Below are 72,089 nucleotides of genomic sequence, written 5' to 3'. Positions count from 1 at the left end.
AGTCACTTCAGACCAAATTTCAAAAGTGGCTTTTAATTCAGGTGGCTCAGGTTTTTAGGTATCATCATCCACACTTGGTAGAGGTTCTGATGTGCTGAGGTGCCTACGACTCCAAATGCAGTCAGAGGTTCAGCACCTTTGAAAATCAAACCTGAGATGTCTCCAGTGAGGATGCTATGTTCTGTAGCTTCTTTGTCTATAAAATCGTGATAAAAATACTTAGCTTTTTCACAGACATGTTATGAGGTTGAGTTCATTAATGTTTTCCAAACACCCTAAGATCCTTGGGTTGAAGGTGCTATAGAAATGCAAAATATTATCATTTGGGTGGCTGCAAGCCATGGTAAATGGAAACAGTTATTTGCATTACAATTACTACAGTCAGAAGTGAAAACTCTCAGCAGTGTGCAAAGCTATTTTATAATGCTGATGAAAAATTGGTGTGAGTCAATCCTATAATTTAAATGGGCATGTCAAGGACTTTTGACATTTAATATTTTCCTCTGACACTCCACAAATTCTGTAATAATAACTTAGAAGCTTGAACACATTTTCTTTCCCTACCATTTAGTCTTGTTACATATGGCATTTTGCCATGTTTCCAGTGTGCATAATTCATCTAACTATCTAGGTATTTCTATGGCCCTTATCACCACAGTATTTGACCACCTCACAATCACTGGTAGATTTTATCCTTGCAAAACCATGTCAGGTAAAGAAATGTTCTCCCCATTTTACACATAAGGAACAGTGTCCCTTAAGTGACTAGCCCAAGCCCCCAGAGAGAGTGTATGTTAGAGCCAAGAACTGAATCCAGGTCTCTCAAGTTCCAGGTTGGGTGACCTAACCACTACATCATGCTTCCTCCCAATAAGCCAATCAACATCTGTTTCACTTACACTTTCAATACTGTAAGTTCTTTGAGACAGATATGCTGTCCTTCTTTGTGTTTGTAAAGTATTGAACACTCTGAGTGTTATTGCACTCTAAATAAGCAGCCCTGGGTCTCGTTGATTTCAATGGGGATTAGTGCCAGGATATGCTTGTGCAGATCCAGTCGTAGGTTTGGGACCATGGGCCAGATTGGCACTTACACTAGGGCAACTTTACACTGCTAAGGAGTTGTAATGGGGCCTTAACATACATTAATACCCACTTTAATGTGCTTTTACATTGCCAGAGATATGTAAAGGGGCTTTAGCGTAAAAGAGAATAAGACCAGCCTTAAGACTGCAAGCTCTTTGGGGCAGGGACTGTCATTTCGGTTATGTCTGTACAGTACCTAGCACAATGGGGCCCTGACCGAGTTATGGCTTCTAAGTGCTACTGTCATTCAAAAATAAATAATTTAAAATTCTGTGAACAAGAGAGTAGATTTTTCCTTGTTCATGGCAAAGTATATTCCACTTGTCATCATTAAACACTAAGCAACCTAACATGAAAATACAACAGCTTTTGAGATAGCAACTGACCATCAGTAAGCCATCTATATTTAGCATTTGCCCAGACTGTAAATAGCTTTAACATAACTATTTGGCTTTTACCTAAAATGTTAAAATGACTTGAGAAAGGGCAGATAGCGTTATAACTAAGAGATGCACATCCTGTGTATCGTCTAACAAAACTTCATTATTTCCAAGTTCTGTTTCAAGCTGTGTTCTTTCTAATATTAGAAATGTACTGAAAAGATGGACACAAATTGGCCAGACTTTTCTCCAGGATTATGCATGTTGGTTGTTCTTTGATCCACAGGGGCAGTAAGCAACAATAGCCTTCGGAAGAAGCCTGGAAGTGCTTTTTAAAATTTTTTTCCCATGAGGGCTAGGTTAATAGGAAGGACTTCTCCAGGAGGCTTGCCAGTCAGCCTGGAGAGTGTTTTGCTCAGAATAGTTAGCCTGCTGTGCCCACTCTAAAAAGAATTTGAGCATATGGTACAACATGCACTTACGTTTACAAAGACGCAGCATAGATTCACATCCTAGTTTGAGTTGAAAACGCTCTGTACGTGATACTCCAACAATGTGATAAGAACATACTTGCACTAGAGATTGGCCTGAGATGTGATATTCTGTTTCAGATGCAAACTTCTTCAAATTACCAAATCTGAAGATGATCACAGTTACCATCCCTGTGAAAATGGTAGAGTTGCAGGATGTACGGTTTCAGCAGGTGCAAGGAGACCTACATATGAAGGAAAGAGCTTGGAACAATGTAAGAGGTTAGGGAAGGTGAGAGGAGACCTAGAAAAGAGCCTGGATCAGAGGCAGAAGCAGAGCAGTCTTTCAGGTTAGTGGGTGAGAAAGAAATCCTGGTAAATGAGCTTCAATCAGAGAGCTTAATAAAAGAGGAGAGATACTGACATCCCGCTCATCCTCCCCTGTCCCCATAATACTATAAATAAAAAGTCCTTAAGTTTCAGTGAATCCTAAAATCTTCTTGTTTTTATGGCCTTAAATCAAATCAACCCTAAGGTAACCATTCAAATATAACTAAACCTACGGAGTGTAATTCTTATGTTGTTGTGAAATTGTGTGATGCAAAAAGGTCATTCCTGGAACTCTGTGCCAGGTAAAAGAACAAGAATTTCTAGACTGGCATTATCAAAGATGTATGAGCCCTAAGTGTGCAAATCCTTGCTTGCATGCATGCAAGCAGCTCTGATTTGCATTTGCTCAGGTGAGAGTTATGTGCCTAAACCGGGTACACACATTTAGGCATGGATGGCTTTCAAAATTTGCAACCAACTGTCCATATATTTATATAAGATGAAGTAGCTGAAACCTTTGTGGGCCAGGCAAGAATGAAAATTGAGGATAAATGAAGGGGTCCATACTGCAGTAGGGATGAGGGAATCAAGCACTGGCCTGAGACTCAGGATATTGAGGTTCTATTCCCAGGTCTACCACTGGCTTCTTGGGTGACCTTTGGCAAACCGCATCATTGCTCTGTGCCTCAGTTTCCCTATCTGTAAAATGGGGGATAGTGATACTTCAGATTTACTGGTGGAAAATGATATATAAGAGCTAGGTATTATTTATTATTGTTGAAGAGCCTTTTTCTTACCAGACACTTGCACTAATATTGCCCATTTCAAGTAAAAGTTAGTAATACAGTTTGCAATCTGTTTAAAATACTTTTTTCTCAAATGCTTCTCTCCTCTCCACAGTGTATCAGCGTGCTGTGTGCATCAAAGATCATATTGACATATCCAGATGGATATTTTTAGCATGATGGAAAATAAAATCTTGAGAAAGGTCAGTCCTTTCACTGTGCTAATTAAATTGCTGTGGAAAGAGATTATATCACGATGGTGACCAAGAAAATAACCGAAATAGCATATACAAATCTTCAGTAGGTAGCTGTTATTAAAATGCAGGCATAAGAATGGCTGGCAAGAAAGACAAAGAAATATGCAAATGTTTTGCCCGTGAGTCATTCAAACCACCATCATTATTATTTTCGTTGATTTTCTTTCAATTCCTCAGCATCTCAGCCCCTTGAATGAGACCCTCAGCAACTTGCAAGATCAAAGCTATAATAAATATATACATAAATCTACATACGAACTCTTAATTTAAATTACTTTAAAGATACCCTAACAATTAAAAAGATGGAATACTTTTAGGTGACATCTTTAACCAGAATTCCAAAATTGAATGTGATGAATCCAGGGTCAGATGACTCAGCAGCACTGTTCCCTCTAAGCTGTGCGCAATGGGCGCACACACAGACCCGAAACCCCACGCACACGGCGAAACACCGCACGCACTCCGGCTTCGGCTTTTTTTGTTTGGTTGGTTTTTTGTTTCGGCTGTGGCACGGAAGAAATTTTGTGTGCACACGGCCTGTTAAAAATTCGAGGGAACATTGTTCAGTAGAAAAAGGTAACTGGGCCAAAATTTTCACATTTGGGGAACTGACAGTTAGGGACCTAGAGTAACATTGGGATTTAGGGTGGGAAAATCTCTGTGATTTAGGCTTCTAAGTCATGTAAGCACTTTTGAAAATTTTACCCCTAATTTCATATTTTGTCACCTAATTAAGTTGTCTAATTTTCAGAGATGCAGAAGAAGTGGTGAAGCACTGGAATGGGTTACCTAGGGAGGTGGTGGAATCTCCTTCCTTAGAGGTTTTTAAGGTCAGGCTTGACAAAGCCCTGGCTGGGATGATTTAGTTGGGGATTGGTCCTGCTTTGAGCGGGGGTTTGGACTAGATGACCTCCTGAGTTACCTTCCAACCCTGAGATTCTGTGTCACTGACTGTCAAGGCCTGGTCATGGGCAGTCAGACCAAGTGATTGGAGCTGGAGTCCAGTCACAAGTCAGCTGGGTCAGGATACCAGCGGGTCAGAGGTAGGAGACAAACTGGAGATTAGAACCACAAATCAGAGGTCAAGAGCCAAGCCAGGTCAGGATACCAGGAAGTCAAGCTTGGGGAGCAGGAGGCATACACTCCAGAGCAGGATGGATCCCAGATGTTCAGACAGCTTCCTGTTCCTACTGCTGGCTTAAGTAGTGCCAGTGGGCCAATCGGCTTCTCTGGGACTCCACCAATGGGACATCAGGGGTGGAGCCTCAAACTGGGGCTAGGTCCTGGGTCAGCAGTTGTCCACAGGCTGCAAAGTGGAGGGTGAAGCGTGGCTGCTCCTATGGAGCTGGATTTGAGGCCTGTGAGTCATGACACTGACATGCAAATGTAAGGTCTTCGTCCTAAATCACTCTACCTGAATTTTCCCCTCTGCAAAATAGGGATAATCATTCTTACTGCCTTAAAGTTTGTAAAGCGTTCTAAAAATTGTGACTCAGAGTTTCAAACTAGAGGGGTACACAATTTGTGTAAGCCATTTCTGTGATTGCGCACAGTAGCAGTAATTAAATGTGCAGCTTGTTGCTGTGTATTTCAACCACTTAACTGGTAAGGATTAATTTAACTGCATTTTAGTCTGTGCCCTCTCTGCAGGGTGGAAAATTCTAAGAGACACCTTTACCAAAATCACATCCCCATAAAAAGTCCAATCTGAGTTCAAAACCGACTGCAGACAGGAATTTAACCATGCTTCTAACTAAATCAATTTCAAACCTGATCTGGCTGGCTGTTGTGGGTTGGATAAAATTGTTTGCCAAAACTAGTTTAAAATCGTGCTCCAGTCTATCTACATTTAGCTGGAACTGTGTTTAAATTGCAGTTGATTATTTGTAATATCATTGAATCTAGAAGCCCCAAATGAGTCTGGGGCTCCATTGTGTTTGGCACTCTACAGACCACATGGTAAGAGACAGCCTCTGTGCTGAAGGGCTTATAATCGAAATAGACAAGACAGACAAAGGGTAGGAGAAAGGAATTATTACTATCTCCATTTGATAGATGGGGGACTGAGGCACAGAAAGATGAAGTGCGTTGCTAAAGGTCACATAGGAAGTATGTGGCAGAACCAGGAATCAAACAAAGTTCCTGAATCCAGTCTGGTGTCTGAACCGCAAGATCATCCTTCCTCTCTGAGAACAAACTCTGTTTTCAAACAGCTTCTAAAGCCCGCTACAGATAGGACATTTGTATTCTAGAAATATCCTGAAGATGTCTTGGTAGTTTCCATGGTTGTTTGTCTGAGTGACTCTCATAGTCAGGCAATGCGCAAATCCTTTGGCACATACAATTTATTCAGTGTATTCCGACGCTATATTCTGAATACTAACAGGTTTCAGAGTAACAGCCGTGTTAGTCTGTATTCGCAAAAAAAGAAAAGGAGTACTTGTGGCACCTTAGAGACTAACCAATTTATTTGAGCATAAGCTTTTGTGAGCTACAGCTCACTTCATCGGAGCTGTAGCTCACGAAAGCTTATGCTCAAATAAATTGGTTAGTCTCTAAGGTGCCACAAGTACTCCTTTTTTTTTCTGAATACTAAGTGTCAGTCTCTCTTCAGTGAAAGTGATTTATTTTGAATATGTTGCTTAACAATTAGGGTTATTTGTAAATCTTGCACTTTCATGTACATTTCAAGTAAACTGTTCTGTTTTTTAATAATCCTGTACGAGACAATGAGCCATGAGCTTGACTAGTGTACCCAAAGACAGACAATGAGGGAGAAAAATGCACCTCTGTTCTGAAGTGGATATTTAATTTCTTGCCCAAATGCATGGGGATGTGACGCATACTCCGTGCCCCTCCAGCTGCCTCTCAAATCTTCAATATTCATTTGAGTAAGAGCAGTTAAGATATTTTCTCCAAGTGAAAGTCAACTGCAAATCTCCACATACTAGATCAAAATCTTTCAGCCATCACCAATAGAACTACCATTAAAACAAACATTGCCTGATTCTCCTCTCACTTACACTGGCTTAAATCAAAAGTGAAGCCATTAAAATCAGCAGAGTTTCGGAAAAATACCTGGTGTAAAAACCATAGGAATCAGGCCAATAATTTTTAGTAAGTGCCTTGGCCTCAATTGCCTTGATCTTTATTTTATTTTACTCTACTCTTAATGAATCCTAGGATCATTCACTTCAGCTTGATCTAATATCATTATAGATCCTCCACATCCATTCAGACGTTCTCCAAGGCTCTGATCCTGCCATCCTTACTCAGACAAGGCGCCTACTGATTTCATTGGGAGTTCTACTTGAGTGAAGACAGTGGGTGAAATCTTGGCCCCACTGAAGACCAAACTCCCATTGACTTCAGTAGGGCTAGGATTCCACCGTCGATCTGGCCACAACTCCTCTCCCCCATTCTTGATGAAGATCCAGAAATATGTTACCATTGGTGCTAACAAATAGTAAGTATTTAATATGCAAGCTCTCTTCTTTTTTTTTTAATCAGAAAACCAGAGGTAACTGCAGCAGTCAGAATCTGTTATGCTAGGAACGGTCGGCTATCATGTTAGCATAAAGGATTCTGTCTTTATGGACAGAGCTGTCTTTAGTTCACTGATAGGAATCTTGCAAAATGACCATCCTCTGTGCACAGAATAATCAGACTATCCAAGTCAGCCTGCTGGATTAAGAGAAGGGATACAAATACCAAACCTTGATTGCAAGGTTCCCATCTCTTGCAGGGAGGGAGCAGGCCAGGGAATCAACCCCAGGGCTGATTTTTAATAGAGAAGACAATGAGCCAGCTGCAATTAGTAGGAGAGAGGTTTAAAAGATTAAAAGAAATACTTAATCAAAATGAGTTGGTGCCTCTCTCCCAGGAACCATGTAGGAAAAAACATGTTAAGTGGAATAGCAGAGAGATATAAATTAGATAGAAAATTAAATATTTAGGGTGAAATCCTAGTCCCATTGAAGTCAGTGGCTGTTTTTCCATTGATTTCAAGTGGGGCCAGGATTTCACCCAGAGGGTAAAATATTTTTTTAATATATGCCTTTTAATAGTAAAGATAAAATAGCTACTAGTCTCTTAAAATGGGGTTCATCTTGGGTGGGAACTTTATTAGAACAAAATATGAGATTATTTTTGTATATAGGAGATACAAGTAGGGAACTGAGAGCTACTGCAGAGTATGAAAGGGGAAAAATAACATTAAAATCAGAATACTCAACACATCCTTTTCTATGGCTAATCCATGACATGAAATGCCATGGAGACACTGAGACACAAAATGTAAATCTGGAGTGATTAAAATTCTTCTAGTTTACCTATTCTCAAGTAGATTGACCGACTCTGACTATAGCTACTGTTTGGAGGGACCTGGCTGTGATCTGATACAAAACAGCATAGTGAAAACGAACAAAGTACAGGAGCTCATGTCAGGAAACAGTGTTCTTGTTCTGCATGTCAGTGAGTCAGTACAGAGTTTTTAAAGAGTCATGGGTTTGACCCAACGATATTGATCTCTCACTGACATACATCTAGCTGTGTTCCTGGCAGCCAGAGAGAAGACAGGAGTAAGCAGTGAGCTGAAGACTCGCCCCTGAAATGTGGTGATGAAGGGCAAGAACTCCTTTACTAAGGAGTTTGCTAATGAGGATGGGGGAGCCTCCCCAATAACTCTCCCATGATTGGCACAGGATGAGGGCCTCCACACCTATTGCCCCATGACCAGCGATAAGGGATGCCCCACTCTGACATGCATATCTTCTTTAAGGTAGAAAAAGAAAAGAGTTCGTAGACCTACAGGCTTGGAAGAATCCATCTTCTTTCACCCTTGGGGCTTCACAGGAGAGTTACTCTAGCAGGTGTGTTATACCAAAGAAGGTGGGGTGAGTGAGTAAGTGGTGGTGGCGGTGGGGGAGTTTGGCCCAGATACTGTGGTGAAAGGTGTGTGTGTGAGAGAGAGAGATTGGCTTAGCTATACTGTGGTGACAGGTGCAGTATAAAAAGCTAGCTTGATAGAAGCTGGAGTTATGGCCCATCAGAACTCGCTCTTCCTCCATTATGGATTTCAGTGGCAATTGTACTTTCTTATGTCTAGGACAGTCTGCGATGGAGCTGACATCTGTGGTTTAGTCCATAAGGCCACAGGGATATGACCAATTCCTCCTGTGACAAATAATGTTATCCCATGCAGTATCTTTGGGATCCATTGTTTTAAAGGAACGGTTTATGTATGATTTTGTTCTATCGGATGGGGGAGGGCTACCACAGCTCCTCCAAAAACTAAAAATAGTGGATGGTGGCTAAAGCAAATCAGCCAGTTCTAACCCAACCAGAGAGGTACCACCTCCTGGAGAGGTTTGCATGTATGAGTTCAGACTAGATCCTCCAGAGACCACCAGAGAAAGAAAGGACTTTTGGATAAAGGATGTTAAACTGACTCAGGGCCTTCTTTCTTATCCAGCAGACTGACAGGACCTTCTGCCTAAGTGGGAGCCCCAATCCTTACAGAAGTGTTGGAAGGACACTTAGACCCCCTTAAGACTGATGTATGACTTCTGGTAAGCTCCTAGCATGTGTATAGGAACTAGTATTGTTTTTAATATGTTTTCTGTGTAATACTTTTACCTTAAGGCTAAATGTTTGCTTATAAAGAGCTGTGTGGTGACTTGTAACTGTTTGTTTGCAGCCTTCAAAGAGAAAGCAAAGCACAGATGCTGAGCTTTATGCACTCTGGCTTGCTGAGGATATCACAATGTACGCAGGGAACCGTCCAGCTTGGAAAAACTTTGGTCGGGAGTGAGTAAGTTGCGGGTCTGCGACCAAGAGAGTTGACAGCTGGGAGCCAGAAACCTTTAAGTGGGTGCCTTTGGTGGACTAAAGAGGGGATATACAGATGCTGTTACCATGAAAATGTGACACCTCCCAACACATGGGTGATCTGAGGTGAAATGTTAAGTATTTGACAAATACTGGATAAGATACGCTGAACACACAGCAGCTGACATTTCTCTAAAAGTTATTATCACACAGCACTAACTGCCATATTTTTTTTTAAACTTTACACATGTCATTGCTATTTACAAAAGCCAGTAGACAGTGGAGCGGAAGACTTCGTTGAAAATGCCAAGGAGAGCTCAGAGCTCTGTATGTTCTCTCTTAAGGTCATAGGAGAAAGGAGAATGTAAGTTGAATTTTTCATGACAATCTGGTGTCACAGTAAAAATGAGGGGGAAAAAAATGAAAACAGAGTTTTTCTTCTCTACAAGGAAACTCCAATAGCAAAGTGTCATCAGAAAGTCCTGACTAGCATACTGCAGCAGCAAATACAACATTGCCCTTTGCTTTCCCAAAAAGTGCAGGCTAAACAAAAGTAATGTTTTCAGTAGAACTTAGACACTACACCTAACAACTTGTTTAAATGAAAGGTATGAAAATAAACAGCCACATAAATGTTTTGACATAAGGAACTGGTCTATAGGGGTTTTTTGTTTATTAATTTCATGTTTCTCCATGGGCTGTTCTTATCCTCTTTCTCCCCGACAAATTAACTGAAGTGCAAACCCACCCAGCTACATCAGTGTTGTGTTCTTTCATAAAGTGTAAGAATTTAATATTGATTATCATTTTGATCAAAGGAAACAAAGAAGGAACAAATAAGTCTTGGGCTGTGCACAAGCATCAGAATTTGGCCCTGAGAATAACACAGTAAAGAAAACTGTCATTAAAGAGGCTTGCCTTATCTAGAAATGTACAAGCTTTGGTATTCACACACAGCTCTTATCTAATTAAATTAGCATGCTACATATTTAAACATAATGGGCCAATTCCCTTGTCAATTGCACAGGTGCAATTCCTAGAATTTGTCCCTCTTTTTCCGGATCACATTATATTTATTAAACAGGTAGATACGTTTTAAGTGATAGATTTAATCCATTTTCATTTTCTCACTGGAATGATGTGCATGTGCTGTGCTCAAAGCGAATGATGGGCCTGAATACCCCTCCTCTCTCACATGCATTAGACAACAGCTCTTGGATTTTTTGCAACCCTAAAGTAGTTTTCAGGGAATCACAGCAATTAGTGATGGAAAAGTCTATAACCTAAATCAAAAGAAACATGGAACTTGCATTCAATAAAATTAATATTAATATTTGCAAAGTGCTCTGGAGCAAAAGGGAGCTAAAAGAATGCTAAATATTGATAATTACTATTAAATCATCTCATCCATGTCAACCTTCCCAATTTGCATTGCCTTATAATGCATTTAAAAAAAAGAAAGACGAACATTTTAAATAAGTTATTTTGGTGCTTAGGAATTGATTTAAAACTAAGTCTCAGGGGTACAAAGCACTCTTCAAAAACAACTTACAGCAACATCTGAAGAGAGCATGGGACTGGGACTCAGGAGTCCTGGCTTGTATTCCCAGCTCTGCCACTGGGTAACCTGGGGGCACCCATCCATGTGCCTCAGTTTCCCCATGTTGTAAAATGGGGATAATGATAATGACCCCCTTTGTAAAGTGCTATAAAAGAGCAAGGTATTATAATTATTATTTATTACTATCTCAGAAGAACATATTTAAGCATTAGAATGTGCTTCAAAATATTACATTTTTCGTTTCATTATTTTATTTACTCCAGTAAATCAAAATAATTTTCCTTACTCTCTTTATCCAAAACTTAGGCCCTGTTTTCACAAAACACTTAAGAACATTCACTTAAGTGCTTTACTGAATTGAGGTCTAAGTGCCACCATTTTCTCACTGTGGAATATTCACGTGTGGATATTATTTCTAAGGAAAATGAAGACATAGAGCCAGCTTCTGCATTCTTCAGATACCCAAAACTCTCATTCAAAAGAGAAGGAATGCAGAGAAGGACCTGCAATCGGAAATAGTTATAGATCGTTACTCTTATAAAAAAGAAGTTTTAGATCAATTTTGCCTCCTTTAATTCTTGTTGCTCTCTGAGAGTATACTAAGTGAGAGGCCCCATCCTACATTCCTTACTCAGGCAAAACTCCCAGTGACTTTTGTGGGAATTGCGCTTTAGTAAAGGCTGCAAGACTAGGCCTAGGTATTAGATTTTACAGAAATATAGAATATAGTTTTTAGATGCATTGCTCTAGAGATCTGAAGATGTAAGTTGCTCAGAGAAGAAGGGAAATTTTCCATTGAATAAGAGCAGAGTCTGTCTCTAAGTGCGATAAGATTAACAAAATTCCCGTTGAAAAAATGAATTAGGACTATTTGTACCCATCTATGTTCTTCACAGCTTTCAAGTGTTCTGCCATATTCTTCTACTGCTGGCAGGTTGGGGGGGTTTCCATGTTTTTGGTAATACCGTAGGTATTGTTTGTTTGCACAAGTCAAAAGATAGAGGGAAGCCCAGTGCCAGGGCTGGACATTGACAAACTGCTGTATGCAAAGCCAGTCTAACACTAATCTCTAAGTCAGCTTGGAAAATAATCATTTTAATGATAAAGCTTTTCTCTTCACATCTTCACCAAAGCGCTCTGGAAGCCACAGAGCATCACAACAAAATTAAAATTCAGTGAAAACACGATTAAAGTCCCCCCTCCCGCCAGCCTCATTAAAATTTCAAATGAATGAAACCAATTGAAGAGATTCACTATAAAAAGAAGGGGGTGATAAAAATATGGAAGAAAGGAGGGTAATAAATACATGGCTGATAGTGAAAAATACCTTGAAAAAAAAAGTCTGAAGGTGTTCTGTGTAACTGGAGAGGGATTGACTGAGATGAATATCAAAGGGGAATGTAGTTCACTCTTTAAGCCTTATCACAGCAATGGAGTAATCGCCTGTTGACCTGAGATGTAACAGTCAGATTCCTAAAATGGGGTGGGCTCTGAGCCTAGATACTTAGCAGGGCAAAGTGTATGGTGGAGGTCTCAAATAGACCATAAGCCTACATTAAAAAACAACAGTGCTAACCCTCTTTCAGGCACTTGGAAGCCAATGCAAAGAATACAGAGAATGACATATGATCATTCCAACCAGTGAACAAATATTTTACTGCATTGAAAACATGCTGTTAGGAGCATATCACAGATAAAGAAGAGCCCTGCTGCACAACAAAAAACCCTACATATTAAGCATGGCTTTCTCTTGGAAGGCAACAGTCTGATGTGATAACAAGATCCTTAACCTGACTCACTGCCTCTTAATAAATCTCTTCATTTAATGGGGAGATGAAGGAAAAGGCTACCTTCATGACAAGACAACAGCCTCTACTCCAGAGGAAGTTGCACATCTACAAAATGTGTAGTGTAAGGATTTTTGGCTGATTAGATATCACGGTGACCAGCTATACTGCATACAATGGCTACATAGACTTTATGATAGCCTCCTTCTGTTCCAAACTCTTGAGCTAAAGGAGTAGCTGTAGTAATAAGCTGTAGTAATAAGCTTTATATCTAGAGCTTCATCACCCTTGTAGGTTCCAGTTCATGAGATTACAAGTATTAAACTCTGTAGGATCTGTTAATTGGTGTTATGGAACCTAAACATGCAAGAAAGGCTCCATTTTTCACCTGTGCAACAATGTGGATTTTGAGGAGCAGTGTCTAGACTAGTGGTTCTCAAACTTTTTTTTCGTGGACCCCTTTAAAATTTCTGAGTGTCTCAGCGGACCACTTAATGATCTTTCCAAATGTTGTTTATACTGTTAGATAATTATTGTAAATAGCTATATTGTAAATAGCTATATAAAAAAACCTTAATAATAATTAACGTTTTTGTTCTGCAAATAAAAGCATACAACTCATATTTTAATATCAATAGTCTTACCTTTCTAATGCGATAGATGTGCCCTCTCTCCCGTGACACAGCAGCCCCCAAGCTGGGGCTGGGAAGGAGGGGGGTCTCTCCCTCTCTCCTCCACTGCGGCAGCCCTGTGCTGGAGCTGGGAAGGAGGGGAGTCTTTCCCCCATCACAGCAGCCACAGAGCTGAGGCTGGGAAGGAGGGGGTCTCTCCCCAGCAGTCACCTCTTTCTCTGGACGTTGCAATCCTGCACATCCCGAATTCCCCCCATTCCCTCTTCTCACCCCACTGGCCCCTCCCACCTACCCCCTATTCCCCCCAAGGCCACCACCTCACCTACATGTGCATCTTCTCGTAGGTCCAGGCACCTAATTAGTGGAGCCGCGCAGGCGTGGCTCCACTAATTAGGTGGGTGGCCCTTCATTCTCTCGTGTGCTGCCACCCAGGCATGCACCTTAAAGGGAACTATCCACGGACCACCTGAATGGAGCTTGCGGACCGCTGGTGGTCCACGGACCAGAGTTTGAGAACCTCTAGTCCAGACCTCTAGGTCTGCAGAGAAATGAAGCTGAGAAGGTGCCACCCATTGCCCCCAGAAATCTCCAAGGGGGTGGAACTGGGCCTGCTAGAAAGCAGAGGAGGGAAGGCCACTGCCTGAATGGACGACAACAGTAAGGCTGGGGGGTTACAACAATCATATGGTGAGACTATCACCAAGATACTCAATCAGCTGCACAGAGAATCCCACACAGCGCTCACTCGCTCTGTGTGTGCACGCATGTGCATGTGTATATATACATATATATGTAAAGGGGGGTAGGGCAAGCAATAGAGACTAGGGAGCTGAATCCTTGCATGTTCATGTGAATATCTCTGGCACTTTGCCCTGTTCCTGGTGCATTTAAGGGCCTCCTCCTCCCTTCTGTTTCAAGAGAAAAAGCTCATACAAATTTGCTATTTCTTTACTCACAGAGCTGTTTTCACAGACTTCCTATTTCTCTGTTCTTAGATCTCTCCTTTGATGTGAAACGTTCCCTAAGAACTGTTTATTCCGATAACAAAAATAATGACTTGGTTGTTCTGGGCTCAGCTGCTTATTTTTACCCACCTGCTCCAGTCTCCAAAGCCTTGGTTAAGTACGTATCATATGCACTGTGACAGTGCAAACAAATATGTGCTCCTGTGGGTGTGCACTTACTCACTCTGCTATGCACTGGTATCTGTTTGGGAATTTCCAGTCACTCGGTGCTCAGGCTGCCGCTAAAATAACTTTTAGGCATAAAGCTTATGAATTAATCATTGTTTTAATCCAATGAAAGCTGAGCTGTGCTAGATCCGCTCTGTCACCTGCTACCTATTTCTGTCTTGGGTATTAAGACCGCTGTATATAACAAGGTTATATTTTTTTCCACAAGTACTGGGAAGGAATTTTCAGTTTTAAGAAATAAACCTGCCTTCTGCAAGGAGTGGCTGGTATGGTAGTAGCAAATGTATCGATTAGATGTGGGTTCTTTTTTTTTGTTTTCTGTGTGTGTGTGATGTTCTTACAGCGGTGTACACGAAAACCAAATAGCCCATTACAAAGAGGGCGAATATTATGCAATTCAGATTCTGTAGCTACATGTCAGATATTCAAAAGCATTCCTAATGTCCCTTTTCTTCTTCATCTGACCAGGAGGAAGAATGATCTAGAGATTAGGATGGTAGCCAGAGACTGGGTTCAACACTCACCTGTACCACAGATTTCCCTGTATGATCTGAGCCCTGTGAGTGGATCTTTAAAGGTGTGTATGTAGTGTGGAGGATGGAGGTGCCTGGGGAATTGGAAGGGACCCAAGGAAATATTGGAGGGTCCGTGGAAGGAAGGGCATCGATAACTATGGGAGGGAAGAGGGAGCTGGACACCAAGAGAGGATTAGAATGCCACGCCCCAATTTAAATCCAAACCATCGGGCCTCAGCCAGATCCCACTTTTATACCAAAGTTTCCACTTTGACTGAGAAGTGGGGAGATTAAATTACTACTCAGAAGTTAAAATCTGCTCAGCTCAAAATCCCACAAAGAATCTTCCTGATTCCTGACTTTTTCTGTAACCACGATAACAGCCTTTTCTCCAAGCAAAGGAGAGCCTGTGGAATTATATGATGCCGAATTTTATCTAGAGACATTATTAGTCTTCAGAGGTGAGTTTGGCATCTCTAAAGGGAAAGGTGCCATTCAACCTCTAGGAAGGACTAGCATTTTCATACCCCTACCCTTTACATATCCTGCTTTCTGACCCCAATATATGAAATGCCACTTCTGGAAGAGAGTACCACCAGAATAACATTACAGTGCAAAAAGCAGTAATTTGTTCGCTCTGTGATGTTATTCTCAAAAGTAATGCGGTCTGAGGCACCTCAGAGGTGTTTCTAGAAATTATGCCACAATTTGGCAAGGATTTTGAGTGTAGATATAAGTGTAGCTATTTCAGTATCTACATATCTAATCAGATCTCTTCTATTGCCCATACTGTACAATGAGATTCTGTAGAGTTGCTTTACATATGGATGGCAATATAAAACAATGGAATCTGTTCTAAAGGGGCATGGACAACCTGAATGTTCTGAAACAGTCCAATTGCCAAAATCTGAGATTTTAAAACTCAAGAGTTTAAATTTCTTTCCTAATGATAGGTTTCAGAGAAGCAGCCGTGTTAGTCTGTATTCGCAAAAGAAAAGGAGTACTTGTGGCACCTTAGAGACTAACAAATTTATTTGTATCATTGATCAACCTCAGCCTGGACCAGTCCACACAAGAGATCCACTTCCTGGACACTATGGTGCTAATAAGCAATGGTCACATAAACACCACCCTATACCGGAAACCTACTGACCGCTATTCCTACCTACATGCCTCCAGCTTTCATCCAGACCACACCACACAATCCATTGTCTACAGCCAAGCTCTACGATACAACCACATTTGCTCCAACCCCTCAGACAGAGACAAACACCTACAAGATCTCTATCAAGCATTCTTACAACTACAATACCCACCTGCTGAAGTGAAGAAACAGATTGACAGAGCCAGAAGAGTACCCAGAAGTCACCTACTACAGGACAGGCCCAATAAAGAAAATAACAGAACACCACTAGCCATCACCTTCAGCCCCCAACTAAAACCTCTCCAACGCATCATCAAGGATCTACAACCTATCCTGAAGGACGACCCATCACTCTCACAGATCTTGGGAGACAGGCCAGTCCTTGCTTACAGACAGCCCCCTAACTTGAAGCAAATACTCACCAGCAACCACAAACCACACAACAGAACCACTAACCCGGGAACCTATCCTTGCAACAAAGCCCGTTGCCAACTGTGTCCACATATCTGTTCACGGGACACCATCATAGGACCTAATCACATCAGCCACACTATCAGAGGCTCGTTCACCTGTACATTTACCAATGTGATATATGCCGTCATGTGCCAGCAATGCCCCTCTGCCATGTACATTGGTCAAACTGGACAGTCTCTACGTAAAAGGATAAATGGACACAGATCAGACGTCAAGAATTATAACATTCAAAAACCAGTTGGAGAACACTTCAATCTCTTTGCTCACTCGATTACAGACCTAAACGTGGCAATTCTTCAACAAAAAGACTTCAAAAACAGACTCCAACGAGAGACTGTTGAATTGGAATTAATTTGCAAACTGGATACAATTAACTTAGGCTTGAATAGAGACTGGGAGTGGATGGGTCATTATACAAAGTAAAACTATTTCCCCTTGTTTATTTCCCCCCACCCACCCCCCTCTGTTCCTCAGACCTTCTTGTCAACTGCTGGAAATGACCCACCTTGATTATCACTACAAAAGGTTCCCCCCCCCCCCCGCTCTCCTGCTGGTAATATCTCACCTTAAGTGATCACTCTCGTTACAGTGTGTAGGTAACACCCATTGTTTCATGTTCTCTATGTATATACATCTCCCCACTGTATTTTCCACTGAATGCATCCGTTGAAGTGAGCTGTAGCCCACGAAAGCTTATGCTCAAATAAATTTGTTAGTATCTAAGGTGCCACAAGTCCTCCTTTTCTTTTCCTAATGATGTTTACAAAGCTTTTTGGGTGAGTGCCAAGCCCTATTAATACCACCAAACATAATCCCCCTTTCCTCTCTGTGCACATCTACCTGCTGCCTCTTCAGCTTCAGTTTTTCTGCTGCTGCTACTGCTAAATGCTTTCATGCAGGGCCTAGAGAAGAAAGTGCATAGGAGCTTCCTAAGATCTGTACAAGAGAATGATGTCATCCTGTTTTAGTGCATGAGACCGGACATGTGATTTCCCATCAACAGGAAAATTTCCTGTTCACAAAGTGCTGTCAAATGCACTTGGTAAACAAAATGAAAACCAGAGAAAAATATTTGCTATAATCTCTTTTGCTTATATTTTATCTGGTTCTTGCAACAGTAACTGGTACACATTTTAAAATGGCAATGTGATTTTCAAGATATTGGTTTCCCTTTAGGTGACCACTAAAGAGCTCTACAAAAGTTGATTGCTTAGTGGAAGGAGCTTTCTACTAAAGGTTCAGAAGAATTGTATGCAATATGACTGGAGATACTTTCAGATGCTCAGTTAAGACTGGAGGTTGCCTGTATCGTTTTCACCCAAATAACACTACTATTCATGAGAGAGACAGTCTTTCAGGCTTACACAGAGCTCTTCTTCAGCTCTGCGTAAGCTCAAAAGTTTGTCTCTCTCTCTCCCCAACAAAAGTTGCTCCAGTAAAAGATATTAACTCACCAGCCTTGTCTCTTTAATATCCTAGGACCAACATAGCTACAACAACTCTGCATGCTCCTATTCATGTAATATATGCGGAAAATAAATGTATGGTAATAAAAAAATGAATGTGGAATGCAATATATTGTAAGTAATGTAAATGGCATTGAGCTAGATTTGCTATACTCACATTTTAGTAGGGAAGAGTCTTCTAAAAAAAAAAGAGGAGAGGAGAAACCAAAATGTCCACAGTGATTCAGAGATGAGCTCATATGGCTTGACTTCTATATTGATTTTTGTTTCTGCCTAGCAACATGACTTCATAGTGATTATATAAAAATACAAAGGAAACTGAAAGCTGCTGTGTTGCTCTTGTAAAAAAACAGCAAAAATTATTCATGGAAATGTCATTAAATTAGTCTTTGGAGATTCCGACATTAAAATGCAAAACTAGACTATTTGATCAGTGAGAAGTTAAATGTAAGAGCCTTCTTGTATCTGAATTAGGCGTTGTCCTTTAATTTAACTAAATAAACCTGTATATGGAGTCCTGTTCAAACATATCACAGACAGCAAACATTCTCTTTTTGTTGAACAAAATGCAAAAGAGATAGTGGGTGGAAATCAGCCTAGAAAAACACACTGTCCATCATAGCCTATTTCAGATAGGAGAGAGTTTATTAAACAGCTGTATATATTTTCAAGGAAAGGGGAAAATTTTCATTGGTATATTTCCAGATACTGCAGCAACATTATCAGAAGCACATCTTCTGGAAGAGGTTCTAGGGATAGTTAATAAATGTGGTGGTGGCTATTGAGGGAAGAATACTGAAAAGATTGTTCACAAACATTTGTTTGGAGTTTTACATCAATGTGCTCTGACATTGTTTATCCTTTGTGTTTGCTTTCCAGGCATATTGTAGTTGAATGAGTTCCCTGGCAGGTATGCTTTTGCCAGGAGCTGAGCACCAGCATCCAGGAAGGGGTTGAGTGCCTTCAACTTCCATTGGAATAAAGAGATTGATCCTGTAGGGAACGGTGTTCCATTTTGTTTGCCTCTAAGGATCAGACCCTCAGAGAACTCTGCTCTGCTTTTGATGGTTTAACTCAAGAAAGATGCTATATAGCTAAGATTGTTCTTCTCTGGATCTTTTCAGTGAAGATAGCTAGAGGCACTGCAGCATTTCATATGGTGGGAGAGAATAAAATCTAGGATTATTTAGCATGAAAAAGATGAGTTATAAGGGTGTTAACTGAGATACTGTATTTAATCTGAAAAGGAGACTGATCATTCCCTTTCTTTTATGCTACCTCATAATGCAGTATCAGAATGAGTCATGCAGTGACATTTAAAGCAGGTAGATTTTAAAGTAATAAAAGGATATACTTTTTCACACATCCTGCAATCCCCTTGTGGGATTTAGTAGCAAAGATGGTCATGGAGATAAATGCTGACATCCACACTGTGGCTTGTAAAGCTTTCTCCTTTCAGTCCACCCTCCGCCATTTGATCCTCTCACCAAAGTCTCTTTTTTAAAGACTCCAAAAGTGGGTAAGAGGTGAAATAGCCCATTCCCTCATAATTGTGTCCAGTTAGGCCTAACTTTGAACATACCAATTTTGGTCCACTAATTTCCTATTCCATTCTCCTTTGTTTACAAGTCATGATCTTATAACAGTCTTTGGATGGTATCAACAGACATTCCTGTTTGGACTAATTCAGTCTTTTTGTCTTTAACTGTTGCTGACTTTTATAAATTATTTTATGTAACAGGTTGAGTTGGACTTTTGTCATATTGGACAATTTAGAGTATAGGTCTCCGCACAACAACACTGCCTCGTGCAGTGGGGCCCGGGTCCCTGACTGGGGGTTCTGGACACTGCTTCAATACAAATATTAAGTAATAATTAAATAGTGAAGACACAAACTACTCACCACAGGAATCAGGAAGAAATTTCTCCCTTCCCTCATGTTACAGTATTGCACAATTGACTTGGGGCATTATGGTTTTTTCTTTTTCCCCTGAAGTATCAGTTATAAGCCAGGCTTGGGGGCCGGATGCCAGCCTACATGGACAGCTATAGAAAAATTCTGTAGTGTTAGTACTGTATATTGAGAACAAAAAAAGTCTAGTTTGCAAAAATGTTATTACATTGATTATCACACAACAAAAAAGCCACAGTAAAAATACTTCCTATTTATATGCACCACCCATAGCGCTCACTGAAATGTCATCTATTGTGTGTATCTGGCATATATCTAATCAGCAAATCTGGTTGTCATGAATAGCTTTCTTAGAACTATAATTGGTTACCAATGCTGAAACCTTATCTCAAGAAGTGTTTAAAACCTGTGCTCCAATAGTCAGTTATGCTTCAGTAGTTCAAACGACTGTAATTTTCAAGATGGATTTTAATCATTTGATATAAGTCAGCATTTGACATTTTAGATTAAAGTACACATATAGTCATTGAAGGCTATATGTTGCTAAGTGTTACTTAACAGTACAATTTGGATAATACATGGAGATGGAAATACCATCCTGAGGAGGAGTGAAGTTCACATGCAAGCTTTGCCTATATACAAACTTGCACAGGTTTAGCTATACCAGTGCAAACTCCTGTGTGGACACTCTTATTTCAGTTTTCTGTGGCTTATTTTGGTTTAGTATATACCTGTTTCTGATCAACGTAAACTACACCAAAGTAAGTTCAGATTAAACCAAAATTAGAATGTCCACACAGGAGTTTGCTCCGGTTCAGATAAATTGGTTTAAATTCACACCTTCAGATCATCCACATACAGTTAAACTGGTGCAACCCTACATATGACCAAGTCCCCAGACTTATTTAAATGGAGCTACCATATTGGTGGTCAGATACAATGGTCATAGGCATGATATAAGAACTTAGCTAGATGGAAAACACAGCAACACCATAGAAAAAAAAAGTGAAAGACATTCAAGCTTCACTCCATCCACTGAATGAGAAACTAATATGTCCAGCCACCCTTAGAGTAATGACAAATAAAGGAGGTTGTTGTAGGTGACTGAGAGCTACCATGTAGTGATTGGAGTACAGCAGAACTACCATGTGGTGATTGCATTACTGTTCTAAAAACTATCTTCATAAGATAACTCATTCACGTTCCCCTGTATCTGTACAGATCTAACAGATTTGTATTGGACCTGGTGGAAATGCCCTTTTTCACAACTGAAAACTTTTGCAAAAAAATTAAAATTTTCATTTTTCATTGATACTTTTATTTATTTAAATTGAAGACATCTTTGAAATGGTTAATAACATTTTTGTTTACTTAAAGCTGGGGTTTTTGGGTAACTTTTTTTTTCATTTCCTTTCACTTTTCTCTCAAAGTGTAGTTGTTTTCCATTTGTTTCTTCTCCCTATCTCTTTCCTCTTCCATTACATATTGCTTATCCTTTATGTGGGGGTTAAGAAGATCTTACTACTAAATATATGAGTGGAAAGCAATATATAAGAAGTATTATTTATTTATTTGGCTTCTCAAAATATTTTGTGCAAAAATTGCCTTTTTGTAAAAATGAAACTTTTCATTAAAAATGGCAGGGAACATCATTTTGAATCCGACATGAAGTTTTCTGCTAGATTTTTAATCAGTATTTAATCAGTTATTTATCAAAATATTTTTTAAAACCATAATTGAATGTATTGAATTTTTAAAATGTTCAAAAATGATGTTGATACATACAATATGACATTTCAATTAAAATATTAATAGCTATTGCAAAAAAATTTAAATAAAAAAATGGGTTCATTTCAAATCCTGTGAAATGGGAAGAACTTCAAAATTACAATATTTTTCACATTTCCCCATTTTTTTAACCAGCTCTGTTATCAATCATGAGAAGAGCAAGTGAACCTTCTGCATGGCCTAGCGTCTAGAAATCAAACTGTACCTTCTTTTGGCTTTGTTCCTTCCTCACGATAAAGTCACTGCTGTTTGTCAGTTCTCTTTGTGTTTTACACAGTCCTGCCTGTGCATTTTCCATGCCTTTTGGTTGAATTAACTTGAGACTTTAAATAAACAAAAGTCTACAGGTTGCTAAGAATGAAAAGATTAAGGTTGTTTCCCAACTGCTTCCTGCTTGTATACACTGTATGCAGTGGGTAATGCGTCGTGTCATTAGGCCCATATTCAATTGCATGTGTGGCTGGAAGGGCATGTTTGTGTTTCATTTATTCAGATACTGTTAGACATCCTCAGTGTTCATCTGCAGGAGAACTGAAAATGTGTCATGCGCTATTACACAAGCAAATTTAATGCCCCAAAATAAACATGCACTATTAGCTTGCAGGCAGTAATTGAAGTAAAAACAGGTGTTTCCTATATTCTGTGTGATTGCCTACACATATGGCTTCTTTTATATTAGCCTTCAATTACTCTGTAGTGTTAACTCCAGCACAAAAAGAAATAGTACTGATTATAAAGAGTGGGATTTAAGAGTGTGCTTTGGTATAGAGCCAAATTAAATCTAAGCAGGATGGCCCTTCTAATATTTAACTAATTAAACTAAATGAGCACACAACTTTTGAGCCACCAAATTATGGTTTTTGCCACTGTAGTAATTTAATTTCTTGATTTGACTTAGCAAATTAAGACTAAATGTAATATCTGGTACAAAAAAATCCTGCTTATCTGTTAATTGGTATTAACATTCTATATTTGCACTCTAGAATCAATAAAAATACTATGGACACCAAAGGCCATTTTAAAACTTTCCAGTAGAAAGCCTTGTTTTCCTTTTGAAACCATTTAGCTCTCCTATGATATCATACTTGCTTTGTAGAATCAGTGACAAGAACCACAGAGTTTATCATGAGATGCTGGTGGTATTAGTAACATTCACTTTTTATAACACTTTTTTACAATGAATCTGTCATCTGGTTTAAGATATTCAGACAGGACAATGTTGAAAAGACCAGAAAAGTTTCAGGATCTAACCTAGAGATCTAGCTCATTAGAGAACTACCTAAATGCTCAGGGTGAAAATCGAGGTATTGTACAACACTGGCATAAAGCTCCAACTTGCACTACCCTGGTCGTGTTCCGTGCATGCCACTAGGTGCTGAGTTATGAGCACTTGTAATGGTTACAACTGTCCAAGATTGGTGTAACATTTGTCATCTGACAAAAAAAATGTTTATTAACCAGGGCCCCCTTCTCTACTGCAGTAAGAGCAAGGAAGGCGTGTGGTGTCCAAGCCTCTGTGTTGGCTGTATGTGTCTGCAGGAGCACCCTTGCACTGATCTGTGCACCCAACTTTTGCTGCCAAATTACATAGTGGTACAGTGCAAAGGATCAGTAAAGCCCCCCAAGGATGTGATCCATTGTCTCTTTATGAATAAATCTTCCTGTGCTTACCATCAAGGTTGTTAACAGTTTATCAATGAGGAAAGAACAATATTTTAGCTTTGTGGATTCTAATTATTGAAATAAGGCCCCTGTGAGCAAATAAAAATGCAGAGTTCCATTCTATATATGCAATTGACTCAAATGTATGAAGTTACACCAGAACTGAATTTGCCTTATGTGTTTCACTTTATGACTTTTTTACAAAGAAATATTGATATGTGCATGATTGTTCCTTACAAACAGTATTTCTCCCACCCCAAAACATAAAATGCAGGCGTTCACCCTGAAGATGTTTGATCCTTTCAACACATCTGGGTCAGATTTCAAGTTCTTATCAAAATCAGAAACAAGGTAAGTTTTACCTGGCTTTGGTTTTCATGATTAAACTTGCATAAGTATGATTAGTCCATATTGTGGTGGTATTCTCCAAATTATACAAAGACGAGGGAATTTCATTGATCTATTTGGACTTTCCTCCAAGATGTTTTGATTATTGATGACTGGTTTCTCATTTTGACAAGTCTCACTGTTTTGCTGCTGTGTCTTAAGTGTCTTTATTATCTGGTATCAGTATCTTTGGTAGATGATATGCTGCCATTGATAGGTGTTTGCAGGCTTTTGGATCTGCCAGACCTATCATTTGTGGCAGATTTTGACAGGTGTTTTTGAGTGATATCTTGAATGGGAAAGCCTATGCATCAAATTTGCTGCTAGTGTAAACAGGTACAACTTCATTGATGTCAATGGAGATGAACCCCATGACACTAGCAATGAATATGACCCGCTGTCTATAGTGTGCGTCACCAGTTGTAGTGAGCACATTAAGGAGAAGAGCATAAAGTGCATCCATATATAGAATACATTAACATTCTCAGATTAAATTTGTTCCAGTGTTGAGATCCCACAGAAGGCCCTATAGCATATATGAGCCATATATTAAGGTGATTGAAATGGTTCACAGGGGGCCTTGTTCAGGCTTCACCTGCAAAGGGCTGAATTTCAGCCATAATATACAGAGATGCCATACTTTTTTGAGATTTTGTACTTGGAGTTAAACTCAAGCCAATAGTGTCTATTAATGAGTTTATTTTATTTTCCATACTTTTATGGATCATCTGGTTAAACGATGGCTTCTTGTAATTTGGCAACATCCATTTCTTCTTTTCAATTAGCGATCTACAACCAATGACATTATTTCTCATTCACTGATTATTTATTTTCTGCCTCTTCAGAAAATAAAAACAGGAATATGTATATGTGACGTCAAGCCACAGATGTATGCACCAGTTCTGTGGGCAAAATTTGAAAATCTGGCCATTTGAATCACTGGAAATCTAGTTTGTTAGAGTGGGGAATGTAGCTCTTTCAGAGTTAGGAAGGGAGTACTATTATCATCTGTAAGATATATAGAAGATGTATTTTCTGATTGTAACTATTAAGATTTTGTAAGAAAAATTCAATATAGAAAAAAGATAGTTGGCTGCTCTGTGTTCATATGATCTGGAATTAGTATTTCACCTTGGCAGCTTCAAATATTTCTGTTTTCTCAAGTAGTCATGGTGATGACATGCTCCCCATTATAACATTCTTCAAGTGCAAAACATAAATCGCTTCTTCTACATGAGACCATTCAGAATTAAAAAATAAACAGGGCCTGATTCTGAGTGGTGCTAAGCACCTATATATCCCAGTGAAGTCAATGGAGGCTGTAGGTGTTTAGCGCCTGTCATAATCATACCCACTGTATAGTTATTGACACTAGCCAGTTCAGTATATTCAGTCCTTGGTGTTATCAGCACTCACTGCTTCTGTTAGAATATAATGTCTTCATTTTCCTGGACTGCTACCTTAAGGGGCTTTTTGTTGCTCTCTTAGCTTTGCACTGTGCAGACCTTTCTTAATTGTAGTAATCTCCCAAAGCAGTTCCTCAGACTACTTGGATATATATTTGTTCTTTCCTTTGTATCAATACTACAACCTCTCACACAAATTTGCTTTTTGGCTCCTACTCCCCCTCCTCCTTGAATGCAATTTAGGATGTGTTTGTCACTGAACATTTGAACAGTTCAACAGAGGCAGTTTCTGTGTGTGAGTGGTTAAGTTAAAGCTGCATAAGGGTGCTTCTGATTCACATTACAGCATCTCTGTTGCAGGCTGGTTTCAAAACATAGAAGCATGAGTGGAGATTGGAAGATAAGTCTGCATTGTTTACTTAATTCTGTTCTATCTTTAGCATGTACAATGCATGCGGAAGTTTTGTTGCCCTTTTTGACCCGAGCAGCTAGTCAAATGTTCTAGGCAGCAGTAGAAACTGAGCGAGTCTGGTATTCTCTTTGATGAAATCTTGTTCGTTTATCAGGAATGAACAATGTCCTGCTTCTCCAAACGCAGGATGAAGCAAGAACAAAAGGAGCAGTTTCTTAGCTTAAACCTCAAGCCTCTTAACCAACAGACCCAAAGCTCTCTCTAGCTTTTTGCAGGATCACATTGTGCTCACAGACTACAGCTTGGCTTTCTTGCTTTTTGCCTTTGTCCTTCTCTCTGTTTTTGTCTGTTCTCAGTTTTTGTGTGTTCTCTTACACACCCACTCACATACACCTGGTCACAATACCCAGTGGAAACCCCTGCCCACATGGTGCTAGTTTCTGGACAACTCTTTAGGCCTTGTTTTAGGGTAGTCTCTTCACTGTCTTCTATAACTATTTTAAATGAATGATGCATTCACACATCAGTTTGAACAAGGTTTTAACTCATGCCATAAAAGTATGATAGTATGTGCAGACACCTAGATTTTCCCAGGTGGTCTCTGTTCTTGTGTACATGTTTTCTGTAGATGCAGAAATGTACATTCAAATATGTAGTCAGTGCTGAAAATCTGGCCTAGAATCTTCAAAGGTTTATTTGCAGGGACACAGGGAAAAAAAGTACTGGATGAATTTCTGGTCCCATTAAAGTCAGTGATAGTTTTGCCATTGAGTTGAATAGGGAAAGGATTTCACACACTGGATGAAATGACTATTTTAGTGTAATATTTACCTGAGAGTCTTGGAGCAATTTACCAAATGTTAATGAAATATTCCTCAAAACATCCCTGTGAGATAGGCATTTACATGTAGGAAAACTAAAGCACAAAGAAATGAAATTATTTACTTTGGCAGTTAGAAAAAGAAATGAGACATGAGCCTACGGTCTCCTGCCCAGGAGCCTGATTTTGTCTGTTTACTCTGATGTTACACTGCTATACTTCTTTTGACTTCAGTAGCATTATTCCTGATTTATGCCAACTTGAAGATAAAATCAGGGCCAGAGGGTTGAAATCCTGACCGCACTGAAGGCAACAGAAAAATTCTCATGGACTTCAGTGGGGTCAGGGTTTTGCCCAAAATATTTAGATACTACAGTGATGATGAACATACTAAAAATGTACAGATAAACAAATTCCTAATTTTGCACTTTAACCCTAAGACCATCCTTTGCCTCAAGAATTTTAATGATTCTTCTTAATTTATGGACTGAAAAATGAGCCTTTTCATTAATCTTTCTCTGTCCAAAGGTCAATTTTATCTTTGTCCACCTCTTATGCCATTCAAGAAACAAGTCTGCTGAAAAATGAAAAGTAATATGGGTTTAGAAAATCATTTTGTCTTTATGTTAAATTGAAGTTGTGCATTTAGAAATTTCTTTTTTTTTTAAATTGGTCTGATTGTATATTAGCATATATTTAGCCACAGTACCCCTGGGTGCATCATGGAATAAACACATCTGTCACTCATAAACAATGCAAAGTCATGGAGCATGAAACAATTATTCTTGGCTTCACCTGATTCTGCTGTACAGGCTATTGCTTTTACATTGCATTATTATTAGACAGGAATATAATGAGCTAAAACCTTCATTTTTATGACATAAGTACATAAGAACGGCCATACTGGATCACACTAAAGGTCCATCTAGCCCAGTATCCTGTCTTCTGACAGTGGCCAATGCCAGGTGCTCCAAAGGGAGTGAACAGAACAGGTAATTGCCAAGTGATCCATCCCCTGTCGCCCATTCCCAGCTTCTGGCAAACAGGCTAGGGACACCATCACTGTTCATCCTGACTAATAGCCATTAATGGACCTATCCTCCATAAAAACCAGGGTCAAGATTTTCAAAACAATCTAAGAGATTTAGACATGCAATCCCATTCATTTTAACTGAGATTCTGTAATATGAATTAGAATCACCCTTTTACATCTTTGACATAATTTCTTACACATAGATACTGCTTTTATCGATTTGTTTAAATATTGAGTGAAAAATTTATCACACAAAGCAATATGAACTTGCAATGTTATAATATTAATAAAAAATGAAATAAATATCTAGGTAGCCCAAGAAACTGAACTGAGCGATTACCACAATTAAGAAGAGACCTATAATGTAATTGTCCAGGAAACTGAAGAAATCATATTCTTGGCACTGAACATGGATAAAATCAAGGAATGATTAAAATGAATTAAAATTAATGGAAGATTTGTCCTAATCCCGTAATTGGCTTTGAAAATCTCAACCTAGGTTACCATACTTCAGTAAATATGAGTATTCAAAATTAGCAGCACTAAATTCCAATATGAGTACCATTATGTTAATTGCTGTTCTATTTTAGCCTGTCTAGTCCAGTGGCTCTCAACCTTTCCAGACTACTGTGCTCCTTTCAGGAGTCTGATTTGTCTTGTGTACCCCCAAATTACACTTCACTTAAAAACTACTTGCGTACAGAACCAGATATAAAAATACAAAAGTGTCACAGTACACTATTACTGGAAATTTGCTTACTTTCTCATATTTATTATATAATTATAAAATATATCAATTGGAATATAAATATTGTACTTGCATTTTAGTGTATAGAGCAGTACAAACACATTGTTGTCTGTATGAAATTTTAGTTTGCACTGACTGCACTAGTGTTTTTTATGTAGTCTGTTATAAAACTAGGCAAATATCTAGATGAGTTGATGTACACTCTGGAAGACCTCTGTGTACCTCCAGGAGTACAGGTACTCCTGGTTGAGAACCACTGGTCTCGTCTATTACTTACATCATCCTTCTTCTTCCCTTGGCCTCTCTAAACCTCTTGCTTCTATAATCTTACTACTTCTGTCTCCTGTAAATGTGATTAGTCTTTCTTGCCAGAATCTTTTGTCCTCTCACCACCTCTACCATCTTCTGTGTCTTTTGACTTCCTGCCTCATTTGTTTGGCACTTCAGCTGAGGAGCCCAGCTCTGCCAAATGATTGACTACAGGTATCATAAGGCATTCAGACACCATAGTAATGGGCATGGTTTAAGAACCTGAATAAAGCAGAATACAAAACTACTCTCCCATGGCACTTCTCTGAAGTTTAAAAGCAGCTTGCTTTTTCTTCGTAAAGTGTTCTGGTGATTGCAGGTTTGTTCAGCATTACTTTCTCTTCTACCAGACCTCACCCCCACTGATGCTTCAACTACCTTTGTCAGATTTATTTTGTATTAGGAAACTAAGAATACAATTCCACTCTTGGAGCTGCATGGCAGATCTCCACTTGATTCTAGAGTGTCTGTCTAATCAATTTTTATCTAGATATTTGTTCTGAGCTCATCACCATAGAATATGAGCACCTTGGTATCTGATTTCATTACATTTTGGAAGAACAGTATATCAGACTAGAGACTACCTTTGGATCTGAGAGGAGGATTTTGCCCAAAGGGAGAAGCTGTTTACTGCTCTTACATTTTAGGTGGCCCCTATGAAACAGAATAGACATGCTGGTCAGGCTGAGGAATAGTGCCAGGAAAACTGCATCTGTGCCATGATTTTGACATTTAAAAACAACTTTTTGATTTCCGTGTGCTGCATATCATTGACTGACTTGACATCAGTGGGAGCCGTGCAATTGAATGAGGGCCAAATTTGATCTTTACACCATAATGTCTCTGAGAGGATTAAGTAGGCCATGTAAGCTATAGCATACAATGTTAACATTTCTTATAGCGTGATTGCACTTTTTCTTTTCTCATACCTTTTTCTTAACTTTATATTTGTATGCACTATATGTAATGACAGGCCAAATTTGGAACATCATGGGAACAGTGCGGTTGAGGTTGGGTGGTGGGCAACAGCATGCAAATGTACGTACAAATGCCATGTTCAGCTACATCCCTGGAAAGAGTATTCAGGTGAATTGTCTATTCTTTGTAAAAATAAACTGGGAGCATTAAGCAACCCACATGTAGTTGTTCAGCTACAAAACCAAACTGACCAACTGTTTAGGACAGATGGTTAATGTCAGGCAAAGCAAGCATAGTGACTAGTCTTCAGGAGGGTTTCTGAGCTGTGGGGAGAGGGAAGAGAATGAAATGGCAGCTGAATAGCTAAATAAAATATAAAGGGGGAAATTATGAACAGATAAAATGATATATATTTATATAATATTCTGTTCTTAACAAATGTCAGCATTACTGGAGAACAGAGCCATGCCATGATATGGCAATATAATATTTTAATTCTTTAAAAATTAACAATGATACTTTATTTTAAAGATACCTAGCACATAGACTGGGGAGCGGTGCAAATTAATGCATACCTGTGGTGCGATGGAAGTATCAGGGGACATTGTGCATTAATCAAGCATTACTGCATAGTAGGTTTTGTCTTATTAGCTTAACTGAAAAACGTTTTGTTCTCCCAGCTCTTCCCTTTTATTGCTTCTCTGTCTTGACCACAGCTCTTCCCAAGGATGGCTAGCAGCTAAAAAAAAAAACCCCACACTGTAAAGGTTTTGTTTTTAATCAGATGATAAAATCTTTACTCATTTCCAGTTTTAGTACAGGATGAATCTTAGAGTTTGTGGGGGAAAACAGCAACCGTATGTTCATCTTGAGGTACTGCCAGGAGTCTGCCAACGCACTTGCCGCACAGTTCAATTACTGCCTTATTAAAAAAGAAGTTGGATCTAAAGCCAGTGTCAAGCGGAGCGGAGATTCGCGGCCGAGAGGGCATGAGACTATCTAGATGCACAGCTCACTCAGATGCAGCCGCTAGTCGCTGTCCATCCCAGCCATGCTGAAATGTGCCATACTTTGGACTGCATTTGAGCAAACCTGCACTTAGACACAGAAGGAATCTATAGTACTCTGCGCCTTCCCTGTCTCAAGCTGTTTTAACTGCATGCTTACTTCTAAGCACCTAGGATAATCGTTCTTCATCCTGACGTACTGAAAAAGATTGTACTAACAGAGAGGGGAAATAAAAATAAACCCCTTACGATTCTGAACGCTTTGTACTGTGCTAAATATCATTATTGGGAAGACGTGTAATTAAATAGGCACTACTTCCCATTTATTTTCGTGATTAAAATTTGACTTTGAAATACTTTTTCCGAGGGGTAACATCAAATATTTAGGATGTGCCTCTAACTCATTGTCCCGTCGACCCTTTCCCCAGAAAACAGCTCTTCCCGTTTAAACAGAGCAAGAAAGCGAACCGGTTTCGGATGTGTATCCTTTATCTCCATCTGCGAGCATGTGGTAGGCAATGTTATTCTGCGCGCAGCACACACTGTAATTGCCACTGTCACGCCTGTTCCCACTGCCGTGATTTTTCAAACCCCTAGTTTTAAAATCCCCCGGGAGTAAGGAGGTAAACTAAAGTTGGCTCATTAGAAAACTGCACGTCCCTTTGCTGCAATGGGAGCTGGAGCTGCTTCAGACGAGGTTAGTGCTAGCTGTTTATCTTTTGGACAGAACCCCTTTACAAGTCATCTGCTGGGGCAGTGCAAGCATTTTCCAGGGCGGTTAGAGCCAGTCTGTGAGCTGTGTCGGGCATTAACTCGTGCCTTCTGCAGGTTAGAGCAGCCACCTCCTGGAAGAGGAGCCTAAAGCCCCCTGATAAGAAAAGGCACAATACTGTTTGCTAGTGCCATGCACTTGACAGAGAGCTTATCTCTGGCAGCGCTTAGGGAAGCTATTAATGGTGGAGGATGTGTGTGGGCAGGGGTAGAGGGGTTCAGCTCCTAGCAGAGGGTTGGCTGGGTTTTATTTTTCCTCCTCTTATTTGAATGTGCGTCTGTCCCTCCGGCTTATTTTAGCAACCCCCCCTTCCCCCTCCCCGCTTGGGAATAACCCGCTCGCTCGGGGGCCAGCTACATTTGACGTCAGGCTGGCGTTCGTAGTTTTGACGTGTAAACACTCGGTTCCAGCCCGGCGCGGGAGAGGGTTTGGGCGCCGTTCAGCCCCGAGCCAGAGCCGTGGCGCGCTTGGCTGGGAGACGCTGCGCCCTCCAGCCTGCCGGGTGTCCGCATAGCAACCAGGAGCGAAAGGGCTGCAGCCCGGCGCGATCGATCCGCCGCCTGGTCCCCTCCTCCCGGCGTTTCTTTGATTTCCCGCGTCCCTCGCCGGGCCATGGACGGGAGGCGCCGGGTGGCTCTGGCTCTCCTCTGCGCCTGGTGCGCGGCTGCCAGCCTGGCCGGCGCGGAGAAGCAGTTCGTCAATGAATGGGCGGCGGAGATCCCGGGCGGTCCGGCGGCAGCCCAGGCCATAGCGGAGGAGCTGGAGTACGAGCTGCTGGGCCAGGTAAGGGGCAGCCGGCAGGTAACTTTCGGACGCCTCTCCCCGGGCACGGACCGGCCCCATGTAGCCTGGAGCGCCCCCCCCCCGCCCCCACACACACCCCCAGCCCAGGGCCCAGCCCTGGGCTCGCTGGGGCAGGGAAGGCGATGGCGGGCGCCGATCCAGTTAGCTGCGGCGGGCCCGGGTTCGCTCGGGGGGCTGCGCGCAGACGCGCAAGGCGGCAGGGCCCCGGTGCCCGGGGGCGAGGAGTGCCGGGCTCGGGTCCCGCCTCGGGGCTGCCTTGAAACTCGCGCCCCCAGGGGAGTGTTTGCAGCTCCGAGTCCTCTCGCGCCCGGCCCCGCCCGCGCCAGGGAGGTGGGTCCAATATGGCAGCATCGCGTTCCCCGAGTGTCTGGTGTGAGTGGCCGGCGGCTGCCAGCCCTCGGCGCGGGGCGCGGGACTTGCAGTGGCAGCGGGCGAGCCGGCAGACAGATGCCCGCGGCCCGCCAGCTCCCCCGGCAGGGAACGGAGCCTTGTTAACTTTGCTTTCCCCGGGAGCTGCTTCTTCCCTCCCCAGCCTGTGCGCGTTACAGAGGGAGATGCCGTAGCCCGTACCTAGCCAGCGGACTGCGAGCCCTCTCCGGCCTCGTGCAAAGCCAGGGGCTTCCGCCCCCGCCGCCCCGGGCTCTCTGGTTAGGCAAACTTCTGGCCCGGCGGTCGGGGCGGGGGGTGTCTGGCGGCGCTGGCTCGCTCCTCCAGCGCTCGGGATGCCGTGATGTCAGCGTTGTCAGGGATGAGTAACTGCCTTGACGTAACAGCATCCTTGCTGCTCAGCTTCTTCTGGAGCTCCAGCCCCCTGGGTCCTGCTGCTCCAGCCAATGAGATGGGCGGCGTTAGGAACCAAACCACCGTGCAGGGGTAAAAAAAGCCTGTATCTAAGGTTTCAGAGTAACAGCCGTGTTAGTCTGTATTCTCAAAAAGAAAAGGAGGACTTGTGGCACCTTAGCGACTAACCAATTTATTTGAGCATAAGCTTTGGTGAGCTACAGCTCACTTCATCTAAGTAACCCAAGTAGGAGAGAGGATGCTGAAGATAGAGAGCCTGGGGACCCTAGTCTAAAATCCATCTCTCCTCTTCCAGTCCCCCATTGGCTAGCGCCACACAGTTTTCCCAAACAGTGTCTTGCCCCGCTCATTGTCAGGGGGAAGACAGGCCCTCTCCATCAAAGAGGTTTATCCTTTCCTAAAACAAACTGCAGTATGTATAATAGTAGGTCCATGATTATGGCCCGGACCTGGTCCCCCTGAAGACAATGGCATAACTGCCACTGACTTTAGTAGGATATGGATGGATATGTGTATTACTCCCAATATGTCATATGGAAATATAGATTTCATAGCTGTAAACAATAAACTGGGATAGAGAACCCCATCAGTCTAGTTTGCATGCACAAGGAGCTCATATTTGTATAGTCACTGGCTACACATTTGAATACTCCAAGAAAATATACATTCCCTTATTCAATCCCATCAGCATCCTAAAGAGATGCTGTCGGCAGTAGCATGTGCCATGGTCAGAAATAAAACCTTGTCCTTAAAATGTAATTTAATTAAGATATGTCAAAATAGGGACGAAGTTTTACTTCAATTTATACCAGTGTAAATCAAAAGTAACTACTTTAGCTTCAGCTTGGAGTGTGCCTCTTGTTTTCCCAACATTATGCCAAATAACACACAGCTTTTGTTAGTGATCAACACCTTAGCTTGGAGATAATTTTATTTTAGAATACAAATATTATAAACTGTACATTTATTCTAGTTTTCACTCATCTGAAGATGGACTCTAATTCTGACAAGTTATGAATGTTGATATTTGTTTGCAATAGGAGAAGTATCTGGCAGTATGGAAAATATTCCTTTGTTTTATAGATTGGATCACTCGAAAATCACTATCTATTCAGACACAGAAGCCATCCAAGAAGATCTCGAAGAAGTGCCATTCATATCACTAAGAGACTCTCCGATGATCATCGTGTAAGTGTAGCATTTACCCTTTCTGATATCCAGCATCCATGTTGTCAGCTTATTGTTTGACTTGTAATGTGGTCACAGACACATTTTGCAAGTCAAATATATTCTTCCATCCATACTCGTGTGGAGTAGTACATTATTCCATGAACAGGCCCATTGACTTCAAGGAGTAAGGCACTAGTCAAGGTCTGTAAGACTGGCAAAATCTGGTCCTAAGCTGCTGTGTATTTTTCTGCAAATTGCTCTTTTATAATTCCAGACCTGCAGTAATTCTGGATTGAAATGCTTATGTGTGGTTGGTGAAAATACATACAAAGAACTTCAGGGCTTGATCGAAAGTCTGTTGAAGTAAATGGTAGTCTTTCCATTGACTTCAGAGGACCTGACTGAAAGCTCATTCTGTGCTATTTCTAGGAAATCTAGGTCTAGTTCATTGTGCTTATATATTAGAAAAAATTAGAAAAAAGTGCTGAGATTTTGCTGCAATACTCTGTTTCAATAACTAGCTGTCCAATTAACATTTAAAAAGGGCCTGTTACGGGGCCCAGTCTTTCAGTATTTGAGCACTCAAAACTCTTATGGAAATCAGACAAGGCTGGCCGTCTGACTGAAACCGTCAAGAGGAGTTTTGACTTTGTAGGGTCTTAGTTACACCAGTGAAACAGATCCTCCATTTATCTAATTTTGTGGATGGTAAAGGTGGTGGCTGCTTTTTAAACACACCAGGTAACTGGTTAGTTTTTCAGGAACTAAAAGCCTAGCTTAAAAGTTAGGAAATTTAATAAATTTTAAAACTACTATCTAGTGGAACAGCAAAAATCTAAATCTAAACTTCTTATAATATTTAGAGATCCAGTTGTGAAAAAACATTTAATCATTTAAGAACAAAAATATTTAAGTGATCAGTTACTCAAAGAAACAAATTAGACTGTGAGCTTTTGTTAGGAGGCAACATTCAATATGAGAAGCTAGTCAGAGATGAGAAAAAATGGGTTAGGATATACTTTGTTCTGCTTGCTCTGTTTCAAAGTCACACTTCCCCTTGTGTCTTACTGCTAGCATTTCCTTTGATAGTGGAGATAGGTTCAAGCTGAAAAATGTGAACATTCTAAATTTGGAGATGTTTATATACAGGATTTGGGTTTGGCTGATTGTAAATAAGGGTTGCATTTCCAAATTCACATCCAGATCTGGCTTCACATTTTCAACACCCCGATAATACCAGGTTGATCTGATACAGAGTTTAGGTTCAGTTCTCTCCATTTGATCCAGTTACATTTAATTTATCCATTACTGGGGGAAATACCACCAATTTTGTTTATAGTATATTTCTCTGCTATAACACAGAGAGTGGGGGCAATTGCGTGACTGACTTTGATGACAATCATTATTGCATATTTATCTATTGAAGTAAAGAATAGAGGGCTTTGAAATGTTGCAGGTGACATTTGCAAAATCATCTCCAATTTGCTTTTTATTTACCATCTAGTATTCAGATAAGCTATTTGAAAGAGTGAGACGTAATTATGTAAGTATATACAGAAAACCAAAAGCAATGCTGTAATGCTATACAGTTATACATAGACATCTTCTCTAAAGATCTATACCTGTTCAAGAGCAGCCCATCTTAAAAGAATTAAATACATTTTTAAAAGACAGTTAATAGAATCCTGCCTTTAGCTATGTTTGTAGCATTTCATTTACTTTAGTAGGGCTGTGTGGGTGTAAATTAAGGAAACTTTTGGCCTATAGTATTGAGAATATTAATTTGTTTTATCGAAATGCAGTAAGTAAGATCCTGGAGCTATGCCTCTTTATAATCTGCCCAGTGTTTAAAGTAAAATATGTAATGCTTTTAACTGTTTTAAAAATGTGTAATTTTCTGGTCCCTAACTTCTTCCAATATTCAGACTAGTTTAAGAAATCCATTTTCTATCAACAACATTACATCAAATTCAAGGGATAATTTTAACTATTCTGTATATCAATGGCTCCCAATGGGTTAGTACAGAGCCTTGTTTCTCTCTATTAGATTGACAGTTTGAATCAAGCCCAACTACATAGTGACAAAAATTTGGCTTGTTAGACTATGTTTTTCACTGATATATGAGTTTGGTGATCTCGACTCATGTCCCAGAGGGCAGTTGTCCTCATCACAAAAATGATGAGCACAGCTGACACTAATTGTTAACAAGCATTAACTGACAAAGAGGCCAAGCACTGAATGGACATGTAGGAGAGTGAAGGATTACTGTCCTTACTTATGTAGAAGTGGTCCTCCTGCACATTGATGGGGCAGTAGTAGAATATTTCTTGCACTAATACAATCCATGCTATTCCAGTTAAGTGGATAAGGAGAGGACTACAGTCTCCAGGGCTGTCACTCAGCACACATTTTTAGCACTAAATGTACACAAAGTAGGAAAATCTATATTATGCAGTGTACTCTCAAATTACATATGTGCAGCGGCCTCCGTTTTTTTTAGCTATATTCTCTTATTTGGAGGTTTTCATTAACTTTCCCTTATGTGAAATACATTTAAATCATATCAGTATAACAATTCATTAAATTAGGTTTTTCATACTCACAATTGTGACATATCCTGTGACAGATGTGTAAAGCAAAAAGGTATGAGAGCACAGCCTAGAGAGATGAGTCCTAATAAAAAAACCTAATCTAATGTTTAGAGCAAAGGGTTAGGGAGCCAGGAACATCTTGGGCTGAGGACTTGTTGTAGGATCTTGGCAAGTCACCTAGCTTGTTTTCACTTTACCAAGCTGGAAAATGGAGCAAAAAGCAAGTCTATATTAGACACCAGCTATGGGCCAGATTCTGATACCCTTACTCCTGTTGAATAGCATCTTACTTCAATGAATAGTTCCCCAACTGAATAAATAGCATTATTTGCAGAATAAAGTTACACTCAGCATAAGTAAGGGTATCAGAATCTGTCTCTGTTAAAATTGAACTGAATTTTACTGGGTAAATAGACAAAGGAGTAATTCATTCCAAGAGACAAAATGAGAAACCTTTTGAAAATACCATCAAGTAAATTAGACATAGTCACGTATATCTATAACTGGCATGCAATTATATGCATAGAGACATTCACAAACACACTTGAACGTATTCATTTTGGTGTAACCCCACTGACTTTAATAGAGTCACACCAGTGTTGAATTTGGTGTACTATTCGCTGCTTTCTAATTGTTCACACTTTGAAGTGGAATGTGATCATAAGTGCCATTTGGAAAGAGGCTTTGAGGGACAGATGGACTATGAGCAGCAACATCGCTGTGACTGTAGCAAGAATGGCTCTTTTTCCCTCTCTAAAAATTCACGGTTCCTGTTCTTTCTAGTTCACACAGAGAGATATTAAATTGTAGGCTGAAGAGTGAAACAAATGGTGTTTTTGCTTGTTTGAGTCACTACCACAGATTAGGCAATCTTCTAACAGCTATATACTTTTAACAAATAAAAGGTACATTATAGGGCATTTGCAGAGAAAAGATTTTCACTCTAGCTGTACTTTAAATGATTTTATAGTACCATGGTTTCACTGAATCTTCCTTCTGCTTAAGATACACTTTAATGCAGAAATGCACTTTGCAGCAACGAACCCTCCACTTTCCCCCTTAGATTCCAAGGTTCTGTTTTACAATGAAACACTCTCAAAACCAGTTAATCTCTGTGAGTTTATATGTTGTTATTGTTGATAAAAATACTTGTAGGTGTCATGGGCAGAGCAACAATATGAAAAAAAGCGAACTAAGCGTTCAGCCTTGAGAGACTCAGCAGAAAACCTTTTCAACGATCCTATGTGGAATCAGCAGTGGTATCTGGTAAGAGTTTATTTTTATATGGTATTAGCAGGCAATGAACCTTATTTCTACTAATCACTTGTGCTATTTTATTGATGTCAAAAAGGGTGCACAGAAGGGAGCAGACTGTAGCCACTTTCTTTGGTGTAGCCCATGGAAATGATAGGTCTCAGCATTTGATATCACCAAGCAACATTCTTTTTCTTTAAGCCACGCAAAGGCTATGTCATCCAGTTTCCAGTTCAAGTTTCTGATCACTGGAATTATGTGATACCTTAAAAAGCTGTTAAACAGTTAAGAGCCATGTTTACAATAACATGAATTTTAGCCTTACCAGATAATATCAGCATCTCTAGTTTTATCTCTTTAGTTGGTAGCATATTTTCTGTGTTGGAGCTAATAATGCACACTGCATAGGTCAACAGAGAATAACGCTTCAAACCTGCCAGGTGCTGAGCACCCCAACTTCTGTTGACTTCGGCTGGAGCTGAAGGTGCTCCTCATAGGATCAATCATTAATGAAGAGGTGGCAGAGGATGAGGTTTCCTGCCCTAAACATGTTTTTTGACCTCCTGTGACAACCCAGCTAAATACAGCTGAACAGCTGAATTTTACATTGCTTTTCTGAGAATCTGCTGGACATATCATAACTAAACTTAAGCCTGTTCACCACATATGATCACACTGTGCATCTACTTATGCCTGTACCTTCAGACTTCATTGGCTCCAAAAGAGGGAATGAGGGTAAGGTACTGTCGGAGGCCCCAGGCAGTGCTGGTTCTAGGGACGGGCACTTGCCCTGGGCACCAGCTTCACTGCTGTGCCCCTGTGGATTTTTTATTTGCTCTGCTTTGATTGACCAGCTTTTCTCTTACCCCAGTGCTGTTTGGTCAGATGTGAGTTTTTTGTTTTGTTTTTGTTTTTTTGCAATGGAGACTATTCAGAATCTTATATTTCCGGGAGGCCTTTCCCCTGTGTTCTCTTTCCAGCTCATTTTCAATGGAGAGAATGCAAATATAGAGAAAGGCAGTGTGGTCTTGTGGAAAAGGCAATGGACTGGAATCTAGGAGACCTAGTTTCTCTTCCTGGCACTGCCACTAACTCACTGTGTGGCTCTGGCCCAGTCATTTCTCCTCTTTGCATCTCAGTTTGCTCATATGGGGATCATGATACTTACCCTCCTTTACAAAGTGTTTTTGAAATCCTCAAATAAAAAGTGCTATTTAAGGGTTAAGTATTTTTTTAAGGTGCTTCCCTGTTCATGTAATAAATACATTGCTCATTGGCTCCTCTGATGACAAAATAGAACTCCCTGCCCCAGGTTATCCTCACACATTCATCAGAAAAGCAATTAAATGATAGATCCTACAGAACAACCCTATGACCTAGAATATTTCCCTGAACTGCAGCTGCTAGAAAACAGGGCATTGTAATGCAAGAAATGTTGTTCCCGCAGTGCATTTCATTATCTGGATCTCACGCTTGGTTCAGCATTCTTCTGGAAACAAAGATGTACAAACATTTAAAAAAATCCTATTTAATAATGTATTTATGTGTTGAGAAACACAAAGAAAACATTAGTGATTGAATCTGTGCCTGTGTTTTTATAGAGGTATTAAGTAAAGCTGTCATATATTGAAATATATATATGGTTATGGTTAACATTACAAAAAAAAAATCCGTTAAAGAGTTAATCTTTAAAGACACTTCCTTAAAAGGAAAGCCAGCATAGGTGAGTCATGTTTCCAAGAGATTTTCCACTGAGGTAGTAAATAGGAAATTGTGATCCAGCACAGTCCTTCATAATCAACCCATCATTTTAATTCCTTCCATTTCCTAATTGTTTTCCACTAGCTAACCTGGACATCAAAGGAGAGACAATTTAGAGAAAACACAGCTCCTCATATCCTGGGTGGCTTCAGTTTGGTTCTCAGTGGGTGAAAGAGAACCAACCTTTGTAGATTTGACTAATAACTCAAATATCCAAGGATCATCCAGCATATCTTGCTCCTCAATCTCCCTTACTCCTGTTATCAGACACAGGATGCCCTTTTCTTACCTAAGATATCTTTTGGGAGCATCATAAGTCATAAGGTGAACGGAATGAGGGAAGCTGGGTAAGGACAGGGAGGTTTGTCAGTATCCCAGCTATTTGAACAGGCCAATCTTTGTTGATTTTTTGTAAAACTTGGGTGGAATTTACAAATTCTGGTCACACTCAAACCAAGGTTGATTTAAAGCACATTTGTAATATGGCTCAAACACAGCTTTGAACAGGTGTCATATGAATGTATAAATGTTAAAATGCTTACTATCATTTTTCCTCCCAGCAAGACACAAGGGTAACTCCATCTCTGCCAAAACTGGATCTCCATGTTATTCCTGTATGGCAAAAAGGGATTACAGGCAAAAGCGTTGTTATAACAGTGCTCGATGATGGCTTGGAGTGGAATCACACTGACATATATAATAACTATGTAAGTTTGTGCTTTAAGAATGCTGTAGAATAAATCAACCAATTGCAGATGTTTATATACAAACATTCTTCTTTGGCTTTTTCTCTGTTCAGTAAGACAGCTCTCACATGACAGAGAAACTGAAATACTCATCCCAAGCATAATTTGGACCCTGGCCTGTATCACTAGGAATTGAGTAATAAGATCACCAGGATAGTGGGTTCTTCAGGGTGGTTTAGTCCCTGGGCATGTTTAGACATCATGGTTTAATGCTGAATTATTAAAATTCTAGTAGCCCTTTGTGGATTTTATAATCACAGCATCATAGAAATGTAGGGCTGGAAGGGATCTTGAGCGCTCACCAAGTCCAGCCCCCTGTGCTGAAGCAGGACCAAGTAAACCTAGACCATCCCTTACTGGTGTTTGTACAATCTGTTCTTAAAACCTGATGGGGATTCCACAACCTCCTTTGGAAGCCAGTTCCAGAATTTAACTACACAAAAATTAGACTGTTCAAAATTGTTGTCATTTCAAAGATTTCTTAAAAGATCCATGTTTAATTTTGCCAAAAAAAATGGAGAATTAAAAAAATATTTTTGAAGATGTTATGGAAATGGTTATTTTTTTTTACTGAAAACAGATAGTAAACAAAAAACTTTCACCAATTTTTCATGAAAAAATTGGTTTTGAAAAAAGCCACTTTTCATTTAACAAAAACTTGTCGTTCAAAACAGCTCTGACTGTGAGTATTCTTTAATTAAATGTTTGTAAAGTTATTTAATGATAAATAAACCATCCAGTGCCCTTCTTCCAGATATCCCAATACCTTTCTTTGCAGGCCTCCCCACACTAGCCTTCCAACATCCAAAGCTTTAATAGCAAGAAACCTTTCCCCCCGTTCATGCTAGTCAATACCTGTTCTAGAAGATTAATTTAAAGGTTATGTATCTTTATTTTATGAAAGCGAATTGTTCACCTAAACATCGAGAATGATGACTAACGCTGAGGAGAAAGTATACATTAAAGTTGATGTCACATCTATCTATCTAATTATGCCATCACCTAGTATAGACTTCAGAAACTTTAAAACTTGTTTTAGAGGATATTTTCTCATTGTAACTATAAAGTCTATTTTTTAATTTAGGATCCCGAGGCAAGTTATGATTTCAATGACAATGATCATGATCCCTTTCCCAGATATGATCCAACAAATGAAAACAAGTGAGTAGCCTCTCATTTTGTGAAAAGAAACAAACTAATGAAGTATTATGCTGTGCCTTAGAACAGGCAAATGCACAGTTCTTCACCATTGACCTGAGAAATATTTGTACTCAGAAGGACTATTACATGTAAAAGGGAAAAAACATTATGGTATTTTTGTGCATATTGTATATGGACATTGAATAAGTTTCCAGATCAAGATGAGTTTTTTCAATTTAATTTCCACATTATATTTTGAAGCTCTCTTCTTCATATGGTTCTACGTATAAAGCACTGATAACATATTTGTAATCTCAAGGGAACAATCTTTTGGTGTTAGTGCTAATGAATTATAGGGCATACCAATCTGACTAAGCAGACTTTTTACTCAGTTATGCCTATAATGCATGGCCTTGCACAGGGGAACGATGAGGAACTATATCTGCCCATCGGAGGGCCTCTGGGAGGGACTGTGTCTTAGGCACTAGGGAAACATACCCACCACACCATCCCTTGTGAAGGTGCAGCAGGCTCCCTCCTACACACCTGGCCACTTATTTTATTGGAATTTTATAGCATTTTGTGGCAGGGAAGGAATGAAGAATCTTTCCGCATGACCTCCCTACAACCCACCTCTCCTCTGCATAGTGAAACACCATAGTAGTTCTGCTGCACCTAGGTCCTTCCATGATAGTCTAGGGAGAGAGCTGGTCCACAGAGAAGAGAACAGACCTCTTTACAAGCTGTAGCACAGAACAAGTTAATTCTGTAAGCCAGTTAGGATGTCACTATTTAATAATGATACAATGAGGATCTGACACTCTGGTTCCCCACTGTCCGTCAGGCATAGGGTGACCAGATGTTCCAACTTTATAGAGACAGTCCCGATATTTGGGGCTTTTTCTTATATAGGCTCCTATTACCCTCCACCCCCATCCCAATTTTTCACACTTGCTGTGTGGTCACCCTAATTAGGCACAATGGTAGCATCCACATCATGAATTCATTGGTATAATAGAAATAAAGTCACCAGAATGGGAAGTTATCAGAGAATAAATGTTCTATGATTTTGGAAATGAATGTCTCTGTTTTGCTACAGCATTTATGTATCAGTAGGAGGCCATTATCCTCTTATTCCAATGACATTATCTTTTAAATCTACCTGCATTACCTCTAATCTTTATTAATATGTAAATGGAATTCCACCCAGAAGCATTGAAGCATTTCATTGCAACCAAGCTGTAGTACTAGATAAAGTAACTCTGTATAGTTATGCTGTCTTGTTAAGTTTGAAGGGTAGGAATTCTTCATGGCAAAAGATTTTTCATACAAAATATCTTGTTAGAGGAATCATTTCACAAAGATGAAGATATTTGTTTATTTTAAATACTACGCAGTTGTATCCCAAAATAAATTAAACATCTAAATTTTTGCTTAAAAGTGGCTTTTTTCATGATTACTCTTAAGGGATTTAGCATTCCAAATTTGCCTTACTATTGCAGTCTGTTATAGCAGGTATGGTACAGCTCATGGTAGACATTGTAACAACATGATCTTTCTATTGACTTCAGCGGGGTCTGGATCAGGTTCTTAGTGCCTCATCCTGATTATCCATTGATCATGGGATGGTTCGAAATTATGATTGCCAAAGCCTAAGTACAAAAAGCGCCTTCTTTTCCAAATGGACATATTTCCAAACCTATTTAATATTCAAAGAGTTCACATCTCAATGATGAAAGAATGCACCAATTCTAGAAGAACCGTGACAAGTCTCTCTGTAGGTTAAATAAATGCACTAAGTTATAGTATGATTTAAATGGTCATTTACTTTATCCAGACATGGAACACGATGTGCAGGAGAAATTGCCATGCAGGCCAATAACAAGAAATGTGGTGTTGGTGTGGCATACAATTCCAGAGTTGGAGGTAAGAAACCAAACAATAATTTGATTTAAACTTTACTTTTTCTGATGTGAATAGAAACAAAGTTAAGTAAGGAACTGGTCCTGCAAGGTGCTGATCGCTCAGTTGGAAGTGCTGAGCACTCTGAGCTACCATCACCTTGAGCTGAGTGTGCTCAGCCTGTCTCAAGAGGCATTCAGGACCTTCCGGTATTTGGTTTCATACCAGAAATAGTTTAAGTTGCTACATGTATATTGTCCCAAATCCAGAGCAGTCATCAGTTTCTCAGGGTTTGATCCATAATATAATTATTGGTTGCAACTAAACAGAGGGCTATATTTTTAAATAAAGGACTGGTGGGTTGGTATTTAATTTTGAACAAAAATAAATAGAACCTGCGGAGAGAGAGAGAAAATCCAGTTTCCTTTATTTAGAGTGTTTTGTTCCTGTCTACACAGTTATATAGAAAGGTCATGTCAGTCAAGGTATTCATATTGCTGTGGTTTCCATTTCAATTGCTTGTTTCTCCACTTCAATAACATGTTAATTTTGAAAAAAGGTAAAGTCTTGTTTATCTGTTAGTCAACACTGCCCTTTTTTTAGAATGGTGTCTGAAAGTCTAGTTTATTACAGATCTGTGAAATAGACGTGATCAAAATATCAGTTGCTTGTGGTTATTTCGCACAAAAGAAAATAGACTTGTAAATTTGTAGTTTTTTAATTTAACATTTTTTTTTTCCTTGACTCAAATGGGACAGCTGAGCTGGAGTTGACAACTGTGATTACTGTTCTCACCATTTGAGTCCTGTTTTCTCAGAGGAGTTAGAGCTGTCAGAGATGTCATTTTCCTGTCCGCCTTTGCCATTCTGCTTTATGCTTTCACACAGTGTTTAAGTAAAATATCTCACTCAGAAGAAGACATCAAGGATCAAATATTCAAAGCAGGGCGAAGGGATGAAACTGCAAAAAATGTTGAACACCCACTGTACCCACATTTCCAAGCACTTGCATATACAAAGCAGGTTACTTCACACCTGTTTGCATGTGTTATTATGTGATTTGCAAATGGAGAGACAGGTTTTTACTGGTACACTTCTCCAGGAAGGAATGCTCTTGTTTATTTTTCAAATATTTAACATCATAACTCTGGATGTTCTCATTATCCATATAAATGTCCAATCCTGTTCTGAATTCTGTTACATTCTTGCTCTCATTGAAATAATGTAACAATGAGTTTCACAGGCTTATTGTGCATTGTTTGAAAAATATTTCCTTGTACCAGTTTTAAATGTCACATTTCAATTTCATTTATTATATACATGCACTTCCCCTCCTTTATTTTCTGTAGAAAAAAGAAATGTGGTTTATCCCATATGCCATTTAGTAAATGGAATTTATTTATTTACACATACATCACCACAGCACTGTTTCTCTGATGCTGCATGGAAATCAAATGATTAAGAAGTTGTATTTTATGAAGGACTGGGCTGAGAGTTCCAACACAGTGAATGTGATGCTAAAAATAGCCATCTGTCAGGCAGATACATGTATCTGTCTGAAATTCCTTTTGCTTTTGCCTGCTTTTGAATTCATGAGGCTGATGATGGGAAACAAGCATGTAGAAGAAAAGGGAAAGACAAACGTATGGACAAATACTATGACACTGCTTACTGGTGAAAACTAATTTAATGAAAAACCATTGCAATAATCATATCCCTGAGTTTATTTTAAAAACAAACGGAGTTTTCAGAGAGAATAGAACCGAAACAGCAGTTTTGCTTTAATTGTTTTTCACTAGTGCGCTGAGGATATAATTGTTTGTTCTTGTATTATATTACAGGTCTGTACAGCTGCCTTTATGTCTATTGGTGCTCTCACAGTGTCTATACTAGCTCCTGTGTTCTAATTGTTTCATTGCATATTACAGTCTCAGGCCCTAATCCTGCAGTCAGTTTCCTTTTTTTGTTTCTTAACAATGCAAAAGAAGGAATCAAAGCCTGAGGTTTGGTGGGTTTTTTCCCCCCTCCCATTAGAAATTCAGATCTTGTCTGTCCTTCTTTGGAAAAATGTATGTGAATTTCTGCACTAGAAGAATTATAATCCATAGTTCAGCAACTGCCAGCAATGGTACAGCTTCTCCGGTACTAAATCGCTAGCATAGACAGAGCCCAAGCATTTTTATTATTGTGCCATGAAAACCTGTTCTGAATCCTCATTACATTAGCAGTTGTACTGTTGCTACCATTGCTGTACAACTGCTGGAATTGTGTAAAAGTTCCCCACCATTTCTAACATAGTGAACAGTGTTAGCAATATTGGGAGTTTTAGTGCAGATGAGCCACTGGCTGCCGTTGGAATTTGGGGCATTCTGGAGATCCTGCTCTGAGCAAGATTAGATGACACGATTCTGATGAAAATGTTAATGGCTGGCTATCACTGGGGCTTCCCATATTGTTCACAATGGTAGAAATGAACTAGTATTAACAATGCTGGGAAAGTTCTGCAATATTCCTTTGTGTATTCAGGATTGGATAGCTAGTGAAACAATAACACCATAAAAGACAAGCTTAGTAACTGAGAGGGGGAAGGGATTCTTTAGTCTGAGTGTTTAAAATTCTTCATTTTAAACAAAACTTTTAAACTCAAAACTTTTAAAGACAAAAGACTTTTAAAAACTCTATTTTTGATAACACCTATTTAACTTTTGAAGACAAGAAATCTTTGTTAAAAGATGAGAGAGACAGAGGGAGAGAGATAACTTAAAATAAGAGGATCCAATACATCTGCTATGAGACATTCAGGAGGTCCTCCAGAAAAACACACTGTAGACCAGATTTGTTCTTTTTTATATTTCAAGGGTAAAAAACAAACTGGGAGAGGGGGGACTCTCACAGTTCTTCTCTGTAGACTTTAAAATGAAAAAACGGGGAGAAATAGTGGGGCACAGTCCAATTTTTATAGGGTCACTTTTAATATTTGTAAAATGCCCTGAATTCTTCAAAGGAAGGATGATACATACATGAAATGTTTTACAATGATATTATAATCTTGGACGAGGATCCCATTGTGTTAGGTGCTGTACAAATAGTTAACAATGATAATGTAAAGGAAACATGAAATAGATTCATTCTACCTGTTTTTTTTTATTTTAAGGTATAAGAATGCTGGATGGAATAGTCACTGATGCAATTGAAGCCAGTTCAATTGGTTTTAATCCAGAACATGTGGATATTTACAGTGCAAGCTGGGGCCCTAATGATGATGGTAAAACTGTAGAGGGACCTGGCAGGCTAGCACAGAAGGCTTTTGAACATGGGATCAAACAGGTAAGCTGTCTAATAGGTAGTTAAGTTGAAATACAGCCCAGCTTGCAGGTAAAAATCATAGTTTAAAATGGTGCTTGGGGTGAGAAAATGGCAATGGTTCTTTGTCTATTTCTTGCTAAAGCGTTCTGCTCATTCAAACAGATTTGAGAAACTGAATCATTCTTTAGAAGGATATTAATATAAAGGTTCAGCAAAATTTCCCAGCTGGGACCTGACTTTTGAAAGCGTTCTTATAGTATTCTGCTTTCAAGGGGTTATTCTCTGCAGACTAGCTTTCCTTCTTCATCCTTCCTTTTGCTGCTTTTGTGCCTCCCTTCCCCCACCTCCTCTCTCTCTGCTTGTTTTGCTCTGAATAGTAATTGGATTTCTGCACAGAGGCTCCTATAAAAATTTAATACAAAGTGTTCGCTTCACGAATATTTCATTTTATAAAATGGTGATGTGTTTTAGCACTGTGTGGATGGGTTGTGTTATTCTGCTGCTTGCACTATGTTAATTGCATTATGCATAACCTGATCCAATTAAAATGAAGATGGTAGGAATGCATGCTGGAGAATACTGAAAGCAGCGGCTTTTAAATTCTCTTTTATGTTATCCCTGTAGATCTGGTTAGAAGACAAGTGGTGTGTTGAATGAGAGTGCTGGGTACACACACAAAAACGCAGACACATAAACACTGTCCCCACCTGTTAGCCAGGAGGAGGTATCCAGACATCTAAAGGTGGTCTAGAGATAGTGTTGACAGGAGCATGCAGCAGAGAGATAAATGGAGAAGAGAAAGAGAGCCTGAAGCAGAGCCTGTGGAGTTGTAGAAGAGAAGGAGAGGAGTCTGGAGAAAAGGGAAAGGCCAAGAACAGCAGAAAGAGGGACAGGAGAAGGGGGAGCCTGACAACTGTGGGAAATTCTAACCAATGAGAAAGGTGTTGGTAAAGGAGAGATAGAGATAGGGAGGGAGAGGAATGGAGGTCTGAAAAGGGAGAAAGGAAAATTGAGTCCCAGGGGAGTGGGAAGGGAAGATGGACAGAAAGGGCATTGGAAAGAGTAAGGAACCAATGCCCCTGAAATCAAGGGCCTGAGCCTGGACCTGGGAAATCAGGAAATTTGCTTGGTGAAGAGGACAGCATTTTTTCAAGGTTTATTTTGTACCAAACTAACCCATTAGGGACCCATCCTAACAAGGGTGCCCTCAACTGAGTGCCCTTAACTCCCATTCAAGTCAGTCAGAGATGACAGTATTCAGCTAGCTTCAGGACTGGCCCCCTAGATCTGGATCCAGCAAAGCACTTACGCACATGTTTAACCGTAAGTACGTGAGTAGCCCCATGAGTATTCCTGCTGAAGTCAATGGAGTGTCTCATGTGTTTAAGTGTGTTGCTGGATTGGAGCCATAGTTACTAAAACAAGTTATTATTTCATTATTGTGATTTCCAATGGAGCCACCCTGACAACTCTAATAGGAAGAGTGTTGCTTGTTTTTCTATTTTTATTTTTTATTTTGAGATTGCTACAATTGCCACTTGGCCCTTGAATCAGCAATGTCAACGTTGATTAGAGGGGATTAATTGATGATCTGCTTTTCTAGTTGCTCTCTACAATGAATGTACATAAATTAATACTGAATTAGAAATGTCAGCTTCTGCTCTGCACATTAGCAGATACTCTCCACTGAAAGTCTACAAGAGTTTAAGATGTAATGGCAAATACTTGTTTAAACTAGGAAAAGCGTGGCGTTTTTCATGCTGCTCCAGCTCTCCACATCCCTAGCTATCAGCATCTTTATAGCTGCTACTAATTTATTATACATTGGAAACTGGAATAGGAAGTGGGAGCAATTGTGCCCTGAGACTGATGATTGGAAGCCCACAGACTTGGGAGTGATGAGTAGACTCTCCAATAAAATGAGCTTATGGTTTTGCAGTTTTTCATCAAGTAAATGCCAAACTGTAAAGGGCATAATTACAAAGGGAGTTGGGTGGAAATCTCATCTCGCACATCAGACATATCGCTTACCAATATTACTGTGATCACAACAAATGCAAATGAAATTAACTCATAATGAAGTTCCATTCGTTGAAAGAAGTATCACTGCTTTTTGTAAACGCATTCAGTGCTAAATGTATTCACAGGGAAAAACCCCACAGCTACTGATCACAGTCTCCTGATTTGCATCCAAACTGTATTTCCAGTAGACATGGTAGATGCCCTATTAATTGTGACATTTAAAACTAGACTGGACCAATCACAAGATGATGTACTATAGAATGCAATCCTTCACTGGCAGGGAGATAGACTGGGACATATAATAGGTCTTTTCTATCTCTAACTTCTGTGATTTATATGAACAATTATTCTTTATCACCGGCGATCATTTAATTATGTGGATTTTTGGTGGGAATGTATTAAAGAGACTGTAGACTTTCTTCCTCATGATAATCATCCCTTTCTTTTCCTTAGGGCCGAAATGGAAAAGGTTCAATTTTTGTATGGGCTTCTGGGAATGGTGGTCGTCAGGGTGATAATTGTGACTGTGATGGTTACACAGATAGTATCTACACTATATCCATCAGCAGTGCTTCTCAACAAGGTCTTTCTCCCTGGTATGCAGAGAAGTGCTCCTCGACACTGGCCACAGCCTACAGCAGTGGGGATTATACTGACCAGAGAATTGTAGGTTGTTTTTACCAGATTTATAAACATGCTTGAGGAACACATGTAGAATTGTTTTATATATGAAAACAACAAAGCAGAAACAGCTTTTAGAGGCCCGATTTTTAAGTGCTTCATTTACTTATGCTTTATATGCCTAATACTGTCATGATGGAACCTGGAGAATTAGCACATTGAAAAAATGGTTGCAACCCTTTAACGTCCCTTAATTTTAAAGCAATAACTACATAGTACCATCATTTCATTACAGTTGATCTCTGAAATTATACGCTATTTAAATGTGATAGAGGTTTGATATGATATCCTGCAAAAGGGAAGATATTCAGAACCACATCTCATCTATCTTTGTGTTGGAAGAGTCTCAACAAGTGGGTGGGGTCTGACCCAAAGCTGGTGAATCATAAAAATACAAAACTATGGAGGGTTCATATCGTCAGAAAACAGAAGGAAAATTCACAAGTGTAAATTCATGCTGAACTTAGCTGGAAGAATGTATGCTCTTCAGAATTCAAACGTGTGACATGAGGGGTAATTACCTGTTAGGAATATAGACAGATCCAAACCCCTACACTAGACCTGAAGGCCTGAAAATCTGGGGAAATTCAGGTTCAGATCTGTTGATTGTAACTCAAGTCCATTTCTAGTTGGGACCTTGACCTTTTAACACAAACATAAATGTGCTTCAGAATATTGCATTCCCTGCTAGTAAGAGGATCATTGTATTTTCAGGTATGTGACCTTTGAGACCAGAACAGGATTTAAATCTAGCCCTAGATTCAACGATTTTTTTTTATTATTATTTTTTTTTTTTTGCATCTTCCTCTCATGAGATGAAATCTCCAGGTGTTAGGAAATCTCTAAGAATTTCCACTGCCTGTGATTAACAGTCAGCTGGCCTAAGTGCATATCATCAGCACTAGAATGGTTGAAATTTTTTGAGCTGAAAAATTCTCTACCCCAAAATATAGCTTAGTCAAAATCAAAATTTCCAGTGGAAAAATGTCAATTCTGATGGGAAATTTTGGTTTTCCTGGAAGAATTTCAAAATGAAAATTTTTACTTCTTTGACACTTCAAAATGAAATGAAAATGTTCATTTCCCTCCAACTTAAAATGTCATTTCATGGCACAGTTGAGTCAGCAGGAATGCCTCAGCTGTATCCCCTCATTATCCAAGATAGGAGGCAGCTGGCAGGGCATTCTCTGTGAGGACTCCAGGTCTCTGGAACTTGCTCCCCACCTCGTCCTTTGTCTGAAATAGCCTGAATTTAGTGACCTTCAAGAGACATTGAAAAAGACATCTGTTGGTGAGGGTTTTCTAAGAGGCCTGAGGGTTTGTTTCCTAGCACAATGAAAGGGATGGAAAGGAGTTTTATAGGTGTCTGGTTGGTTAGGTTGAAATTATTATCTTAATGCTGCTGATATTTAATGATGAGTTAGAGTACCTAGAGCATCGGGTCTCTTTTTTTAATTATTATTGAAATGTAAGTAAATGAATTTCAGGTTTTTGTTTTGAAGTCAGGATGTCAATTTGGAACAAAAATGATCACTTTGAAGCCGTTTGAAACTTTGTTCAGTAAAAGAAAAAAGATTTTGTTCAAAATTTCTTGGGGGGGGGGGAAATGTGGTTTTCCAACCATCTCTAATTTTCCAAACTCTGAGGCTGATTGTGCTAGATGTTCAACCCTTCTGGTGCGGCTCTGGGCACTCTCCACTCCCACTGACTACAGAAGGAGGGAACTGATCAGCACCTTGCAAATGACGCTCAGCAGGAGGCAGAATTGGGCTCTATGTCTCTTTCATTATTTTTTTTTTATTGTGGTAACACATAGAAGCCACTGTCAAGGCTCAGGATCCCATTGTGTTAGGTGCTGCACATTATATATATAATGTGCAGCATCTAACACTGTGTCTGTGTGTGTGTTTGTGTGTGTGTATATGTATGATATCTTGCAAAATATATATAATAGTCCCTGCCATAAAGAGATTATGTGTGCTAAAGTAGCATTTAAATAACTATAACACCAGCTGTGATCTGGTTGATGATAATCTTACCATGTACTGCATAGGGGGAGGTTAAATTAACTTTTCATTTCAGTAGGTCAAAAGAATGTCCTTCCAAAGTGGCTTCTCTGCAGCTGAGATGTAAAGCTCTCAGCATATCACTTTCATATATTGCACGCACATGGGCAGAGGAATTAGGTACTTCATTTTCAAATAAAATGCATGTTTCATTTACAAATTATAGTGCTTCTGCTGAAGAGAAAGCAGAACGCTACTACTAATCCTGTGAGTAATTTTTAAGCAAGCAGTAATTTTAAATGTTCTAGACCAAACACAATGATGGGTTTTTATGATTCACAAATGAGTCTGAATCACTTATTTTTATATCTCTCAAATCTCAGAATAAGGCAAGATATTCAATGTGGGAGTACTTTGTTCCAATACAAGGGATTTTGATACAAAAATTATAGTTGAAATAGATATAGTAGGAGGAATAGACTGAATTATCCTCAGATTTAAGCGTCCATTATTTTGTTCACTGCTGGAAAGTTTTTCTACGGTGAATTAAGGTGCACTGAATAAAGGATGCATAACTATGTTTATATGTGTGGATACAGTAATGCTTATTCAGCTTTTTTCATGTTAATATTAGTCATGTTTTCTTCCAGACAAGTGCTGATCTTCACAACGAATGTACTGAGACTCACACTGGGACCTCTGCATCTGCTCCATTGGCAGCAGGGATTTTTGCTCTAGCTCTTGATGCAAAGTAAGACTTCCTAAACTCTCTACTTATGTAGTCCTCTCATACTGTGACTGTACAAAAATGGCACCATCTCACTCAACAGGTCTGCTTCCTGTCAGTTAGGTCTACTAACTTTAGTGATAAAAATAACTTAGTAGTTCTTTTAACCCCTGCTAGCCAGGCAGATCAACATAGATAAGATAGGGTGAGCCTGGGGATTCTGTTTCATTCTGGACATCAGCAACAGTTTGTTTACTGAGGGCTTATCTACACTGCCCTGCAGTTTGGATTGTGGAGGTGTGAATAGCCTTGCGCACTAAAGTGCTGTGTGATAACTCCCCCATGTGGAAGCTGCAGGCACAAACTAAAAGGTTCCTAGTTCGCATTGCCATCACCTTCTTCAAACAAGAGTACATTAGTGAGAACTAAGAATCCTTTAGTTTATGACCATGGCATCACATAGTGGGAGTGTAACAGGGTGCGCTTACCAAACTAGCACATCCTGCTGGCTGTCTTGGGAATTAGCTCTGTGTGTTAGCCCTCTTTGGGTGTGCCTTGCCACCATCACTCCTGCTCTAGGGTCCACGTCTCTCCAAGGACCACGACACCCTCTTCAGTGACACAGCCCTCCAGCCATGCCACACACTGTGCTCCCCCCTTCTGGGGGATCTGCAGTCTGCTGTTCAGCCACTTTCCCTAGTTGCTACTGCAGCAAATTGTCTGGTCACTTTCTCGTGGCCCCAGCATCCTCTTTGCCTTTGCCTCAGGGCCTCTGCCTGCAAACCCCAGCAGCCAGCCAGGAGCTGTCTCTCACTCTCCTGGTTCCTGCTAGCAGCACTGCTCTGTCCAGGGTGCTGGCAGTTCTCTCAGCTCTCCAGAGACACAGTCCTTCCTCCCTGGGCTCCCAGCAGAGAACTGCCCTCCTGTGCCCTGCAGCTCCCTTTTTGCAGCTCGGCCCTGATTGGCTGCTCCTTTCAGCCCTTCTCTGATTAACTGCCTCTGGTGCAGCCTCCTTAGGGCTGTTTTTAATCCCTTTTCTGCCAGCAAGGAGCAGCCCCCCATCACAGGGAGTTACAGTGGAGAACTTTGGTACACGCTGCCATTCACACTCCCTTAGTCTGAACTTCAGGGCAGTGTAGACAATGCTTAAGTTCCAGTCAGTTACCTATGAAGGCAATGGGGTTGCACATGTGTCAGTGAGCACCTACTCTGAAGACAATAGGGTTGCAGAGGTTTAAATGAGGTGCTAATTCAGACTGCAGAACCCTTAGTGCTAGTGATGATGCATGAAATAGAAAGCACCCAAGCCTGATTCTCTAGGCAAGTGTACACAACAAATTTGTACAATTTGCTGCAACGCTTCCAGTGAAGATGCTCTAAGCCGATGGGAGAGAGCTCTCCTGTCGTCTTAATAAGTCCACCTCCACAAGAGGTGGTAGCTATGTTGGTGGGAAAAGCTCTCCTGCTGACACAGTGCTGTCTACAACAGTGCATAGGGTGGCATAACTACGTTGTACAGGGGGTGTGAATTATTCACACCCTTGAGTGATGTAGTTGTACCAAAGTAATTTTGTAGTGTAGATCGGGGCTCAGAGAACAATGCTGAGTTTGCAGGTCTGGTAGTGAGAAAAAATGTCTTCGAAAAATCATGGAACTTCACAACAGCATTTTCACAAAATCCCTTTTCAGAGAAGAAATGCACTGTGAGGGAGGAAGGGATGGTCCAGTGTTTAGGGCACTTGGAAGTCCTGGGTTTAATTCCCTGCTTCACCAGAGACTTATTTTAGGCAAGTCATGTAGGGCCAGATTTTTAAAAGTACTCAGGTACCTAAATACATTTAAAAATCGGTCCCTTAGTCTCTCTTTGCTTCAGTTCCCCATCTGTATAACAGCCATAAAAGTACTTCCATATCTTGGAGTTTTGTTGGGATAAATACATTGTGTGTGAGGCTCTCAGATACTACAGTAATGGGGCATGGGTGCATATAAGCACCTAACAGAAAAAGATTTTGCTTTTTCAACATCTTTGTGTGCGTAGAGTAAAATTATACCATTAGAGAAAGCTGACTGACAGTTTTGTAGGAATTAACCAGACTTTTTAAAACAGTCCTAATCTAACCTGGAGGGATATGCAGCATTTGGTAGTCTGGACTTCAGAATATGACCCACTGGCCAACAATCCTGGATGGAAGAAGAATGGAGCAGGGTTGATGGTGAATAGCAGATTTGGATTTGGATTGCTTAATGCCAAGGCACTGGTGGATTTAGCTGATCCTAAAATCTGGAAAGGAGCACCTGAAAAGAAAGAGTGTATAGTAAAGGACAACAGCTTTGAACCTAGGTAAGAATTTGCATTGCAATTAATACCTCATATCAATTTATCTGTCTCTAATCTAAGGCAAGAAGGTAGTATCTTGCACAAATTTGTCCAATAGGTATAAATGAGAGTGAGATATTTTATTTCCGTTTCTTTGGTTTTGCCTTGCTCTGTTTCTCAGGAATCCAGGGAGTGGGTGAGTAATGCCCCATCTATTTGTTTTATGTAGTTCAGTGTAAGACTGCTGCAAAATACTAAGATCCATGATTCAATGAATGAAGATTCTGTCTGCAGGTGTAACCAGCATCTGGATGAATGACGCTGCAGGACTATTAGCACTGTTATGCTAAATCCAACCAGTTAAGATGAAGAAATACAAGAAATAACCCTGATATAGTTTAATTTGTTTTTTTCTTAATTGTTCCTAAAATATTTTTTTCTGTAACATATGTGACATATATCCCAAACATGACAGTGTGATATAAAGGTTGTATCAGCAGCACTCGTGATAACTGCATAACTCACAGTCATCCTGCTGTACCTATGTACACAACCATCCCAAATGCACTCTGATAAAACCTCATATATCATACCTGAAAATATTTCCTATATATAGCACATAGACTCAATATTAATAGAGGCAAGCATTAATGACGCTCTCATTAATTAACTTGTTTAATCAATAAGGATCTTTAGACTCTCTTATTTTTGGTTTTCACAGGTTAATTTATGGCTTTGCTGTCTGAAATAAAGATAGTTATAACAAATTTTTAAATCACATCATCTAAGTGCACCAAGTAAAAGTATATTACAGCTATGTGGTGTTTTACTTCTTGGTAACCTGTTTATTTATGTTGTTTTTATTATAGTGCTTTTTTAAACTCTCTTGCCTTTTTTCCCCAATCTGTTCTGTTTTCCTTCGTGTTTTGAATTTAATACAGAGAGCTGATGTGCATGAAACTTATTAGTTAGGTATCATTACTGCAATCCTTTTATGTTGCATTACAAAAACAAAGCTCGCTAGCTCCTACATTTTTAATGCATTGTGTAGGGAGGGATTCAAGCACCAGATTCTCATTAAAATTAATGAGAATTGTACAGAGAAAGCCACGCACAATGCTTTGAAAATGTCGGGAAGGTGTAGGCTCTATTCTAGGAATGATTCAGAGGGCTACAGTCGCTGCAGCTTTTTCCAGCCATTGTAACTATACAATAATATTCCTGCCGGTGATTTTACTGAGGCAAACAACATGTACATCTGATACACTCGTGTGATGCTGGTTTTTTAAGAGAATGTCTTTTAGGAGTCTCTTGGAGAGCAATGTAGACATTAAGACTTGAAAGAACATATTGATTATCCCGCTTGCTTGCTTCCGTAGTGTGTGGAAGAAATCATGCCCAGTCGGTTTAAACAGTTTGGCTGATTTCTGTATTTTGTGTGCACTCAGAGCTCCCGGGGGTTCCACTGGCAGTTTGGGATGAGCAAGGAGTGCAGTACATCTTCCCCCCAGTCTGATCGTTCATGATACAGGTGTAAAATGCATCCATTGGACTTTGTGTAATAAGCTAGTAGGTAACCAAATAATCCCTGTATCTTTGCTAGGTTATTAAGAGCAAACGGAGAAGTAACCATTGAAATTCCCACAAAAGCTTGTGAAGGGCAAGAAAATTCTGTCACATCTCTGGAGCATGTGCAGTTTGAAGCAACAATTGAATATTCCCGCAGAGGTGATCTTCATGTCACCCTCACTTCCCCATCAGGTACAAGAGGCAAACAAATGTGTTCAAAGAAATGATTAGTTTCTGCTGTTGCAGTATAAGACATTGATTTTATTAATCTTTATATAAAAATCACTTAATCTCCCTGTGTTAGAAACAGCTGAATACATTATAGGAAAAGTAATTACTTCCAAAAAGGTGCATGCTGGGTGTGGTGCTCAGGGATCTCTCAGTGCTTCAGGTGCTTGCAAAATCTCTGCTTTCTTCTATGTCCAGTTCCAACTGGCTGTGCACAACGGCAGGCACTTCAAAGCACCTTGCCCAGACTCTGTCTGGGAAGCTCAGCCTTAAAGGCTCAGATCCTCATTGCCACTCCTGGAGGAAGCATGTGGTGAAGGCAGGAATTTGGCTGCCTATGCCCCACTATCTACCTCTGTGTCTTTTAAGTTATTCTTGAAAGCAAAGACCTAAAAATGGTAACTGAAAATGATAATTGAAAGTAGGTTTGCCACCCATCCAGGTTTTCTGAGGATTGTTCCTTTTGTGAGGTAGCTGTCCTGAGAATTCTGTAAGGATGCTCAGTAGATACTGCCAGCTCTCCACTTTTACAGCCTCAGAATCACTCCAGAGTCCCATTTTTTTGTACCTCAGAGGTAGCAACCATAAATGAAAATGATATTGCAGGGTTGGAAACAGTGATTGGTTAGTTTTGAGGCATCATTTTCTGATGTCCCTTATTCCAGAGACAAGACTTCTGGGTACAGTGTTCCAGTGCTGAGGGTGTGTAGCCCATTTTGGGGGTTTCTGTAGGCCACCAGCTTGTAGTTTATGCTTTGTAGGGGCCAGACAATGACTCAGTGAGTCAGTGGAGCTCTGGGATGGGGGTGAGCAACTGCATCACCTGAATGGAGGCATTATGTTTGTATCAGGCACCTAGATATTACAGTGATGGTTGCATTAAAATATATATAAAACAAGTAATCTTAACTTCGCCCTGAAATGACACAGGGTTGGGGGTAGCAATTTAATATGGTCTTTGAGATCAGTGTTATCTAATCTGAGACCACAAACACTAAACTGCATTAATCCTAATCATATACTTATGGCACAGTATCACTAGAAGGCAGAGTTAGGGTTCTTTGGGTTGTGCATTTGCACCCTTAACTCGTTTATATTTCTTTCAAGTATAACCTTAACTCTGAATTTCCTGGGTTTACAATGTCTGTTTTTATTGCAACGTCCCTGAAACATATTTTACTCTAAATTACTGAGCCATACTCTCAGCATTGACTCCATCTTAGTTTAGTTTTTGTCTGGGAATAGATAGATAGAAACTAGGGAAATACAACCTACATGGAGCTACTATAAGGTGGATGCATAACAGGTTGAAAAAACATTCCCAGAGAATAGTTATCAGTGTTTCATAGTCAACCTGGAAGGGCATATCAAGTGGGGTCCTGTGGGGATCTGTTCTGGGTCTGGTTTTGTTCTATATCTTCATCAATGATTTAGATAAATGGCATAGAGAGTACACTTATAAAGTTTTTAGAAGATACCAAGCTGGGCAGGGTTGCAAGTACTTTGGAGGATGGGATTAAAATCCAAAATGATCTGGACAAACTGGAGAAATGGTCTGAAATAAATAGGGTGAAATTCAGTAAGGACAAATGCAAAATACTCCACTTAGGAAGGAACAATCAGTTGCACACATACAAAATGGGAAATGACTGCCTAGGAAGGAGTACTGCAGAAAGAGATCTCGGGGTCATACTGGATCACAAGCTAAATATGAGTCAACAGTGTAACACTGTTGCAAAAAAAGCAAACATCATTCTGGGATGTATTAGCAGGAGTGTTAGAAGCAAGATGCAAGTAGTAGCTTTTACTCAGGCCAATACTATAGTGAAAATGCCTTTCCCCCTGTTACAGCTCGTCACCATGGTGTTACAATGTAACCCGGGCCTGACCTATACATAAAATTTAGGTCCACATAGCTACTTTGCTCAAGGATATGAAAAAAACCACCTCCTGCATGGCATAGCTACAGTCTACACTAACCTAACCCCGGTGCAGATTCAGCTAGGTTGATGGAAGAGTGCTTCCGTTCAACCTATCTACCATCGATCAGGGAAGTGGTGTTCCTACAGCAATAGAAAAACCCCTTCCATCACTGTAGACTCTGCCTGCACTATGGGTTACACCAGCATCGCTACGGCAACATAGCTGTGCCACTAACGTCCCCATACTGTAGACTTGGCCTGAGTATGAGGCTGGTCTACACTTAAAAGTTGGGTCTGCAGAGCTACAGTGCTCAGGATTGTGAAAAATTCATACCGCCAACGTAACTCCTGGGCTAGACATGGCTAGGGCAACAGAAGAATTATTCTGTCAACCTAGCTGCTGCCATTTGGAAAGGTGGACTAACTACAGTGATGAAAACCCCCTTCTGTTTTTGTAGGAGGTGCCTGCACTTCAGCACTACAGAAGTATGGCTGCAGTACCACAGCTGTACTGCTGTCGTGCCATTAGTGTAGACATGGCCTAAGAGACGCCCCACACTCACTGAAAACACAGTGATAAATTTTGCTCTCATTTACGCCCATGCAAACTTTGTGAGCAGAATTTGACCCACAGAGGTTAAAGTGGGGAAAGCTTTCCCCAGTTCTGTTTTTTATTACTGAATGACATCATAAGGTAGGTTTCAGAGTAACAGCCGTGTTAGTCTGTATTCACAAAAAGAAAAGGAGTACTTGTGGCACCTTAGAGACTAACCAATTTATTTGAGCATGAGCTTTTGTGAGCTACAGCTCACTTCATGCATCCGATGAAGTGAGCTGTAGCTCACGAAAGCTCATGCTCAAATAAATTGGTTAGTCTCTAAGGTGCCACAAGTACTCCTTTTCTTTTTGCATCATAAGGTAGGAAAGCATGACATGCCCTTCCTAATTCCTACAAGCTCTTCCCTTGTGGGTGTATGTTCCTGTCTGTTAGGCTGTGAGATCCTTGCTGGTGTGATTCTGATACTTCATTATATCTCCTGGATTAACTGCAACCCTCTGTAGTAAATACTACTTTGAAAGGGGTTTAACAGCTAATGTCTCGAAGTAACATTGTCCCATCCCATAATCAAACCAAAAGCAAGTGTAACTGCTCCAGGTGATAGTAGAGTGCAATTGGCGGTTTGATAGTATGAAGGATAAGAGAGCCTTGGATCAACAGTCAAATGATCTATTCAGTCTTAAAGCAAGCATGGGTATTGTTTAACGAGGTGGGCAGTTCTTGACGATAGGCAAAAATCTCTACAAGGTGATGAATGGAGAGGAGATACGAGGGGAGGATTTACAGGAGCTGGAGTTCAACAAAGTCAATGGATGCTCACTAACTCCATTAATGTTTCTTTGTTGCACTAACACAGGAACCAACACTGTCTTACTGGCTGAAAGAGAGAGAGATAAGTCTCCCAATGGTTTTAAAAACTGGGACTTCATGTCTGTTCACACATGGGGAGAGAATCCAAAAGGCACTTGGACTTTGAGAATTACTGATGTGGTAAGTATGCGTGCGTGCTAATGAGCCAAGTATATGAGTTGGGGACATAGACCAGTGGATCACTAACATCATCCAGTACAGAGAACAGCTGGAGTTAGTTCAGTGAAAAGCTAATTTATTTAAAAACAAAACAAAACATGCACTTGGATAAAAGTGAAAAAGGACAGGCTAAAGAGATAGAAACTCAAAAGATTGGGCCAAATTCAGCTGTGTAAAACCAGGATAACTTCATGGAAGTTTCAGAGTAGCAGCCATGTTAGTGTGTATTCGCAAAAAAGAAAAGGAGTACTTGTGGCACCTTAGAGACTAACCAATTTATTTGAGCATAAGCTTTCATGAGCTACAGCTCACTTCATCGGATGCATTCAGTGGAAAATACAGTGGGGAGATTTATATACACAGAGAACATGAAACAGTGGGTGTTACGAGAGTGATCACTTAAGGGGAGCTATTACCAGCAGGAGAGCGGGGGGGGAAAAAACCTTTTGTAGTAATAATCAAGGTGGGCCATTTCCAGCAGTTGACAAGAACGTCTGAGAAACAGTGGGGGATGGGGAGAGGAATAAACATGGGGAAATAGTTTTACTTTGTGTAATGACCCATCCACTCCCAGTCTCTATTCAAGCCTAAGTTAATTGTATCCAGTTTGCAAATTAATTCCAATTCAACAGTCTCTCGTTGGAGTCTGTTTTTGAAGTTTTTTTGTTGGAGGATGGCAACTTTTAGGTCTGTAATCGAGTGACCAAAGAGATTGAAGTGTTCTCCAACTGGTTTTTGAATGTTATAATTCTTGACGTCTGATTTGTGTCCATTTATTCTTTTACGTAGAGACTGTCCGGTTTCACCAATGTACATGGCAGAGGGGCATTGCTGGCACATGATGGCATATATCACTTTGGTAGATGTGCAGGTGAACGAGCCTCTGATAGTGTGGCTGATGTGATTAGGTCCTATGATGGTGTCCCGTGAACAGATATGTGGACACAGTTGTCAACGGGCTTTGTTGCAAGGATAGGTTCCTGGGTTAGTGGTTCTGTTGTGTGGTGTGTGGTTGCTGGTGAGTATTTGCTTCAGGTTGGGGGGCTGTCTGTAAGCAAGGACTGGCCTGTCTCCCAAGATCTGTGAGAGTGATGGGTTGTCCTTCAGGATAGGTTGTAGATCCTTGATGATGCGGTGATGAGGTTTTAGTTGGGGGCTGAAGGTGATGGCTAGTGGCATTCTGTTATTTTCTTTGTTGGGCCTGTCCTGTAGTAGGTGAATTCTGGGAACTCTTCTGGCTCTGTCAATCTGTTTCTTCACTTCAGCAGGTAGGTACTGTAGTTGTAAGAATGCTTGATAGAGATCTTGCAGGTGTTTGTCTCTGTCTGAGGGGTTGGAGCAAATGCGGCTGTATCGTAGAGCTTGGCTGTAGACAATGGATCGTGTGGTGTGGTCTGGATGAAAGCTGGAGGCATGTAGGTAGGAATAGCGGTCAGTAGGTTTCCGGTATAGGGTGGTGTTTATGTGACCATCGCTTATTAGCACCGTAGTGTCCAGGAAGTGGATCTCTTGTGTGGACTGGTCCAGGCTGAGGTTGATGGTGGGATGGAAATTGTTGAAATCATGGTGGAGTTCCTCAAGGGCTTCTTTTCCATGGGTCCAGATGATGAAGATGTCATCAATGTAGCGGCAAGTAGAGTAGGGGTATTTGGGGACGAGAGCTGAGGAAGCGTTGTTCTAAGTCAGCCATAAAAATGTTCGCATACTGTGGGGCCATGCGGGTACCCATAGCAGTGCCGCTGATTTGAAGGTATACATTGTTCCCAAATGTGAAATAGTTATGGGTGAGGACAAAGTCACAAAGTTCAGCCACCAGGTTTGCTGTTCTTGACAGCTTGTAGTCCATCTTTGTGTGGAATGTTGGTGTAGAGGGCTTCGACATCCATAGTGGCCAGGATGGTGTTATCAGGAAGACCACCGATGGATTGTAGTTTCCTCAGGAAGTCAGTGGTGTCTCGAAGAAAGCTGGGAGTGCTGGTAGTGTAGGGCCTGAGGAGGGAGTCTACATAGCCAGACAATCCTGCTGTCAGGGTGCCAATGCCTGAGATGATGGGGCGTCCAGGATTTCCAGGTTTATGGATCTTGGTAGCAGATAGAATACCCCAGGTCGGGATTCCAGGGGTGTGTTTGTGCGGATTTGTTCTTGTGCTTTTTCAGGGAGTTTCTTGAGCAAATGGTGTAGTTTCTTTTGGTAACGCTCAGTGGGATCAGCCCCCAACTAAAACCTCTCCAACGCATCATCAAGGATCTACAACCTATCCTGAAGGACAACCCATCACTCTCACAGATCTTGGGAGACAGGCCAGTCCTTGCTTACAGACAGCCCCCCAACCTGAAGCAAATACTCACCAGCAACCACACACCACACAACAGAACCACTAACCCAGGAACCTATCCTTGCAACAAAGCCCGTTGACAACTGTGTCCACATATCTATTCAGGGACACCATCATAGGGCCTAATCACATCAGCCACACTATCAGAGGCTCGTTCACCTGCACATCTACCAAAGTGATATATGCCATCATGTGCCAGCAATGCCCCTCTGCCATGTACATTGGTGAAACCGGACAGTCTCTACGTAAAAGAATAAATGGACACAAATCAGACGTCAAGAATTATAACATTCATAAACCAGTCGGAGAACACTTCAATCTCTCTGGTCACGCGATTACAGACCTAAAAGTTGCCATCCTCCAACAAAAAAACTTCAAAAACAGACTCCAACGAGAGACTGTTGAATTGGAATTAATTTGCAAACTGGATACAATTAACTTAGGCTTGAATAGAGACTGGGAGTGGATGGGTCATTACACAAAGTAAAACTATTTCCCCATGTTTATTCCTCTCCCCATCCCCCACTGTTTCTCAGACGTTCTTGTCAACTGCTGGAAATGGCCCACCTTGATTATTACTACAAAAGGTTTTTTCCCCCCCGCTCTCCTGCTGGTAATAGCTCACCTTAAGTGATCACTCTCGTTACAATGTGTATGGTAACACCCACTGTTTCATGTTCTCTGTGTATATAAATCTCCCCACTGTATTTTCCACTGAATGCATCCGATGAAGTGAGCTGTAGCTCATGAAAGCTTATGTTCAAATAAATGTGTTAGTCTCTAAGGTGCCACAAGTACTCCTTTTCTTCATGGAAGTGCAACTATCAGCAGAATTTAGATTTTAATAATTTATCATGCTGTATATACTCCTCATATGGCTGAAGAATAAACATTTAATGCAATTTTTATGTGATTTTGGAGTGGAATGTGTAGTGGCTTATTTGCAAATTTGTTTCCTGGGGAGTAAAGCACAAGGAGAGGTCTAGTCTCTTCTTGGTACATGTGCATAATTTTCATAGACTCAAAAGCTTGTGAGTCTATTAATTCCTGTTGACCTCAGAGAACAATTCTAATGTATATCTTCCCCTATATTGGCTCTCAAAGTAATGAACGATCCACAAGGATTATAGCTAAGAAATCTAGAGATATATAATACATGTTTACTAAACCATATGGGAATATAGATTACAACAGTGAGAGGTTTGAGGAGAAAGCTGCTTGGTAGATGACTGAGAAATCATTCTCTTCAAAGGGAGAGCAATCAATCCAAGCTCACTCACCTATCGAGAATTGCACTGAAGTAGTTTGGTAATAAGCTTGTCACTAAGGGCAGATCCTATCAGGTGCTGAGTGCCTCCTATGAGACATATGAGTATCCAACCACTTTGGTCTCTATGGTCTCTATAGAAATCAGTGGGAATTGAAGGTGCTCAGCACCTTTCAGGATCTATCCTTTACACCTTAGTCCTGGAAAAGGAACACTGATTCTGTTTTTCTCCATGGGACATCTTTAATTGGAGGATCACCATGTAGGGAAATAAATGGTGCATTGTGGAATGAGAGGAACTTGTAAGTAGCAGGGTAATGCCAAGCACATAGCAGGTGAAGAAGGCAGCAGAAACAAACATTATTCTACACCCGGAGTAGTGTTAATACACTACAATGTAGGACTTGTAGGATTGTCAGATAATCCCATGGTTAGAGGTGCCCTAATCAACAGCTCATTGTAACAAGGCGTAACATTTCTTGGAATGTATATAAGAAGAGCATTTTGTTTTTAGTTAGATGGATAGTCATGTTCCATCTTCAAATACGAGGTACCTGAACTGTCATACAAACCCCGCTTTGCCCTCCCTGAAAAACATTTCTTCAGCTTCTGGTATTCTTTGTTATTCCAGAAACAGTTTCTCACACTACTGAAGCATACTTGTAATTATAGCTACCCAATGAGATCCTCACTTAGATTTACTGCTAATTTTAAATAGTGTTCGTTGCCTTTAAATCTCAAGGCTAGTAAGGTAAGGTTTTATTAGAATGGATGGATCTTCAGCAGCTGTCTTAGTTCAGGTAGACAGTTGAGCAAGAACTCCAAAGATGATGTTTGTTGAAAACATTTTCCAGAGAATTCCATACTTGACTTTTCCCTTATCAGATTTTAAAATTACTGTATTACATAGTCCCGGTCCCAAAACCTATTGCTTGCAGTAGTGAGCAGTGTTACTACTGTACAACATTATTGAAAATCACAGTGCAGAAATCACTGTCCAGTGACTCAGAACAAGTACTAACATTATGAAATATCTGGTTTAGTAATTTTTGACATTCTGTACTATATTTCCACCTTTAATGACTAAACTAATGATAATGATACATATTAAAAACATACATGTACTTTTGGCATATTTGGGATAGTTTAGAATCACTGGACTCATTCTTACCTTCCACTATGCATCATACATTATGTATCATATTGACGGTATCTTTCAGTGCTTGTAAATCAGCATCTAAATTTACATTTAAAAAGTACTATAAACCATTTGTGTGACTCCTGTCTTTGTTGACATCTGCTGTCCTCTCTCTTCTTCTCTCTCATTCCCTGAGTCTATGCTAATACAATACTCATGCTTGTCCTTTAGTCTAGGAGAATGCAGAATGAAGGGAGAATTGTGAATTGGAAATTGATTTTGCATGGCACTTCTACTCAACCTGAACACATGAAGCAGCCTCGTGTATACACATCCTACAATGCAGTGCAAAATGACAGAAGAGGAGTGGAGAAGATGGCAGACTTTGTAGAGGTATCAGTCACTTTGTGGTGTTTCCTACATATTTTACTTTTAATTCTTAAAACAATTTAGAAAAATGGTGGTTTGCTTTTATGAATGTGCCTATCTCTCTATTCATTTCACCCAGCCCTTGTTCTTTTGTGAGCTGAGTATTGTGATGTGATATGTACCAACAATGGACTGTTTAATTTATCTTGTGGTTTGATATGACATGATATGAGAGACCTCATGATCATTTTATGATATCAGTTCTCAAAATGAACTATCCACTCAGTCTGTAAAGAAGGTGAATAGTGGCGGGGTGGGGGGGAGGGGGGACAATCAAGCTGCGTTTTAGGGTCTAATCACTTATAATGATTCCAGTGGGAGTAGGATCAGGCCCTAAAAGAGCATGCCAGCTCTGGTGCCTGCTGTGAGTTTTGGAATGAAGCACACTACAAATGGTTCTATATAGTTTAGGGAACCTCTGATCCTGAATGTTTTTCTGGTAACTAGAGCTGTTGCCTTTGGTTCCTTTTTCTCCTCTTTCTTTGCTTGGAGGTGAACTGCTAATTATTTTTGAAAAATAATGTTTCAAGCCTCTGTGTCTGGGAGTTGGTGCCAGATAGTATGATTATACTGCTTTGCACTTTTACAATACCTGCTTATCTGAAAGTTTTTCATAGCATTCACAGGCATTAACTACATAGTCTCACATCAGCCCTAATAAGTAGGTAGGTATATCATTAGGATATATTTAGATATCAATTCATCAGCCACTGAAGTAGTTGTGTGCACAGCAACAGTCCACAACAGTGTATAACAGGAAGAGAAGTAAAACTGTAGTCAGCTGACACTGCAGGGGGAATGGTGGGCAGAATGTATCTGGACATCATTTTCATGTCTCATCTGAAACAGCACCCCCAGCAGAAATGTATTCATTATTTTGGTGTATTGGTATAGTCCTGTTTGAGAGGTGAAAATGCCACCTACTAAGTCACCACTTCATGCACCACCTCCTGAGAGGTGTTCTTTCCAAGTTCGTACCCAATCCAATTATATTTACCTTTTAAGATCTGCAGGGATCACTATATAATGTAGGATGGTAGCTAGATACACAGAATGGGTAACTGGCTAGTAGAGTCCAAATTAACACTTTTGTGATCTGTTACTTATTTGGGATATTAAACATTTTGCACGAGATATTTGCAATCCTTTTCCTGGTGCCAATGGTTACTAAATGATCAATATAGCATTTATTTAAACACACAAATCCCTATTAATAACAAGACCTACTTCAGTCAGCATTTCATTGATACCTAATACTTTTGATACTGTTCTGTATTTTAGGATCCTACCACACAAGAGAACCTGAGTGCAAAACCCAAGGTCACCGAAGGTACCAGCAGCAGCACTGATAAAATGGGAGACAAAATCCTGTCAGAGGCAATGCTTCGTCTATTGCAAAGTGCTTTTAGCCGGCACATGACCCAGAATCGAGCACCAAAGAAGACTCCAAATGAAAAGTTAAATATTCCATATGAACATTTCTATCAAGCCCTTGAAAAATTAAACAAACCCTCCCAGTTAAAAGACTCTGAGGACACTCTGTACAGTGACTACATTGACCTTTTTTACAATGCCAAACCATACAAACATAGAGATGATAGACTGCTGCAAGCCTTGGTTGATATTCTGAATGAAGACAACTAAAATGTAGGGTATGGCACTGAGTTGGAAATATTCATGCTCCCCACCCCCACTGCCCTTTTCTGAAGTATATTCTACACTTTACTCATGTGATTACTACTTTGATTGCTTCATACTTAACCAGGATGTGAAGCAGGGTGGGAAACAGATAGGAAGTGTAATTTGTTCATGGCGAGGCACTAAGCTGAAGGGTATAAGTGATCGCTCTATTACAGGGGTTCTCAAACTTCACTGCACCACAACCCCCTTCTAACATCAAAAATCACTACATGACCCCAAGAGGGGGGACCAAAGCCTTAGCCCATCCGAGCCCCACTGCCCCGGGCGGGTGGGGGGTGGGGAAAGCCAAAGCCCGAGCCCCACTGCCCCAGGTTGGGGGCACGGGCAAAGCCCAAGGACTTCAGCCCCAGGCAGGTAGCCTATAAACTAAGCCCCACCACCCAGGGCTGAAGCCCTCAGGCTTCGACTTCAGCCCCTGGTCCCAGCAAGTCTAACGCCAGGCCTGGTAACCCCATTAAAATGGGGTCCCGACCCACAGTTTGAGAACCACTGCTCTATTCAAATCTTGTCTTCATTATCACCAAAAGAGGTAGTTTCTTCCTTCTGGCATGAAATGCAACTATATTCCTCTGAAAAACTACAGCTCCACTTCAAACCCTTTTTCCTTTCCCTGTTGTTTTCCACTTGATTCCTTTAGCAGGCCGTGGTTTTGAACAGGACTGCCAGTGCTACACGAACTGCCAAGGAATGGGGGAATACCATCTTCCCTTGTAGTGAGCATATCAGTTCTTCTTATACCTGGTATTCTCATAAGACTTAATGCTGGCTGCAAATTCTGTCTCAGTGCAAATTCTAGAGCAGAGAGGAAGCTTGCAATGGGTTTGAGCTTTGCAGATAGTTATAAATCAAGAGAATTCAGGAGTTTAACTATTCCTTATGATCCATGGCTGGAAGAAAGTATTGGACTTGATTCTTATGACACACCAGGGAGTTACTCCTGATTTACACTAATCCAGAGTCACACTGGTGTAAAAGAGCTTGGCATCAGTAACTACAGTGTTGGAAATATTGCACAAAAGCCTGTGACCAGCTTGTCTTCTCCCTAATCTCACTGTGGCCTAGGGAAAGGACTTCTATCCATAGAGAACACGGCAAGACTGGATGTGGGTATGCCAATGGCTGATTGCAACATTTCTTAAATCTTTCGGAGAGGTGAGGGGCAAATGGAGAGAGAGAGGAAAACAAGATAGGAAGAAATCGTATGGGCCTGAAAAAGGAAGGAAAGAATAGGTAAGAGGGGAAAAAAGGATGAAAGGGAATGTGACTAAAGAGGAGGCAGCAGTCAAAGACAAGGAAGAGAAAAATGAAAGGTCAGAAGTCAGAAAAGAAAAGAGAGGAGGGAGAGAGAGATGGAGGGAAGTCCCTCAGAATGGTTCCAGCAGCTCTTGTCAAATAAAGTGCTGCATCCAGAAGATCTGATTCAAACTGGGAGGACTGGCTGAGTGGAGTGGTCAGATCACCTTATCTAATGTAGGAAGACATAATCTGGGACAAAATGGCTGAGGGATGGTGGATGTCAGAGTAGCAATGTTTCATACATTTATTTTAATTGAAATCAAAATGGGTACAGGGGTGCTGGAGCTAGGGGTATGGAGTGGCTTCCATCATATACAGAGTTTACAGTTTTGTTCAGTGGCTTTCAGCACCCCCACTATACAAATTGTTCCAGTGTCCCGGATGGGTATATGATTTGTTACTCATAGGGTCAAAAAATAGCACACAGCTGAATATCCTTCTAAAAAATTGAGGGAACCCTGGGCAGGGGAATACAAAGTCTCTAAATGAAATGGAAAATGCAGTGTTTCTCTACAATGCCAAAGATACCTGAATAGATATTGACTAGATTTTACATCATCTATCTATCTATCTATAGTTTCCAAACAGCTTTTAGAAATACTTGTCACTGTTTCAGTATCTCCATTTCATAAATGATGCTGGTATCTCTCAAACTAGGAGCTTAACATTTTGCTAATACTTCATCAAATTGGACACAGACTTTCAAAGCTGTTGTGAAATTCTGTTATTTAAAACAAAACCTGGTTACTCTCATAGTAACGACTGTTAAATTAACCAATAAAAAATAGCAGGATTTCTTTTATAACAACTTTGAAAATCTCTGATTTCTCATTCATTCCAGTAGTAGTATACATTTCTAGGGCCTAATTCTGCATGAAGCCAGCTTTACACTAATGCAACTCAATTGATGTAAGGAATTTCTCCTGATTTACACCAGCATGAGTGAAAGGAGAATCATATTCTACCCACTTCTCAAGGTTGTGACTTCCTGTTTGATTTGTCTCTTGTTACTAAATCTCCTCTTCTCTCTGTGCTAATTTGCAACATTTTCTTTAGCATGGAAAGCAGTCAAAATATTGAAATGGTCCAAACCAAAAAGCATTCTCATGATGTTCCTTAATTCTACTAGCATTTAGAGAGACAGGCAGTTCAGAGACGACTGGCCTTGACTAATTTGAGAGGTAGCACTGGGCAGGAGGAAGTGCAGGACAATTTCCACTCACATTTTAATTTTCAGAACTGGGAGCTACCCTGTCAAGAACACAACACTGTTAGGATGTGTGTACAGCTGAATGAATAACTGATTTTCTGGTGCACTGGCAATTCCAAAAATGTTTTAATTTTATTTTCCGGTTGGCCTCAAACCAAAATCTTTCAAAAATTCATTAAATCCAAAAGTGAAAAAATTGTTTTGGGTCAGACATTTTGTTTGACTCAAAAGGAAATGTTTCATTTCAATTTCAAGTAGTTTTGTTTTTTAAAAAAAAGTGAAGGAAATTTCAAATCAAAAAGGTGCTTCAAATCGAAAATCAAAATGTTTCATTTAAAAAATGTCCAAATGACATTTTCAGAAATTTTCTTTTTTTATATATGAACAGTTAAGATAAAATGGACACAAATTTGCTAAATGTTTTGGTGTCACCAAATCTGCATTTTTTGCCAGACAAAATTTCAGGTGCAAAATTTCACCAACTCTTGTTGTATCAGTCCAGCTCTATTGTTGTGTCAAGATTTTTAGAGGCTGCTTTCTTCAATGAACAGCAGTAACCACTAGTCCTCGCTGTCAGTGAAAATGATTACTGCTTACCTTTGGTAGCAGCAGCAGCAACAATGGCCAGTCCGTGAATGCAGTGCTCGTGTTAACCATGTGGAATAGACATGACTCTTCCTTTGTTTAAGTCCAGTCCTCATGCTGTAGCCAAAGTTTCATCAGAGACCAGCTTTAAAACTAACCTGCTGAAAATCTGTCTCTTGAATCTTTCCAACCCAGAGTATATTGTACAGACGTAAATTATTTTTGTTAGTCTTTTCTTGGTGCCTGTGTAGGTTTTGTGAAAATGTAAAAGGAAAAAAAAAAAGACTAAAATGTTTTCTCTCAGAATTTTAAATTATATTTTCTTTACAGGTATTTATAATATATCAAAGCTTTTATCAAACAGACAGAATTTTAAAAGGCATAATAAAATATATTAAAGCACCAGATTTTTCTTGAGAAAGAGACAATTTCATCCAATAAAGTATTTTTAAAAGGCATGTTCCAATTACAGCTGCAACATGTATGTGATGTGATGTTAAAATTACATTTGTCTAATAATAGCATAATACAGTATGTTAGCAGAGCCCAGAGTGTGTGGTCTTAACATTTTTGAAGAAAAGACAAAGGCAGGTTATGGATTCGTTTGGTTGGGAAATATGAAATGTAATTAGAGTTACAAAGGATGAGTGGTCTCATCCCTGAGAGAGGGGCAGCAGGAGAGAGAAGATAATATATATTTTGTTGTATAGAGAGAGTTTACAAAGGATTTCTCTGGCAATGCACAAGATGATATTGTGGGCCTGATCTTTCACCATTCAAGGCAAAGAGAGTTTTGCCGTTGACTTCAGTGACAGCAGATCAGTCCCTGTGGGTCTGAAATATAAAAGCATTCTGTCTGCCTGTGATCACTAACAGAAGCTTGTGTGTCACATGTACCAGCTTTATAATGAAGTGACACACGAGCATAGGGATCTTGATTTTTCCACTCCCTTGCATCAGAATAGCAACATTTAACATCTGTTTTGCAAAGGTGGTAAAGAACAACCCCAGGTACCAGGCAAGGGAGCATCAGGCCCTTATACAGTCTCACAGTAAATTGTCCATGGACAATTTTCTTTGAAAAGGGGAACTCTTGGCTGGTGTAAGTCTGTTGGAGATTTAGGGTCATGGCAAGGAAGGGCAGGGCAGGGGAGCCAGGGGCTGGACAGGGACACGGTGGAGGGCAATTCTGCTATATCAATCCTCCACTGACATACAGCTCATTAGGAACCATATACTAGTTATTCAATTTAGAGCACACCGTAGGCTGTTCTTATGTTAGCACCAAACCACCTCAGGGTCAGGAAGATGTAACTGGCTCCATAAAGTGTCCCCCATCCACTCACTACTGCACCAGTAGTTCTCGTGCACAGGGGAAAATTGAGCCTTTAAATGTTAGCGTTCTACATTTAAGCTAGGTGGAAAGGCTTAGGGTTCTACTGTGTGTTGCCTTATATACAGCTGGTAGGCTTACAGAAATGATATCTGAGTGTTCGTTTCTGTGTGACTAGGAACAGAAGGAGGCAGCTGGTGAATCATTACAACTCATAGATTTCTGTTGGAACAGCAAACTAAAATCTCCCAGTGCCATTTTTCTAACATTACAGACTTTAGGAAGCAATAGGCTCCTAACCAGTAGGCTCCTAAAGTCTGCAGTGTTCAGCTTTGAAAATAAATTTAAATGAAAACATTTTAGGAAAACCTTTTCCAATCATTTCAGAAGCATTATTATGATTGGGGGAGTCTAAATCAACTAAGTCCTTACCTTATCATAACTTACCTTACCTACAACATACTTGCATAGTTAAAACCTTGCTAGACAATCAGATGTGTCCTTTTATAATGCCCATTTTATCCCGAGACCTGTGGATATATCCAGCCTCATGAAATGAGAACTCACCAGCTACTCATTCAAATAAATGGCATTCTGGAGAGCTCCAACCATGGAGAATGTATATTTTCCCTTGAATCAACTCAACCATTAATGGTTCAGTTCACAGATTGAAAAGACTCAAGCTTCCATCCCATTAGGCATAAATATAAATTATTTAAGCAAACACTTTGCGAGCCTAATGACAGGCACTTATTAAAAATATCATTTTGTTGTATTGTCACAATTTATGAGAAAATGTGAAACAATAAAGGATGGAAGTTTTGCTTCAAACACAACGAATACCAAATGTAAAAATGTAAGCCAAGCACTGTCAAGTTCCATTAATATAACAGAGGAAAATAGAAAGATGGTGCATAAAGGAATAGATAGTTATCAGGAAAATAGCTCTTAATGGTTATACTATTCCAGCTATTTAGATCTCTATGACCGCATGTAGCAGAGAGTAAATCTTTTTCCTGTTGTGACATTCTTTACCAAGAATAAATGGATTTGCTGTTATTTCATGTTGTAACATTTTATTTAACTATGCATGTATGTTATCAGTCCGTGCTCCAACTCATTAGTATGCAATATAATGCCGTGCCATGTGTTCTGATAAGGAGATGCACTTAGAAC

General features: G+C 40.1%; 1 protein-coding gene across 1 annotated transcript; it reads left to right on the top strand.

Annotated features, from left to right (window-relative positions):
• Positions 1-31,695: 31,695 nt before the first annotated feature.
• PCSK1 (proprotein convertase subtilisin/kexin type 1) lies at positions 31,696-66,432 on the top strand. The gene is made up of 14 exons (XM_077816333.1): positions 31,696-31,866; positions 33,772-33,876; positions 37,606-37,716; positions 40,026-40,172; positions 41,296-41,372; positions 43,189-43,277; positions 46,407-46,579; positions 49,034-49,246; positions 51,918-52,018; positions 54,102-54,335; positions 55,915-56,072; positions 59,446-59,579; positions 64,591-64,752; positions 66,070-66,432. The coding sequence occupies exons 1-14, from the start codon at positions 31,696-31,698 to the stop codon at positions 66,430-66,432; spliced, it is 2,238 nt and encodes a 745-aa protein (XP_077672459.1).
• The last annotated feature ends 5,657 nt before the right edge of the window (positions 66,433-72,089 follow it).

This window comes from Eretmochelys imbricata, chromosome 5 (assembly GCF_965152235.1).
Source record: "Eretmochelys imbricata isolate rEreImb1 chromosome 5, rEreImb1.hap1, whole genome shotgun sequence".
Lineage (NCBI taxonomy): Eukaryota > Metazoa > Chordata > Testudines > Cheloniidae > Eretmochelys > Eretmochelys imbricata.
This window is presented reverse-complemented; position numbering and strand designations above follow the sequence as displayed.

Coding starts and splice junctions, on each gene's coding strand:
- PCSK1 (XM_077816333.1), top strand. CDS start 31,696: ATGGACGGGAGGCGCCGGGTGGCTCTGGCTCTCCTCTGCGCCTGGTGC. Junction 46,580..49,033: donor TTGAACATGGGATCAAACAG/GTAAGCTGTCTA, acceptor TCTTTTCCTTAG/GGCCGAAATGGAAAAGGTTC. Junction 64,753..66,069: donor AGATGGCAGACTTTGTAGAG/GTATCAGTCACT, acceptor TCTGTATTTTAG/GATCCTACCACACAAGAGAA.